At 45.3% G+C, this 65,387-nt stretch overlaps 1 protein-coding gene and 1 long non-coding RNA gene across 4 annotated transcripts; one reads left to right on the top strand and one right to left on the bottom strand.

Annotated features, from left to right (window-relative positions):
* Positions 1-15,066: 15,066 nt before the first annotated feature.
* Positions 15,067-53,896, top strand: fgfr2 (fibroblast growth factor receptor 2). Of its 3 annotated transcripts, none has more exons than XM_076077402.1 (18): positions 15,067-15,734; positions 17,956-18,211; positions 25,698-25,955; positions 26,289-26,363; positions 30,471-30,640; positions 32,339-32,462; positions 36,397-36,587; positions 36,892-37,030; positions 39,726-39,919; positions 40,581-40,720; positions 42,938-43,059; positions 43,868-43,978; positions 45,109-45,299; positions 46,003-46,125; positions 47,151-47,221; positions 49,932-50,069; positions 50,706-50,811; positions 52,231-53,896. In XM_076077402.1, the coding sequence occupies exons 2-18, from the start codon at positions 18,031-18,033 to the stop codon at positions 52,393-52,395; spliced, it is 2,499 nt and encodes an 832-aa protein (XP_075933517.1). In that variant the 5' UTR covers positions 15,067-15,734; positions 17,956-18,030; the 3' UTR covers positions 52,396-53,896. The 3 variants fall into 3 exon arrangements, with proteins under 3 accessions (XP_075933517.1, XP_075933516.1, XP_075933515.1); XM_076077401.1 differs by lacking the exon at positions 36,892-37,030 and adding an exon at positions 37,801-37,945 and having other exon boundaries at positions 15,073-15,734; XM_076077400.1 differs by lacking the exon at positions 36,892-37,030 and adding an exon at positions 37,801-37,945 and having other exon boundaries at positions 15,073-15,734; positions 39,726-39,926; positions 40,582-40,720.
* On the bottom strand, positions 53,172-64,468 carry LOC142933254 (uncharacterized). Its single transcript, XR_012947572.1, has 3 exons — positions 61,683-64,468; positions 60,316-61,479; positions 53,172-55,661 (listed from the first exon to the last, which is right to left on the bottom strand). It is a non-coding gene; the product is annotated as an uncharacterized LOC142933254 (long non-coding RNA).
* Positions 64,469-65,387: the final 919 nt, after the last annotated feature.

Genomic DNA, 65,387 nt, shown 5'->3' with positions numbered 1-65,387 from the left:
TCTGACATTTTCAATAATCATTGATTGTTAATATCTTGGCGTAATGCTAGATCCAAATTTGAACTTCAAGAAACATGTAAAAAAAAAAAAAATGGTTAAAACCATAAAGTACAACTCGGCATCACAAGGATTTGAAAGAATAAATGGGAACAAATCTTTCCCTTGAGTCATCACTGAAAAAGATCCATCTTGTGTTGGTAATAAGAAGTGAAAAGTGTAAAAACACATCAAAGCCAAATTGGTACCAAACACTAAATACCCTGTGATGTCGTAAGACACCGGGCTGTGCTCCGAGCCTCCTGCCAGGAGCATCTGTGTCATTGTGCCGTGGGGAGGGTGGCATCAGTGTCAGTCTTTTCACACCACCCACCATCCCTTGTTGGTAGATTTAGCATGGTGCTTTCTTTCTTTTCAAAGAGTCTGGAGGGCCAGAGGGAAAGACAGAAAGAGACCCTGTTCAAGACTGGACGAGGTGGAGTCACTGGGCACCGTGCCCACTTGCTCTCCTCTCTTCCTCCCCCACTAACAAGGGGCAAAAGTGAGAGGCTCAAGCTTTTGTCTGTCATGTTGTGAGTGGCAGGCCCAGACCGAATGATTTTTTAATGTGTGTGTGGGGGGGGGGGGGGGGGGGGGGGCTTGTCAGTCAGAGGGGCTGACAGACAGGCGGGCTGTGGGAACGGGTGACAGAGGCCATCCGAGGCCTTCATGGGCTAACTTGGGGGCCTTTTATGGGTTTATCAAACCGCTGACCCCCCATCACCCTGTACACAGGAAACGCTCTGGCAGATGAATGGAGAGATCAAGTCAATGTGGAGGATGGGACATGGGACAAGAGGCTGGGTGGGTATGAGTCATGTGGAGGGGGGAAGATGAGCCAGGGGTAATTGTGGGTGAACTTGGTAGGTTGGGGTGGTGGTTCTTAGGGGAGGATTTAGCTCATCCTTCTCTCATTTTAACATCATAAATGGAGAAATTCATACAACTTAAAAGCTTCAAGGAATATTTTTAGCCAATAATCAGATGATCATTTAGTTTAGCACAAAGACGGGAAGCAGGGGAAGACAGCAAGCCTGCCTCTGTCCAAAGGTAACAAAATCTCATCCAGCTCTCTGCGAGACAGAAAATAAGTATATTTCACAACACGTCAAATTATTCTTTCAAACTACTCTTGTAGATTAAATGCCACAAAAAATGTTCCTTCTCTGGCTTATTCATGCTGCAGTCTGTCAGATGCTGAGCTTGAGGCTAACTGTGTGAGTCGATGCTGATCCCTTTAAAACAGTCTTTATGTCGTTTCTCTGCCTCAGCCCGGCGGATGAGTACACTATTGGTAAGCAGATCATGTAGCATTGCAGCAGTGAAGCGAGCAGTCGCAGACACATCGGCCGGATGATAGAGAAGGATGGCAAAAGTTAGCAAGAGGGAGGGGGAGTTATGACAAGAGAAGGGGAGAGAATAGGAGCATTCTGAAGAGTTTCAGTGTGCGATACAAACATTACATGTAACATCCAGTGTGCGGCCTACGTTAGTCACAATAAAATATCTGCAATATTGGACAAAGATCTTAATCTGCGTGTGGCTTTGCAGTTAATCCCTCCAAAAATCTATATACTGTAAATCCACTTCTTACATAAACTGCTTTTTATCAACCTTCCATATGGGAGTTTAACACAGAGCATATCTCACCCAGAGACAGATATGTGAAAGAATAACACAAGAAGTGAGTTGAGCTGAACATCAATCTCCCGTTCAAAGCGTGCCGAGCTGAACTCATTTATATGAATCTGACCTGTGACCTCCATAACGGAGTTTAGGGTCAGTGAAAGTGAGCCGCCTGCCTCTCTCTCTCTCTTTCTCTCTGTGTCTGGGTTGGTTTGGTCCTAGCTGGGCTGTCTGGATTTAATGCCAGGGCCCCTGTACGTCTGCGTCTGTGTGTCTGGGTTCGGGTGTCCTCCTCTATCCAGGCTGGCTTATTTATGACCTGGGCCAAGCCTGGTCCAACAGCCAGAGACAGAGAGGAGAGGAGGGGAGGGATTGAGCACTGCATAACCCCAGTGCATTCCGCACACGAGACCTGACTGACACACATTTGCGCAAAACACAGAAACTGTGAGTGCTAGGCTGTAGAGTGGGCCACTTTCCCTCCCTAATGTTTGTTCTCACCCCTTACTCTCTCTCTGTCTGCTTTTCTTTGTCCAGTAATCACCCTAGGCATCTATTTCAGGGTGATGGCCCGGGATTTACCCGTAATAATGCCATTTTTGAAATAATTTCTCTCAGCCCTTCAAATTGAGTTCTTTTCAACACTTATGTAAGCAGGCCAAAAACACTTTTTTATTTACAGCCACACCTAATGAAAGAGAGCGAGCGTTGCACAATATCTACATCACAGTCTTCTACAGTGTCCTTTAAATCACGCTAAATTGTGCACATTTTGGATATTTACTATGGGAGAAAGCATTTCCACCCTCTGGTCGGAGCGCAATTCAGTCTTTATCAAGAAAATAACAGCAGGTCTGGCTGCAGGGAGAATCAATTTTGTGACGCCCCGCCTTGCTTCCATTTTCCGCCCCATTTCAGTTGACCTTTGAGACGTTTAGATGGAACATTTTGAACCTCAGTGCTTTATGTTATGAGAGCAGATACACTGTGGATGCTGATGGTGTACAGGTATTCTCAGATGGAATTTGGTTTCATGCTGATATATCAAAGTCCTTCTTCTAATTCTTACCTTTAAGGTTCTGGAGCCTCACTATAGAAGCTTGGATTAGAGAGGATACAGCTCAAAAACTGGATCCAGGTGAAGGCTGTCCTGCTCTTATGCATTCTTTTTTTCATCCCTTCCAGCTGTTTTTTTTACCCTTTCCCCTAAATGTAAAGCCCTACCTTACATCACTGCTCAATAATCTCTGTGGCAGGGGGCTCTACAGTATGTGGTTAGACAGAGAGGCAGGGGAACCAAAACATCTCAGCAGCAGAACTGAGGCTGTCTTTCTGTGGTGGACATGTGAAAAAAGAAGGGAAGCGTAAGAGAGTGCTTCACTGCATCTCTCTGTATTTTTTTCGAATTCACCCTTCCTTTTTTGTGGTTAAATGCCGTGGAAAATTGGACGGCCTGGCAAAGCAGAGGTGGATGTTTTCCCCCGAAGCAGAGCGCGGACGGAGCACATTCCAGGGGAAAGCTGTGTAAATCCCTCCATTGATTTGGTGCGAAACCCTCCTGACCTCTGGAATACATTAGCAGATTAGCCATGGAGGCCATGTGCACACGGCTCTCTTAGCTCAGCCGCCAGCCTTTTCAGACTCCACGCCAGCAGCAGTCTGCCCGTGGCCCCTCAAACACAGAGCCTGGATACCAGGGGCAGATGGGCCCGCACCCCGCTCTTGTACTCTCAAAGCCTAATTACAACTCTGTGTGCATGTACTTAATGTGTATTCACTTGGAGTTATGTGCACGTTGTGTGCTTCATATATGTCTTCGAGTGGTGCAGCAAGCTGTAAGCACGATTACTGAATTTGAAGTGGAAAGGTTTTGAGCTTTCCTTATTAACTTAAGATACTCCTTAACCCTCACGTCCTAGTGTCGGACTCCCTTTTTTCCTCCATTTACAAATTGATTGGTGCCGCGTTGCATCGCACAGTCTGACTTAAACACAAAAAGACACAGCTATATTATTATTAAATATTACAGTATGATGTCCTACAACTGTAGCTGCATCATCTTTTCTATATGTCTTAATGGCTGCATTGTGCCTTGTGTGTGTGAGTGTGTGTGTGTTTGGGGTGGGAGGTCTGTAGTGTGTTTTGGGGCTTTCTTTGGTAGAGCCTCATAGCTTGCAATAGGAAATGAGGCCAATTCTTCATCCCATCCAGCTTGAGACACCAGTGGTTATGTGTTTCTGTGTTTGAAGTTGGGACCTACATGTGGAGCGATTGTGTTTTAACCCGTTTTTTTTTGGACCCTAAAAGTTGAAAACCTCCAACCAAGGCTGTAAATCAATGAGCATAGGGAGACTTTCTAATGTTGTCCTGTTGTCCTGAACAGTATATTGGTATTATTAACTTTTACCAGACCCTGAATGTGAATCTGGTTGCCAGCTTTCCCATTGTATTGCAATCTTTGCACATGTGCTTTTCATAACATTGCAAGCTCATATATAAGCTAACAGAGTGTTAATGGATTGAGCAAGTGGCCATTGACCTGGTATTGTGCATGTGTGTGTTTGGATGCGTGCGTCTTGTTTGGGGTGAGGGGTGGTGCTCTGGGTCAGGGGGACAGGCATCATGGTCACAGGCCACAAGGCCCACCGGGACCCCTGTGCCCCCCTCAGTGGGGACACATGGCCCCTACGCCCCGCGACAGACCCCCACACCATAGGCCGGCAGTTCACTCACCAGCCAAGCAGCCTGACGCCCAGATGGTGGCTCCATCTTCTAGCGTGAGGCCGAAGAGATGAAATCAATTCATCTGTCATCAGTGTGTTCTCTGAAGACTGAATGATACACTAACCTCTGGGAATAATAACAATATGGTCCATTCTACTGTACTCTACTTTACTGCCCACTTAAACCACCCTGGCACACTTTATTCCTTACAACTGTACTGTCTACTACTCTACTCTACTCTACTCTACTCTACTGTACTTTACATCTTTACTCACAACACCCTCTCCCACTTCATTCTCTACAACTGTACTGTACTTTATTCTACTCTACTCCTCTATTCTACACTACCATACTCTATTATATTCTATTTGCGCTCTACTGTACCTATCTGCACGGTTACATGCTACACTCACATTTACTGAATATTACTGATCTGTATTCTACCATACTTTACCCTATTCTGTTCAACTCAAATATACTCTATTCTACTCTACTCTTGTGGTCAGCTGACAGTCACTACTGACCACAGGGAAAATGTTGCAGATGAGAGAATTTGATTGTATGCATGTCTGTGCTGCTGCAGTGGAGTAAACAAGTTGCTCGTCTAGACTGGCTGGGGGCTGTGATGGTGGAACACAGAGGACATTCAATGAATACACATGCCACCACCACACGTTTACCACCAGACATCTTTTCTGCACAGACAGATTGATGGTGCATAAAATGTCCAAAAACATGTGATAGCAAGAAAAATCTGAAGAGTCTTACAAAATAAGAGAAGGTTATATATATAGAAAGGTTGAGACTTTCTCCACCCACTGTTTTAACCCAGCGTGGTTGAGAAGTTGCCCTGTTTGTCGTGCCTTGTGTGAGTGAATTTCTTTTTTTTCCCCCTGGCTAATGTTTACACAGTGATCGATTTGGCACGTCGGAGTAATGCTGCAGAAACAACAACTGATCACCACCATTAGCACATCAAGCCTCAGGACCGGCTGCGCTCTGCTAGAGAACAATTTGGCTCCACAGTTGGAGAGAAAAACAGAGAGCCCAAAGGTGCCGTGTTTTCACGCCATCTTTGATTTACGCCTCATCTAAGGCTGATCCTTGGGTCATGTTCCTTTTTCTCTTTCTCTCCCCCTTTGCTCCCAGCCTTCCCTCCTATCTCCATTTCATTCCTACTTCTCTACTTGATGGTATTCTTCTCTTTGCTCCTTTTTCCCTCCCTGGCTTTTTTGTCTACTTTTTAAGTACTTACGGTCTCTCAGGAAAAGAAAATGCTCCTCACACTTGTACAAAACCTTGAACTAAGAGCTGCATTTGAGAAGGGGTGTGAAACTTAAACTGCCCTCCCCCCACCCCACCTCTGTCTTTTTTACTATGCGTCACCAGTGTACTATTCCTCAACCTATCAGCCCCTCTGACAGGACCATATTCATTGTCAGCCTCATGTGGCCCTTTGGACAAACTACAGCCATACAGGAAAATATTATTTGTGTTTTTTTTCCAGCTGCAGCAACGTGACAGGATGTCATAATGTGGAAGGAAATATTAAAATAGTTTTGAACATATATGACAGATAATGGTTATGGTTTGCATGCATGACAATAGCTTCCCCTCCCCTTTGGCCCCCTCCTTCCAATCTTTCTACCCTTTGCCCTCTTTCTCTTCTCTTTGTCCCCTCTTAAATGTCCCCGTCTGCCCCCTCTCTCTTCTTCCAACTCTCCAACCCCTTAGTTTTCTGTGAGGGATCATGGGTTGTGTGTAGCATGGCCAGTTGTTTGTTGTCACTGTGAATTACGGTGACATACTAAAGGAGTGACAGCTCGTGCTGGGTAGCACAGGCAAGGTTGAGATGGGTGTTTGGAGTGGGGGAGCTTTCTTGGGCAGCTTTACCACAGGCTTAGCTGAGCAGCCGGGGGAAGAGACAGGGGAGTGGCGTTCAGTGTGAACATCAGGATTCTCAGGGATCAGTTTACAAGGTGTGTCTCCTTGACTTTCACTGTTACAGTAATTACAAGCTGAGGTTTTCCCACACAGCAGGCCTATCATCCTGTCACAAGAATACATCCACTCTGTTGCAGGTTGTTCATAATGACGGTTTACCTTCAAACACGCAGCAGGTAAAACCAACCAGTGCATTTTAAATGTCCAGAGAAATTGTTTTTTTTAAATCCTCAATTTAGTTTTAAATCGATATAGGTTGTAATAATGACATTCACAAATAGTGTGATAATGATTTAAAGATCAATGATAAGCCATTAAGGATTTTTTGTTGCTCCAAGTTGTGTAAAATCTATTTGGCTGGTGTGGGTGGCACAACTAGTTTTTTAGAGCTAGCTCTGTGAAGGTGTATTTAGCCACTTACTTTCTGGAAAACATCTGAAATTTAATTTATTAACAATATAACTACAGAACTCAAAGTTTATTAGAATGTGAGCTTGTCATTAATCAAGGGTTCTTCCAGAACGTTATTGTATAAGCTACACCTGATAACTGATTTACATATGAATACATTATTTATTCTGTTATAGTTGCAGTCAGAAATTATTTTATAGAGTCCAAGTGGTTAACCTGTCCATCACAGGGGTCTCCCAGATTATTTAAAGATAAAACGACAAAGGGCTTGAAGTTTTTTTTGTTGTTGTTGGCTTTTACAATCTGGCAACCAAGAAGTTTTTTTTTATTACTAATAGCATTAATATATTATTTATTGGTCATTAATAAAGCCAGGTTACAGCTTGGAAACCCCCTTATAAGGCAAACCTCATTAGAAAGTGGCACAAACTGAACTAAATCAAATTTTGAGAAACATTTTATTACACCTCAACTCACAGATGTGTTTCTTTGCTGCTCTCTGTACTTTTCGACACAAACCACATTTACAATTCCACCATTCTTTGCTTAAATCCTGCTCTGTTGGAACAGTTCTGTACATTGGCTCCGTCCCATTTTTCCAGAGTGATCTGATCATGATTGATGGGATATGCACTAACGGGGCAACCGAACTGCTAAGTGCTTTGAAAGGAAGTGTAGCGTTCAGGCTGATTCATTTATTTGTACTGTGCAGTTTTCCAACGAGAGAAGTGTACATTAGTCGACACATGTTCAGGCATGCACGTCTGTTTACATGATTGTGATTCTAAAGATTTTTCCCGGCAAGTCTCCAAGGTTGGTGTAGGTATAATATTTTATATAAATGAATTAGTGAATAGGTATTTTGTCTTCAGGGGCATTCAGTTCTGCAGAGGAGTCTATCCAGGTGCCTTCATAAGTGCTTGGTTATTTTATAGGTCTGGTAGGAGTTTTTAATCTGCCCCGCTTTGCACAGCTCAGGGTTTCTGCCATTGCCGTGGGCAAGAGGGCGGGAGAAATAGAAATGGGTAGATGCTGAGAGATGGGTTTTTCAGGGGATGCCACTATTCAACACCGTGGACACCATTGGAAATTGCAAGTGCAGAACAATGTGGTAGACGACAATGTAAATCTGTCAGTCTGTGCTGCGGAGGGCATGCTCCAACCTGAAGCCGCTTGCTCACAGTCGCTCCCCTGTTACTGAGTACGGGAAACTGTGTAAGCACCTGGGGGAAACAGCATGCACGAATGCACACAGAGAAAAACAAGAGTGGAAATCTAAGTTTGTACTTTCTAAACTTGTCTTTTGAGAGTTGCGGTGCTGTTATGTGTGCACAGGGGTTATTTGTCAGGATGTGGCATGTAGAGATGTTTAATAAGACATATATCTCGGCCACTTTCCCTCTCTTCCTCTATCTATCTCTCTGGATGTAGTGCAGAAGCAGCTTGCGGGGGGGGGGGGTCAAAGGTCAGGGCCCTGGTGAGGAGGTGACTCCTCAGGAGACTGTTCAGCTCAAATTAGGCCTCAGATTGGCGTTCACGGTCAAAATAGTTAACCTCAGCTCACCTCATCGTCTCTTAAGAAAACATATGCTTTGCCTCAATGCCTCAACAAACTCCGTCAACCACACATGGGGCAAACATGCCCACTGCCACATATCTAAACATCTCCTGGATTAACAGTTACCCATACTAGCACGGAGTAGAACAAGAATAATTAGGAACTTGAACGGAGTCGTTAGACATTACTAACATGACCAAATAATACATGTCGGAGCAATTTTGTATAATGCACCCATAATTTATTTCTTGTGCCCCTGCCACTGGCCAGAGCAGTAAGTGGAGACACAGAAAAACAATAAACACAGTTAAATGTGGGAGCGGGGAATGGAAAACAGCGCCAGGCCAAGGTCAAGTCTATAACTGCCGCCCTGCAGAGTGATTTAGGTGCTGTGGCCAGGGGGCTTGTCCAATAGCAGCTGAGCAGTGTGACTTAGGGTGGGATGGTAGAGGTGTTGAGAGCCTTGGTAGTAATGACTTGCTGATGACATCAGGACATAGAGCAGAGTCTTTTCTCTGCCCAGGGGTTAAAGGTCAGACAGCCCATTCACTGACCTTGTGATTTATTCCATGGGCCTCCCTCGATCTGTAATCACAATGAAAGTTATGTGTATACTGGGAATGCATGACTCTCTCTGAGGTGGGCACTCCAGAGTGACCCTAAATACTTTCGGTTCGTTTCCTCAGCCCTCTTTAGTCCTCGCTTTATCACCGTCTGCGACGACGAGCGCTCTCTAAAGATTAGCCGGATGACAGGCTGTGCTCATCTTCGAATGGCGTAAAGACTCTCAATAGAAAACACCTGCTTCCAAAATGCAGTGAAAGTCCTTCAGAAACCCCCACCTGCCTTTAAAGAGAGTCCATGAGGACATCCTCAAAGATAGCATCAGCTCTCTTCACAGCAGCTGACAGTGCTGCTGGTAAGAGCAGTAGATTATAGGTACCACAAAGCACACATCCTGTGAGTTGTCACTCAGAGCTGCTGCTTGTTCTAGGAAACAGTTTGGCTCCGTACACCATGTAATGTTTAACCTGACTTCCTGCAGCTCCGGGTAGAGGAACTGCAGGGATCACTGCAGTCAGCGCTAATGTCTAACTCCCTGGGACAACAGGGAAGCAGGACGAACACATTTACAGTAACAGTGCTAAGCATTTCTTCAGACCTTTTCTACTGTAAATCACGGGAAAAGATATACTTGTTTATAACTAATTACTTGTTAGAAAGAAGGTTTTTAGCAGAGAGTTAGATGAGAAAATCAATACCACTCTTCTATTTGTATGTACAATATGAAGATAGAGCCAACAGCTGGTTAGCTTTGAACAAAGACTGTATCTAGCCTGTCTCTGCCCACTGGAAAAGACAATATGACTACCAGCACCTCCAAAGTTCATAAACTAAAATTGAGGTGTGAAAATGACATTGTGCAGAGACTATTTCAATCATCTCATTAACTCTCTGCCAGGAAGCAAATAAGCATGTTTCCCTTAATTATTAAACCTTTCTGTTCAAAGAAAACTGTTCAGTGTGACTGTTTTTTGCATGTACGTGCACATCCAACATACAGTTGGATGTGCGGACGTGGATATGCAGAGAAAATTGAGTGCTTTGAGAATGTGATTTTTAATCCAAGGAGAAACCCGCATGAAGTATTAAAGATCCAAATGTTTGATTCCACATCATATCACGTTCTTGTGACTGTCCTTAGAGTACAACCTAATGTTAGGGAACTTTAAGTAGATGTTCTGTAGAGTGGATTTTACTGAAGTAGTTTACTGACTTGATAATTTTCTCTTCTTGTGGTACTCTTCTGCTAGGTTTGAGCATTCATCATTACGTTATTCTCAGGTGAGAACATCGTGTTTGCTCAGCAAAAGTTTAATTTTAAGACATTTCATGGTTATTGTCACTAAAAAAAACAGCAGGAAAAAAATAGGTGGCAATTTGTTCACTTTTTGTTTAATAAAAAAAAAAAAAATCGGTATTTTTAAATCAAAAGACTTTCCATGAGGACACAAGATTAACTTAATATCTTCTCGGGTCGAAGCTCTTTACTACTGGCAGAAACATTAAGCTCTGAGTCACTGAGCTAATGAATCTCTGGCTTTGGAATGACGTGAATCACAACTCGTAGTCACGATGTGTGCATTCACTAAAGAGGAATATCGAGCTGTTGTAGTTAACTCCCAAAGGAATGTTAGCTTGGGGAGAAAAACAAACCAAACTTCAACAGTGTCAGCACGGGCTGAAGTCCTGACTTGCACACTATGAGTCATGCCCAGAATGACTGAAGTGACCTGTTCTCTGTTTGTGTGTGTGAGCATAATGCTTGTTGTGTGAGGATTGAACTGTGGAAAAAATGGAGAAAAGATAAAGAGAGGGACAAAAATAGACAGAGAGTAAAGAAGTGACAATAATACTTGCAACTGTTAAAATTCCAGGAACAGCTCTCGTCATTCTTCATGTTCTACGTATAGAGGTACAACGCTGTCAGTTCTACTCAGCATTTCTCCGTGTTTCTCCCTGGAAAAAGTCCTGTGTTGTTTTTATTAGGAGTGATGGTGCCAGTCAGGTGAGTGGGAAAGCAGCACTGCAGCTCGCCCCAAGTTTCTGCTTCTCGTGCTGCTCTTTGCCGTTTTCCACTGCAGCTTGCGGGAGTTGAAAGTACCAAACTCCCAGTTTAGAGCTGGAAGCGTCAACGTTCCCTCTTCATTTTGTGCTCCCCTTTCAGCTGAGCTCCACTGCACGAGCTCAATCTGCAGGCATCCTAGCTATTTCAAACACTCTGGAGTACTGAGGTGGAAACATGTGAGGAATCTGGATGATTGACCCTCCACTCCCCCTCCATCCCTGCTCTCTGATACCTGCGGAGGGGGAGGAGAGGACAGCGGAGGCCTGGCTTTCTGGACGAGGTTATTATACGGCATATCAATGCCGGTGAGGAGAACGACCCGCTGACTTATGAGGTGATGCCTCTTGAGCTAAAAGCAGAGGGACTCCGCTGTGTGAGATGGCTCGTGTCGGGGCAGAGCAGTAAGAGCTGGCCTCCTAGTTGGAATGAATGTCCAGAGTGCCCACATGACAAGGATAAGAGGTTTTCCTCAGAATACTTTACATTTTCAAACACATTTTGAATACTGCTACTGCTGATTCCTGCCCCCCCCCCCCCTCTCTTAACCGAACACCTAAACTTTCCTCTCGCACTTTCTGTCAGGGTCCTCTTGCATCGCCACATGGCTGCAGAGAAGCTACAGTATATGGTTCAAATTAGAGCCCGAGGCGTGTGTCTACTTATGACTTCTCTCTCCAATCTCCCCCATCCCCCAACACACACACAGCTCTTCGCATTTGTTTCATATTTTGCACAGGATATGACTCACTCACGTTTGTTGTTTGTAATTATATGGTGTCAGTGATATATTGGGAGAAAAGGGAGGGGTCTCACTCGGATTTGTCATAGGGAAGTTACAATAACACATCACTGTACCATTCATTATTCACAGCAGCACCCTCAAGGAAGAAAAATGAATGATCTTCGACAGGAGAACAAGTCTGTTTTGTGCTCGGTGATTCTCAACAGTGAATAACTCTGTTAGCCTTCGATAGCATTCAGAAAGACACGGGGAGGGGCTTCTGCGTTCTGGCTCAGCTCACTGTAATGGGGGTGGATTGTCTATGTGCCACTGCAGTAAAAAAGCACTTGATTGCCTCCAAGGCGTACACCCCAACCATTGCATGTGTTCACTGATGAGCACTGTTGGGATTTGAGAAGATGTGTTGGGATGACTGCGGCTGCTTAAAATAGATTTGCCTGAGACATGTCCCTCAATAGAAAAGAAGCGGCAATAGAACCATTTGAAACACCTTCATGACACCACAGAATAAGAAACAGGACTAAGATTCTGCATCCAGGCTTGAGGCTCTGTGAGGAGGATCACCAAAGTCACTAAAATGCATCGTCTGGGCACCATGAATATCTATACAGAATGTCTCAGTCTGGACCAAAGTGTCCATCCACAGAGTCATGCCGCTGGTATGGCCGCAAAGGTAGAAGTTACTGGCACCAAGTGAAATATTATCACTATAAAGTGGTGAGGATTAACGAGTAAGGACTGGTTATTAAATATTCAGACATATGAAAATACTCTCCTTTGAATAATGTCTTTTTTGTTCACAAAAAATTCTGTTCAATAATTAGGAAAATATTTTTATTTTGCAAGGTTTTGCAGCTGGATGCAAGATATCTCCTACTTCACTGAAAAGTCTGTGTGTTTCCACATCACACTGGTATAAGTTGCACACCGGAGCACGACCGTCCAAATTAGCCGTGATGTCACAAAACCACTTTTGTACGTATACGCGTCTTAAAAGGTGAACTGAGAGAAACTTTTCCTCCTCTGCAGATGAATGTGAAAATGTCCTACGAGTGTCATACTCTGTGTGCGTCAGTGTCAGTCTGCTAATACATCACTCTGCACGGTGAATGACAAACATCCAAGTGAAGTAACAATGAGCAAGACACATGTTGAAATGTTAGGGGGACTTTAATGTGAACCAATTAGCCGGTCCGCGGACAAAGGGAGGTAACGGCTAGATGTCGATGCGCTCTCTTCAGCAGCATCTTGGATTTACATAGCAGCAGGAGGCACGCTTAATGACCGATGATTCGCTCAGCCACAAACATCACTCACAGCTCCAATCATCACAGCAATAAGAGGTATTCCCACCATTAACACACGGTTATTGGAGAACCTCTCCAATACGCTGCCCTCCTGATGAGTTCTACCAACAATGACAAGTAATCAATATGTTCATCTAAGATGCTGATGGCAAGCTATTAGCTTGTCACTTTCTTTCTCTCCCACTCTGCTTCCTAATTCCAAACAGTGCGGCTGTTGGCGCAGGAGGGATTAAGGAAGAAAGAGGACTGAAGAATAGATTGGAGATGAAGAGGGGACAATGACAGGTTGACGGATACCACAGCGCAAGGGTATTGAGTCCATCCAGTTCTCAGTCAAAAGCCCATGAGACTCTGCTTGATGAGGTTTCTTTCAAACGTGGGATGCCCAAGCAGTGGAAAATAAATGGGGGCGATTGTAAATAGACTCATGCAGTATAGGAGGAAAGAGACACCCAGAGAGGGAGAAACAGTGGGGGGTATTTTGTGCCACTCTTGAAAAATGAGTCAAACGCTCCTTCCTCACCTCTCGCTCCCTCTTTCTTTCAGGCCAACCTGTCAGTTATCTGATGGCTTTACTGGTGGAGGCAGAGATGGGAGAGGGGAGAAAAACCGACGAAGAACTCTCCATTCACAGGCCAAACCTTTACCTCAGGAAAAAAGCCTTGTTAGTGCCCCTTTTCAAAATGAATGGAAGAGTTTTCCCTCCCTTGTTTAAAAAAAGAAAGAAAAAGAGGGCTTCAGCAGTGAGGCAAAAATAAATAAAAAAAAGTCCATGGAGATTAGTCTTCTATCCTCCCCTGCGTCTCTTTCAGAGAACTTGAACGCCTGAACCAATGCAGGAGACAGCTTGAAGCAGTGGGGGACGAGCTGCAGGGGGCCAGCCTTCAGTCTCTCTCTGGGTAGCTGTGGACAGGTCTGTTGTGAGGTTACCTACTTCGGTTATTCCTAATTCTGCAACAATGCACCATATCGTAGCAAGAAATCCTTCCACTTCTCTCTTCAACTTTACTTCTTTTCTTTCTCATCTTTCCTGTGATCACACACTGTATGATGTCAACTTAACCTGCAGAGGACCTGTGACCTGTAGAAGTAGCATCAAACACTGACGGTAAGTAAAAGTACCTCAAACATGTTTTACTTGAGCACAGTACTACTGCATTTCACCACTGTTGGTAAATGAATCTTTATTAAAACGTATATACTCCCATATGCAAAGGCCTTCCTCCACCTTACACCCAGATATGCTGCTGCTGCTTTTCAATGTGTACATGTTGTTATAAGAAAGACAGATTTTACTCACCATCAGCTCTTCTAATAGGAGTGAGTGGTAGATGGCAATATAGCAAAGTAATTGGTGGGCTTGTTGAAGTGGCCTGAATTAAGGGAGGCAGGTATGTCTCAACCCTCATGTCGCTTCTCAGTCATAGTTTTTAGTCAAGTACTATCAATTTTGCTGGATTTGTACTTTTCCTGAGTATTGCCATTTGAACTCCATTTCAGAGAGAAGTAATGTACTAACTGCACTACATTTATCTGACCGATATCGTTACTAATTACATGTTGGTTTATACAAAGTACAACAATTATAGTACTTGTTATGCGATGTGATGACACTGAAACTGTTATTCTGTATATCTTAATATTGTTGTATTACTACTGATATTATTTTCACTACTTTTTTTGGCTGGTTTGCTTCATTACAAATCAAATTTAGAAGCTGATGCTCTCCTAAGCTAAATCTTAAAGTTAATAATTTCTTGAAATACGTATTTTTTTCATTGTATGCTACTTTAACTTAAAAAAAAGAAGATCTGGATACATCTTCCATCACTGCAGCATCTAAACATACTGAAATATAGGCTACTGCGTGTGTGTGTGTGTGTGTGTGTGTGTGTTATGTGCGTCTCCTCCCGCACATGTCATGCCTCGGCCACTGAGAGGCGCTGTTACTGCGGTCTGAGGGCTCCGGAGCGGAGCGGGGGCCCTCGCTTTGGACCCAGTTTGAGCATGTTGAGCGCTGCAGTTTGATGGGCGGAGGAAGGCAGGGCCCAAAGGCACTGCGGCCAGGAAGCGGCTCGAATTACACACGGGGTGCTCGGGGAGGGCGAGGGGGGGATGACACCCACTGGAGTGAAGGAGGAGGGCAGTGTGTGGAGACGTAAGGAGGAGAAAAAACCCTAGTAAACCTGACAAAGCGTCTGAGAAACAGTGCGCGGACTGTCGGCGGACGGAGAGAGAGACGCTCTTTACAACAGAGGAACGTACACTGATGGATTTTATGACATTTTGCGCCGGACAACTAACCTCCTGTACCTTTTTTAAACCCCGTCACACCTCCGCAGTAGCTGCAAACTTTTCTATTTAGTTGACAAGTGCGCTGCTTGGGAACACTCGCAATGTTTTGCGCCCTAGAAGCAACTTGGTGACGGCGAGGAAAGTTTCGGGGGGGACAGCGGTGTGGTTTTCCGAGCTGTTTATGAAGGATAACTAACGCGTGTAAACTCGGATTTCTTTGCATGGCATTGGACAACGCTGCCAGTCGGGTTTGGAATATATCTTGTGATCGGAGTTGATGCCGGTTGATTGTGGAATAGTAAACTAAAAAAAAGGCAGCGCCTCGCAGATTTTTTTTCTTTTCTTTTTTTTTTGGTGCATTGTGGAGTTGGAGACATTCCTCCCTCCGGATTCAGCTCATGCTCTCTCCACCCTTATCTGTGCATGTCAAAACAGAGATCTCCACGATTTTATTCCTCCCTGGTAAGTGTTTTCTGTTTACGCGCAAAGCTTCCTCACAGTCTCATCTGTCAGTGTTTCGGCTGTCATGACAAATGGGCTACGTGATTGTAGAAATGCGTTGCGCTTTCCAGATATTTATTTTCTTTACGGCTGCATGACACAATAAGAGCGATTCTACTTCTTGCAGTTCAATTTACAGTTTTCTCACCAATAATTTTTGTTGTTGTTGACTTTTCTATAAAATGTGCAAAGTTCTCCATAAAGTTAGTTTTTTCAGATTTCCATGCATTTACATTCAACAAAACAACACAATGTGCTGTCTTTATATGTTATTGTCTACCATCCTTCATTCAAGTGGATGCAGAGAAATCTTCCCTTGTTTACTTGAGACGGCAAAGACATAGCACCTTGCATCATCACTTCAGGGCCCATTAACAAGTGTCCTGGTTATTTATTACTTTGCTTAATTTTCTACATTGCATTTATGGTGCCAATTATCCCGTGACCGCAGTTGTTTTTTCACTGCTTGGTGCCGGAGCCCTAAATCACTGAGCAGCTCCAAATGAGCCCCCATTGTAGAGAAAGCCAACTGATTTGAATGTCAATAGGAATTCAATCAGTGCCAAGAAATGTCATTCAAAGGCCGGTTTAAATGAAAAGCTGTGGCCATGTATGGAGCAAAGTCCCCCATGTGTCCAAATGTCATGTCGTCAGCAACATGCTAAAAGAAGTTGTTTTTTTCTTCCACTGAGGAGCACATTATCAACTCTATAAACCCTTTCTCTTTAGTTTTATGTTTTTGTAGTTATTTGTTTGTATCCTCCTGCTTTTTCTCGTTACCCACTTAGTTCTATAAGTGTAATTATATTTGAAAGCTGCAGCATAATATATATATTTTTTAATGTGCTCCTCACACGATGATGTAAAACTAAAAATCGAATGGAGGTTTAATTCTGGGCTCCATTCGTCCTGCTGAATTTTTCATACAGCGGTAAGCTCAATGGTCGATTGCTGCACTGATTGGTTTACAGGTCATTAATAATTCATACGTCTAAGCTGTAACTATGCAGAAATATTCACCTTAATTGCAAAATCCAACCGGTGCACGTCTCTAATAAAGTCAGGATGTTGGGATACATTCGTGGTTCACCCCGACATCATTGTGCGCGTGCACCATCCGTGTCGCGTGTGGTCCCTCAAGGGGACAATTTAAGAGAAATCAGGTTGCGCGTTTTCAGGTTGGCCCTCTTAAAACCAAACTACATGTGTCTTTGCGGGAAAAAACAAAACAATCGATACGTCCAGCTGGAGCAGAAGGAGCGTAGGGAAGCGTGACTTCACCAAACCTCCAGAGACACACGAGCACGGTTGTACCGCAGATGTCTGGCTAAACAGATCGGTGTGTGTGTCCAATATTGCATTATTGTATTTCAATTAAAGCCTTACTGGTTTCATAATCAAGTCACGCAAATGCAATAAGAGCCTCTTACGAATACAATTAACATTGATACAGCAGCGCGGGCAACAGTTTTGGCGCATCTGTTGCGCACGGGAATAAACAATGTCCAACTAAGCAAAATTGATGCCACATTGGCTGATATGCTGTCCATCCTGCTCCATGGTTATTTCCAAAAGATATAATTCCTCATCAATTAAGAATTGACTTTATTATTAATCTGATGGAAAAAATAAATATTATCATAATAGAGGAGAAAGAAATATCCGATTTGTGTGAAATCTCAAATGAATGAACGTTGACCAAGTCTGATCTTTGAGCTGTGGGGCAGCGGTGTGTCTTACAGGAAGACGTCAAACGGGTTAGACTGAACACCAAGACATTCAGAGCTCTTAATTGCTTTCTCTAATACATATTTCAGCGCATATAATTATAGATGAGAAGCAAATATAGATGCAGGTTGTGTTGACTGCTGGTGCCTCACAGCTTCGGTATGTCTGATGAATGGCTTGTTTGACAGCATTTTGAAACACTGTCTCTCTGTTTGCTTTCTCTCGCTTCATTTGTCCGTCTCACTTTGTCAAAAATAAAGTGAGGAGGAAAAATGGTGCAGAAACAAGTTCTTTGAAAATGAATTATTCCACTCTAACAAATATTCTCCCCCCCCCCCCCCCCCCCCCCCCCCTCCTCCTTGCTTCTTCTGTTCACCCTTCTGTCTACCTCTTCAATCATCGCTCCGCCACCACCTTCCCTTCCCTCCGTTTCTCTCTCTCGTTCACCTCTCAGCCCAGGTGATTGGGTGAATTCCACTGAGTGACAGGCCGACCCGGCAGCAGTTGATGGTTGGGCGGACCCCCTCAGATGGGATCAGTGTCCAGGGGGAGGTGGAGAAGGAAAGTATGGGGAGCGCTTGCCCCCACTAACGGGATGGCCTCGTGGGCCTGGCTGCTGGCCGCTGTCCTGCTGTCCCTGCTGACCGTCAGCGTGGCCCGTCCGCCCCTCACCGCCACCAAGGAGGAGGAGGCCACTCTGGAACCTGAAGGTAAGCAGCGGGGGACGAGAGGGGACAGAAACGAAGAGTGTGGGAGGTGGAGCAGGGGGGGGGGGGGGGGCAAGCCATTTGTTTGGTTTGTTTGTAGAGAGCAGGTGTAGGTCTGTCAAGTTTGTTTTCCTCCCTTAAACCTGACTTCAGAGTTTTTGATGAACTTTTGCGTCCCTCTCCTTATAATTCCTTTCCTTATCTCACTTTAATGTCAATGGATGAAAATCCCTGATTGGCTTTCAGCCAAATGATGGATATTTAGCTTTCTATGTTTCATCCATTTGAAGACAGAACAGTAACAAATTACAAATCAGTGTTTACAATTTCTTGCTGAGAAAACAGTTTTCCTGAGCCCTTACCTGTTTAAGCTTCACTAAAAGTAGAAATAATGGAGATCATGTAACATTTGTATTGGGGGGGGATTCAAATAAACAAACCAAAGGGATACAACTAACCTCAGCATGACGAGTCTCTGCTCACCGTGTGGCGTGTGATTCACACTCTTCTTTTGTTTTACTTCTCTAGTCGATGTCCGTGGTAGTTCAGGGTGTACTTGAGTGTTACAGGCAGGTTTGTAACCCCGCGTGGGAGGACAAGGGAGAGCTGTGCTGGAGGGCGGGACAGTGTTTATGCTGGCATTTCTTTCATGCCCTGCTTCCCTGGAAAGAAGCTCAAAGAGGGAGGGAAAGGGAGAAATAAGGATACAGAGTTCAGGGCTTTGCTTTGTTATTTTGAATCACAATACGCTCCATTTTCCGCAACGGTTGTCAATTTTTTATATTTGAAAGTCATATTTTGTTTGGACAGAACAAAAACGTTTGAGAAACCTTTGTGAGAGCTTTTATGTGGTCTTTTAAAAAAAAAAAAAAATGCTTTCCTTTGAGGCTTGTCCATTTTCTGTCTCCAGTCTGGTCAGAGAGCTAATTAGAGTTGTTGTGATGGATGGTAACTCACATTCCAAAGCCTTTTGTTCCCGGGCTTTAATCAGCATGCTAATTGTAAGTTGGGCCAACAACAGAGCATCACTTTTTTAAGCCGCCTCTCTGTCTCTACACACACATACATACACTTATACCGCGTCTCGCCCTTTGCCCTAGAGGTCAGGTATCGTCCTTTCCTACCTTGATGAGAGGCCGCCGGAGCTCTCCTCTCCTGTTGATGCTTTTGTTGTTCTGTCGCAGACTGTTTGGCTCCGAGCCGGTGGGTTCAGAGCCCCACATGGCCTGGACGCTACGCTACATGGCCACCGAGAGAGGACAGAGAGAGTTTTCCAGAGAGTTATACAATCCTCCAGGAAAGGTCTAAGAGGATTTGTGCATATTTGACTTCTCCTTTAGATGGAGAGATTACTGAGCTGCGGTGAAGTCATGTGACTGGAGATTAAGTGGCTAGACCTGGGGGTCACATGATGAGGGATCAACGGGGCACAGAGAACCTGGCCTGCTTATCTGATCCCGAGTCAGTTTCCCCGCTGCACATAGCTAACATAGATTTAACTGCAGCTGTGTGTGTGTATGTGTGTGTGTGTGTGTGTGTGTGTGTGTGTGAGTGTGTGTGTGTGTGTGTGTGAGTGAATGCATGTTTGTCGCTTTCGTTCACTGCTCATGATGAGGTGCACTGGTGTCAGCTGTAGGGCATATATGTTAGGGAGACAGATTGGCTGGTCCCACCTTCTACAGAGATGTTTAGGATCCCCCCCCCCTTGCTGTAGATTCATCAGATTGCATATCAATGTTGTCTCTATAGAGCCCACGCCTGCACCCCTGGTGGCCCTGCTAGTTTGTTTACCTGTGGCTGCTGTAACACTAGAAGTAGAGCGAGCGCGCTGGTTAAGGCCTCCACAACAGACCTATTGTTGTCCCTTCAGCCACTACTGCATCTATAGTGTTTACCTTGTCCAGGCACTCTCTGTGATTATAAGACTCCGACTGAGCTGAATAACAATGGTGGCAAACACAGCAGGTGTGTGCGTCTAACGTCGGTATTCTCTGCTCTCTTTGGTCTGTTCAGGCAACATTTTGCATATAACTGCGGAATAAATGCGGCACGTCGGAACGAAGGCTGAATGCGAGTGCAGCTGACAAAAGTCAGCTCATGGTCTTGGATGTACTTTCGCGCGCTCCCCGCCAAACTCTGTTCTCGGAAAGTGCTCTGATTGGCATGGAGGGAAGCGCTTCAAAAGAGTCGCGTGGTTAAATAAGTAAAGGTTTTACTTATGAGTCTTTCATGCTCAGACGGACGCAAGAAAAGGAGGGATGCTTGTCAACAAACGACAAGTTTTATTTCTAGAAGAGTTTCTGGGCGCAGCAGGAACAAAATTGCTTTCTTGGCACATTTCTGTATTTATTCGTTTCATGGTTTTCTACTCTTAATCCAGTTTCCACTGCTATGCCGTACCTTATTTAATACGATATGTAGTCAGCTTGTGTTAAGCACAGTAACAATTGCCTTTCATTAACAGCAATGATGATAATAGACGGCTAATTAAGATCATAGTTTTCACCAGACTGTTGGTCGGCGTATGTGAAGGTTGGGAATGTGAATGAGTTGCAGGCTTACTACCTGTCTGCAACACTGTGCTGTCTACACAGTAGGAGAGGGGTGGTAAAAGTATAAAAGAGTCAGCTGGCAGGTTAACGACACACGGTTGTGTGTCTGTCTGTGTGTGTGTGTGACTGTGGCGATGGCAATGGAACTGAACTCTAATTAAACACAATGTGTCGGCCGCTGGTGTGACCAGTTGGGCTGAAAACACAGCCTTCACACAATGACTTTTAATAGCCGGCCGTTGGCCGCTACTAATCTTGAATGTTTGAGTGTGTTGGTGGTTGTGAGAGCGTGTTGTTTGCCTTGGCTAATCTGCCTGAAAATACCTTCTCACTCCAACCTGATCTCACACCTGTCTGATAAGAGGCTGGTAAGCGCTGCTACCTGTGCCAGCTTGGGCCTCAGGTCTCAGTGGACTGTCCGGAGTACAGCAGGAGGCAGAGGGGAATCTGAGCCCGCCTGATGATGGAGGAAAACCAATTACTAAAACCAATCATAACTAGAAGGGAAGTCAGGAGAGCGCAGACCCCTACCAAGGCCAATCCTCTCCAAAATCGAATGGGTTCTTCCTTGACCCACGTTGCTCCCTTTCACCAAGTTTTATGAAAACCGGGCCAGTAGTTTTTCTGTTATCCTGCTGACAAACAGACAAACAAACCAAAAATATAACCTCCTTGGCAGAGGTAATAAAACAAAACAATAATCATCCTTTGATTTGTTTTCATGCACGGCACTGAGCCTCCTGCATGCTCACCTTTCTGAAGAAAAGCACCTCTTATAATGTAGATGTTTATATTAGAGCTGAAACAATTAGTCGATTCATGGGGGGGGGGGGGGGGGGGGGAGTATACATAATCACTTTGAGTGAGAGTCATTTAGTCCAACTGTTTTGATAATCGATCGATCATGTCCGTCACGTTTTAAGTATAAGTAGTGAAACATGGCAAATGTTTTTCTGGTCCTCTGGTTCCGGCTTCTCCGACGTGAGGATTTGCTGCTTCTCTCGTTCTCTCTTCTCTTTTTAATCATTGTAAACTGAATATCTCAGGGGTTCGGACTGTTGGATTCAACTAAACAAGACAGTCACAGATGTCAGCCTGAGCTCTGGGAAATCATTGACAGATTCATCGATGGTGAAAATAGATTCATCTCTAGAAGGCGGAGCAAAGTAGAGGCAAGCTCTAATCTGAGGGTCACTAGAGCTTCTTTGGAGATAATGGGGCAGCCAGTGGGTTAAAGGGGTCGGGTGGGGTTCAGAGAATGCCTTGATGAGGGGTGAAGGGGTTGGTGAAAGCGAAGGGGGCGGTTGCCATGGACGCCAGCAGGAGCCAGTTCACGGAGCTGCTCCTTTGTCACAATAAAAAAAGCCGAGGAGGGATTTGAATGTGAAAAGACACTGACATCGGAAAAGAGGGAGAGACAAAAAAGGGGAGAAAAGTCCTGGGATTTGACTATGTGAGGAGGATACAGAGGAAAGAGGAGAGGAAGAGGCAGCAGAGATAATGTGATTTGGAAGTCTGTGCCTGTTGGTCTGCATGCATGCTGAGTGTGTGCCTCCGAGAAGGCAGTCATTACTTTAACTCCACCGATCACATTGTGCAGAACACGCCAGGGAGGAGATGGCAGAACAGATCCGCAGCCTCTCTACAGAATTTATTCATAAGATGATGTACGTAAAAAAGAAAAACCGGTCGTAAACCCTTTCCTCGCCACTTGCCAGCATCCCTGCCAACCGGCTTGACAGACAGGCGAGCAGACATCAAGGACACATTGGTGGGAATTGCCTGCTGCATTTTGCCGCAGACACTAATTACTGTCGGCCGAGACGGTGCAAATGAAGGCGAAGACATAGCGAGGAGTGGACACCCTGAATCCATCGCACCCGATCGACCCTCGTAATGTAGCTGTCAGAGAAACAGAGAGATGGGTTTTGAAATGGACGTGTGCTTGAGTAGAAGAGCGGCGAAATGATAGTGATGATGGAGGGAGGGGAGAGGAGAAAGCTGCTTGATAGAAATCGAGCAAAAGTGCGTGGGTGTGTGTGAGAGACGCGCGCACACACACACGCACGCACACACACACACACACCTCCCTCCTGTGGTGCAGAGGGGGATGAAATCTGCAGTGAAGTGTTTCAACTCTTCAACTCAACATGCATCCCTGGACCCTTGTAAACCCTCTTCAAGTGGAGCAAGAGGTGTGTGTGTGTGTGTGTGTGTGAGAGTGAGAGTGTGTGTATCTGGGCTTGTATCTCCTGGTGTGCACGTGTCTGATACATGCATTCATTAAGGTGCTAATCATTTTTTTCTCAGTGTGTGAAAAGGTTTCTTTGGGTTCTTGCTGCATTCACTGTGTGTGTGTGTGTGTGTGTGTGTGTGTGTGTGTGTGTGTGTGTGTGTGTGTGTGTGTGTGTGTGTGTGTGTGTTTACGTGACACAGGTTCCCATGAACAATTGGGCATGCTGGAGGTGTCAACAGATTTGGGAAGGGTCAGGGTTAGGTCAGCAGGGTCAGCGGGGCGGGAGCCCGGGGTGGGGGTTGTGGAGACGTGTGGGAAAGGGGAAGGAGAGGGCAAAGCGGAAGGGAAGGTGAAAGAGTGAAGTGAAGGAGCAGCAGCAGCAGGAGGAGGAGGAGGAGGAGTTGATGGAGGGGGACAGATGGACACAGCAGAGATAAGAAAATGATGAAGGCAGAACTAACACGTGCATGCTTTCTTTAACCAGAAGCACCATTTGGAGAGATTCCTTTCCTACCCTCTTTACTTATTTTCCCTCCTTCCATGTCTCTTTCTCTCTCAGACCTCTCCTTAGTAGTGTTACACACACGCACACACACATCCATGTGTCTGTACAAGTATCATCTTTCTATGAAACACCTCGGTGCCCTCCCTTTCTCTTCAATGTGCTGTGTGTGTGCGTTCCAAGTGTTGCATTGCTACGTCAGCCCCAATTTAAATTGTCCATACCTGCTAGCTTCCCGGCAGATGAAGCTAGCAGGTAACAATGCTTTGTTTTCCTGGTAGTTACGACATCTCTAAATCTCTAAAAATCCTAAATTAAACAGCAAAGTAAAAAGCTGAGGCTGGTAGTAATGTCACAGCGAAGGCAGTGGCCCCCGGTGCGGAAAACAGCGTCGTAAAAAAAGGTAGCGGAGACAGCTCCCATCAATCAGCGCTGGAGCTCCACCTCTTATCAGACCACACACAGGAGGAGATGAAAGAGGTGAAAAAGAAGACAATACAGGAACTGTACCTGTGTGTGTCTACTTGCCCAGGGGGAACGTTTAGAGGCTTGCACACATGCCTCGACCGCTGGCTTGTGGCGGAATGACTTTCCCTTCCTGTCGAGTCTGGAGTGTGTGTGTATGTGTGTGTGTGTACTTTACATTTAACACACACGTTGGGCACATAAAGGGGCTGGAATGTTGTTGAAAAGGTGTATTGAGGTACAGGAAAGGCTGGGAGAGGCAGTGGCACGCCTCTTTAATTACACCTATCAGCCTTTAGTCAAACACTACATATACCATCATCGTAGGCCTTTGCCCCCCCCCCCCCCCCACACACAAAACTTTTTAATCCCTCCCTTGGTTGCCCCTTTCAGTTCCCTCTGAAGAAAAACACAAACAGTTTGGGACATTTTTGTACTGCAATAAAAAAAGAACTTTTCCTCCAGTTGTTTTCTCACTGAAGATGGTTGCAAAGACATCTACGTCTGAGCGGGGTGAATGATAGATAGATAGATAGATAAATAGTTACTTTATTAATCCCGCAAGGGGACATTCTTTCGCTGGACACATTTGTGCATGAATGTGTGTGTGTGTGCGTGTGTTCAAGTCTGCGAGAGCCTCAAGGTGACTGGAATTGGCTTCGGTATATATGGCAGACGCCATCTTGCATTTTAGGCATGTTTTCACCCCTTCTGCTCAACATTCAGTCACAGCTTAGAGTTAACGTATAAAATCTGTCCTGATGTGAAAGTGCAGTCTCAGCTTCGGACGCTCCGAAAGTCCCTTTGATATATTGGACATTCACCTCGTTCTCTCCGTCTAGTTGTACGAGTGAGGGGCCACGGTTTACACACATGCACACACAGGCGGACTTGGATTTTGTCCCAGAAGTGAAGGTTTTATGCACTTTGGAGTCGACAGGAGTTTCTTGCTCTCTGCCTTGGCCGGCAGATCCTGTGCAGCGGTTGTAGATCCTCCTTGGCCGTGTTGTGAAAGAGAACGAAGAAGAGGGAGATGGAAAACAGGAGTCAGACAGAAGAGTCAGGCTACAGCCAGGTCAAGATTTTCAAAGCTTAAGTGCGGAGTCAAAACCAAAGGAGCGCAAAAAAAAAAAGAGAAAGCAGCCCACCCCCCCCCATACCCCCTCCTTCTATCTTCCCCTGCCTGACAACAGCTTCCGTCCCAGCTCTTTCTGGCTGCTTTCCTTTCTGATGGGCAGACATGCTGGAATTACCTTTTTGTTTAGGCTGCAGACATCTGTCCGTACTGCTACTACTTACCCACTGGCTGCTTGGCGTCTATGCTAAAAGGGAAAGCTGGTGGTGATGTCCAATTCTCACCTGCTCTCAAAGCATTAATTGTATTTTTTTTCTCTACACATGTTGCTGTGGCCGTAAATGCATGCTTTGAATCTATAAACAGCAATCACACTGCTAACTTGATAACAGAACGGTGGTATTTTCTAAGGGCTCCATTTCAAATGACTGACTGGGGATTTGTGGTTATGACGTGTTGGTCCTCTTTTCTGTATTGCTCCTCCTGCATAAGTTGATTTAAGTGCATCCATTGGGGGTTATGTGGTGTTTTTGTTTCTTACACTATGGCTTGTTTCTTCCTCTCCCACCTCTGTTTCCTACCTTCTTGTGCACCCTTCTCCTTCTCCAATCTGTTCTTTGCCTTCTTCCCCCCCCCTTCCCTCCCCATTCGCTTTGCAGAAGCCTCGAACAAATACCAAATTTCTAAGCCCACGGTGTGCTCAGTGCACCCGGGGGAGTTGCTGAAGCTGAGCTGCCCTCTGCCGCCGTCGGGGACCATCACCTGGACCAAAGACGGCAGCTCTCTGGGCACCAACAATCGCACGGTGATAGAGCAGGAGGTGCTGCAGATCCGTGATGCCACGGCCAAGGATTCAGGCCTGTACACCTGCACCAGCGTGGGCAAAGACACGGTCTGCTTCATAGTGAATGTCACAGGTGAGCCAGGTCAGGATGGGACAAGGAGTTTGGACAGTTAGGGTTGGACTGCAGAGCTTGGTTGAGTCCAGGAAGTGGCCATGGAGCAGATATGATCAGACATGAATACCCTGGATTTTGTTCTGCCTCAACGACTCTGGGTTCCAGTGTGTGTGTGTGTGTGTGTGTGTGTGTGTGTCCAACTCATACAAGAGATGTATCAAAAAAAGGGCCCGAATCCAGCATTTGCTTTACAAATTCGCAAGAAAGTGACTGCATGAACATTTCTGCATGCGATACTGTACGTGCGGGATGCAGAAAACAGATGGCAGTAACCGTGGGTACTCTGTGCAGATGCCATCTCGTCGGGGGATGACGAGGACGATACTGAGCGATCGGAGGACACTGGGGCGGACGGAGAGCAGATACGTGAGTATGGGAGGAACGAAAAGAGGGATGAATCAGTTAATGATGCGCTACCCCTCCTCAAAAGGTTTCAATGAAACCAGTAGAGATGACTCACTAAAAATGCACATTTTGGACATAGCAAAAAAGGTAAAAGAACTCAACACACACTCAGCATTTTTCCCCTTAACTAAAGCTTAAATCTTCCACACCTCCTTTGTTTGATGCCGTGTTCTGGTCTTAAACAATAATGAGCAGTCCCTAACAGCGCGTCAAAACGTAAGTCTGGAATGCTGATTGTGATAGCCAAACACTTCCAAAGACTAAATCCCAAAGTGAAATAATCGTCTTAGCTTTGTCAGTGTCTATTAGCACAGGTCAGACTTTGCGATTATGAAAGAAATGTTTGTGATCAGGAGGAGACAGGGATTAGCGATGGCGAAACTCACGTCCCACATCTGAGCTTATATATACCGTAGCATTCGAAGCCTAAAGTGTGAGATTTTGGAGTTGTATTGAGTGAGTGTGTGTGTCTGTCTCCAGGGAATACAGAGATTTCTGACATTCCTTTAGCTAGCGTCCCTCAGGTAGTCAGGCCTCATGGAGCCAGTCAGCTGGGCTCATCCATTATACAAGACAACCCATCTGGAGCCAGTTACCCACCTGATGGGCCTGTGTGTGTGTGTGTGTGTGTGTGTGTGTGTGTGTGTGTGTGTGTGTGTGTGTGAGAGAGAGAGAAAGAGAAAGTTTTTACCAATGTTTTTCTTTGCGTTTGTGAGTATCGGGGTTAGTAATGCGGTTATGCAGTCACGTGCACACATGCATGCATTCACATACACATACACTCACTGAAGTAAAGACAAGGGCTTCCACATCTTGTTAAAATTCTCCACACGCATTGCGTCTCAACGTGTGACCTCCTCCTCCACTTTTGGGCCGACTGTAATTGCCTGAAAGCCATTAAATATGGGGGAGAGAGGGGGACTCAGCGAGAGGAAAAATGGGGGAGAGGAAAAAAGATCCAGCCATTTTGGTGGTAATAAGCAGTTTGAAAACAAAAGGAAAGCTGTTCTGGCAGTACGGTTGCATTTTCTCGCCGTGCGTGTTTCTGAAAATTCAAAACGAAGATTATTATTTAAAGAAAGAGGGGAAGAAGAGGAGCGGGAAAAAGAGGCAGGGGGGGGGGGAGGTGGGGGGTGTTGTTGGATCAGTACCAGAACTTCTCTGAGCACGGCGTGGCGCCTTGGCCGAGGCGCCGTGGACTTGAACGGGGGAGGAGGGTGCACGTAGGCGTGGGGGGGAATGAGAGCGGAGAGTGCTGGGTGCAGTTATATATTCGTGGCTTTTTTTCTTCTTTTTCGGAGCAATCAGAATGGGCTGGGCATCAGGCCACTGCAAAACAGAGCATTTTGATCTGACTTTTTATAGAAGATTGAACCACAAAAAGTGTTTGTCCATAGTCAGAAGTGGGTGGTGTTATTGGAGGAGACACGGAAGAGCCTCTACAGGGATCTGTGAGGGAAGCTGTGTGTAGGGGGAAGGGTGGGGGCGGAGCAGGGTAGCACTGATGTCACGAAGACGTTGAAAAGCCACGTGGAGCCTTGCTTTCTGCGTTCAGTGCTGTTGTTGTTTCAGAGCCTCTGTCCGTTTGACGACTTTGATCGTTGTTCACGTCATCACTCATTTGCCATTGGGCCTCCCCTTTAGTTACAGCTGCACGGCAGGACTTTCATTGAAGAACAGATCTATCTCATGATTAAAGTTAAGCCAAAGCACTCGTGCACAGACCAGAGAGAAGAGTTGTTGTTTTACTGTTAATGAATGAATATGAAATCCTCACTGATGTCCTGTTATATGCTGTTATGGGCACTGAAGTGAAAAAGTCCATCTGTTCAAAGGAATAAATAAACAGTATATGAGGCCTCCAGTGTGCTGCTCCAACTTTAAGTTGGAAAACAAATTTGAGATTTCTAAAGTAAAGTCATACTATTTAGTTTTACTACCGGAAAAAAGGTTGTATGTTTAAGAGAAAATATCATAATATGAAGATGAAGTCATAATTTCGAGAAAAAAGTCACATAAAGTTGTACGGTTGCATGACAAAAGTTTTGACAAAAACATTTTAAAGGTCCTGAAACCATATTTACTCAAATCAGCTTCTTACAAAGGGTAATGGCAAAAGTCAATTGGACAAAAAGTCACATATTTCTATAAACCAATCAGGATTTAGCAATACTTGATTTTATTGATTTTATTATTTTTCCGGGTAGAAAATTCTCCTACTTCTTAACCTCTTTAAAAACTATTTGGATGAGTTAAAAATGCATTGCCATGAAGCTTTAAATGAGGCCGTTTCTCTTTGCTCCTGAAATGCTGCAATTTTGGAGATACATGGTTTTCACAGGACCAATACTCCAATAGACCAATACTCTTGAAACTGTATTCTCAAAAAACATTTCCCAAACAGTGGCCCTGAATTGCCTTGTTCAGCTGGCATAGATACACGCTAAACAGGAGCATATCACAGCTTTACGAGAGAACACATCAACATTGAAATACTACTTTGGGTCACTGATGGGTTTTGCTCTCCGGAGGAACTTAGAGAGAAGCAAAATCTTGACTCATCGAGAAGTTCGATAACCTCAGCTCACCCCTGTTTGGATAAACAGCCGGGGATCCGGATGCATGGGGCTTTGGGGGAGGCGGGGGTTCCTGGAGTCCACAGCAGTTGGGCCAACGAGAGTTTGGCTTCATCTGGAGAGGGGTCTGGGGGTCGTCTTGTTTGAAGTGCTGCCCCTCCGGACGGAGAGCATGGGAAATGGCACCGCTCACCTTTCATGTCCCAACCTCATCCTCCGACCCGGCTGCCAGTTTGGGGTCAGAGGTCGTTTTGGAGAGACAGCCTCGCAATGGGCCAGTCCCCACCTAATCTGTCTCCGTCTGAACGGACGGAGTGATGACAGGGAGAGTGAATGAAGAGAAATGGAAGGGGGACTGAGGGGTGAAGATGCAGGAAGAGAAGCACAGATAGTGAGAGTGAGAGTGAGAGTGAGAAGGAAGAAGAAGAAAGGGGGGGGGGGGGTGACTAATTATAGTTTGAGCACTCACCCTATGCATCCACTCAGGAAGGAAGGGCACTGTTTACTGACTTTACTATCCAAGTATGTGCGACTTGTCCGGTTGTGCGTGCCAGAGAAAACGACGGGAGGTGTCTGATAGTATGCAGATTGGACAGGCGGGAAAGAGAGTGGAGGGAATATTCCCCTGGGATGTCATACTAAAGTCAGCAGTGGTCTTATCTGTGGGTATTCCCGATGTTGCTTGTACTCCTGCTGTACGGGGAGGAAGTGATTGGAAGACCGTTTTGGTTGTTGTTTGACTTTGAGTTTTTCTTCCCCTCTGAGCCCCATCTGCTGAGGCAATCACACTCCCAGGTGCAGAGGGGAAAGGGCGGGGGGGGGGGGGGGGGGGGAGGAAAATCCAACTGACTGAGAGACAGAAATTGGGAGGAAAGACAGAACCAGAGATTGGACAAAACACAAGGAGGGTGACAGATTACAGTAGGAGAAATGGCAACAGTTTGCCGTTGATGAAATCTTGACCAAAGTGTACGTTGAGAGCTGTGAAATCCTTCGTTAAACGGGACATTCACTTTCTCCCTTGATGGCACATAATGATTTTCCGAGGGTGATAAGCATCCCCTGGCCCTGCCGTCCATATCTAGCCAAGTGACAGGCAGATTAACAGGGGAGCTATGGTAATTGGAGGAAGTGGGGGGAGAGAGAAAAAAGAGCTGGTAAGTGGAATGAGATGAAATCGAATGTGATGGTCTAGTTACCCTCTTGGCAACGCCCAGGCACATTCTCCCCTCAGAGCCGATGTTTTATGTAACTGTGTGAGTGTGGAGCCCTGGGTTGTGTTATGTAGACAGCGGATCAGTCAGTGTTGCCAAGGAGTGCTGGGGGGGGGGGGGGGGTGTTAGGAATAGTTCAGGTTTGGCTCCTCTGCAGTCACGCTTCCATGTATATCTGCCTTAGCCAGTCCGAGGCCCTGAAGCCAAACTGTTAATGCTGAGGACATGATGAGGATATCTCTCCCTGACTGGACACCAACTGTTCTCTGGTTGTATAGGCGCTCCGTATTGGACCTCGTCAGCAAAGATGGAGAAGAAGCTGCACGCGGTGCCGGCTGCCAACACAGTCAAGTTCCGCTGTGCTGCAGGAGGCAACCCCCGGCCTAAGCTTCGCTGGCTTAAAAACAGCAGGCCTTTCCGCCAAGAGGACCGCATGGGAGGGTATAAGGTAGGATAAACAGTAATACATCATACTTTTTATCACCAACGTCAACTCACTGCCTCCTCTGGCTTTTTATTGCTTTCTGTGCTACAGTACCTCTAGCTGTTTTGCGAATGTATTTATAAGGGACGTCGAGCCTTCCTTCTTCCAATCACTCTCTGGCCGTCCTTTCACCCCTTTTCCACCCTTCACTGGAGAGACGGGAGGAGAGTAGACAGAGGAAACCAGGGCAGGGTTTCTGGTGTGAAATTGGAATTGCTCATCCGTGCGCCTCCTCTCGCCAGGATACTTTGCAGAGCCTCTCACTGTAACTCGAAATGGTTCTTTTACCCCCAACAATTAGAAACTTAAGCCGGGGACTTAAGGGTTAAATGCCCCCAGACAGTAACGTATAGAGACGGTAGGTAGCGTCAGGGTTGAACTGAGTTGAGAATGCTGAGGTAACTCAATCAGGGAGAACAGGTCCCACTGGCTTTGGCCGGAAACTAGAATGTGATTCTAGCATGTGATGCTTTTGTTGTGAAATGTGATTTACAAACACTATTGCTGAGCTGGTAGAAGTTTAAACTGGAGGAGCTTGGTGTGCTGCTCTATTTACAACATTCTACATAAAGAAAACCAAACTGACTTCAAATTAAAACTAGACATGAACTTCAATGCATTCTCTGCTTCTTTTATATGTTTGATGTCAGTAGTAAACATACAACTTTCTTTACTGTGGTTCCTTGTAAAATGTTCTCTCGCTCTTGTCTCGTTTTGGGAAATAAACAGTCTGAGTTGATTTATATGTGCTGAATGTATGTCATGGGAAAGTAAAGCTAGTGTGGTTGTGTTTTATTTCCTCTTCATATAATAAAAAAAGAGCCTGAAATAAGCTACAACTAGTCTTATGGTGAAGAATTCCTCCCCGATGACGGAGTCTATTTGGATTGCAGTTCAGTTATTTTATTTCTAAATTCCTCCATTTGTCTCTCTATATAAATACCATTTACTGCATATGCTAGAGCCGTACCGATAGAGTGGAATAACAGTTAAATCAGACAGTTATGAAAGTGACTCACTGAGAGATCCAGTGATGCTGAACAGGTCTGAGGTTCCTGGTTAATGACTGACGGCTTATGAGGAAACACTCGCTCCCTGCCAGGAAAGTTTAGGAGCAGATTATGTTGATGTAGCTGCTAATGCCGCGTCCCTCTCGGCACACTCATTACAGCGTGACAAAAAAAACTGCCGCGACGTGACGGAAACGATACAGTCAGGCTGTCAGATACACTGCGGGCAGCTCGTTGCTCTCTCAAGCTGTACCTGAGCTCCAGCCCTGTGGCATAATCTCTCCATTGTGCAAAATGTAGGCCTGTACAAGCAGCAGCCACAGTCTCTCTTCAGCATTCAGACGGAAGCACTATTGTTAGCTCACACCTGTGGATTCCATACAGGGTGAAACTATTTTTTGCAATTACAGTTTGTGCTTGAAACTGCTCAGGGTGGAGTTTACCTGGTGGAATCATCCACCTCAAAATAGTTTTCCAGCTCTCGCCTTTTACTCTTCCAACCAAATCCCCTCTTGTCGTTTTTCTAATTTCATCTCTCTCATTTAGCGGCAGCACTTTATGTCTGTTCATTTCTCTGTATGTGCGTGTTTATTAGTGTGCGTATCAATGACTGTGTCTGTGTAACAAGAAACCTCCTGCCTCTCACTCCCAGGTGCGTAGCCAGCACTGGACCCTGATCATGGAGAGCGTGGTGCCGTCGGACAAGGGCAACTACACCTGTCTGGTGGAGAACGAGTTCGGAGCTATCAACCACACCTACACCCTGGATGTAGTGGGTCAGTACCGTGCGCAAAACACACCCTCGGGCTCAGAGTACACCTGTGAGGCCAATGAAGGCGGTGGTGGTGGGGGGGGTGGAGGAAGGGGAAGCAAGCGGAAAGAGTTCTCACAGTGAGGATAGTGTGTGCGCTGTTTGATGGCCCAGGTGCACTCTGGATGCAGGTGCAGGTCAAGGAGTGCTGCCAAGTGTGTGGGATCTAAAGATGCATGTGTCAACAGTTTTCATGTAGTTTCCGTTCATTTATATAATTTGGGTTATTATATTATATATTCTTTAATTAATTTGGGCAAATCCGACATTCATTATGGTATTATGTGTTAATGGTCCAATTATATTATATGTATGAGGTAGTCTTCTCTGTTTAAAGCACCAACGTGGTGGCTGTTTTGTCCGTCACCCACCTTAACTCCTTAACACCTTAAATCATTATTTCTGACAGTTGATTTAAAGGTTCAGTTCACCCAAATCATACACACACAAAAATGAACTGTAACTCCTTTTTAGTAAAGAAATATTTTCTTTGAAAAACTGCTGACTTGTGAAGTTTGTGGATTATCTTGAGTAACAGGGAAACTGTCTCTGAGAAAAAAACACATTGTTGTCCAGTTTTTCATATGCAATTTTGCATGATTGGAGCACCACAGTCTTGGCGAATAAAACAAACTGAAAGATAGATGCTTCTTGTGTGATTTGGATGAACTGACCCTTTCAGTTCAGCTAAGGTATGATGGGGACTTAAACCGGTTGCGGATGATTGTTGCTCTGTGAGGACACAGAGTGCTGACTCCGCACTACTGTATCACAGCGAGTTCAGACCCAACTCAGTCAACCCCTCGCTATGACCTTTGGAGCGCAGAAATCAAAGAGTGTTTTTCCGCTCAGTTTGCAGAATCGATAGGGAGCGGGTACAAGGGGAGTGGGATAAAGATGGATCAATGTGTAAGAGTGCACAGCAACTTTGCCGTCAATTTGTTGCGGGCCCTCTCTCCTTTGGCCTCACTCAAATCCCAATACAAACAATCAAAGTTTATCTGACACAGTTATTCTTCTCAAGGCGGCTCAGTAATGCACAGATAACTCTGACAGACGTGGAGCTGCAGCAGTTTGAGTCACAGAAGAGCATTTAGGGCCCACATGTATGTAGAAGTATTCTCCTCCTGTCACCACTGTTTTGAGCAGACCTACTGTAATGACACACTTCTGTTTTGATAAGTGTCTCCATGGTAATAAGTAGTGTTATTTTCATTATATCAGATGGAGATCGATTACCTGAGGGTTTCGAGAGCAACAGCTTAGAACCAAGTTTACTCCCTGTCAGCTCCTGCATTACCAGACATCGCAACAGGAAATACAAAGGGATCTGTTTAGAATGTTTATGTTGTATGTCACGTTTTAAAGGGCCTATAGGCACATGCACACAAACACGTGAAGGTCCGCACATGTACAGAAACACGTGAAGGTCCGCACACGCACACACATGCTCCCCAACTGCGGCCCCCTGCTCTGCTGCTAAAGCTCTCCTTCAGACCGCATATTTCAGTTTTTTGTTCTGTTTTATTGCAGAGCAGTAAACCCCCTCCACGTCTGGCTCCGCAGCCACTGCCCCCTGCAACCTTTTCCTCCATTATAGTGGGGTGGACAGAGGGAGGGGAGGGGGGGAGACAGAGAAAAGGAGGGGAAACAGAGACAGAAAAGGCTGTTCTTATCACTCTTCTTTTTTTTTTTGCCCAAATGACCTGCAGGATCAGCTATTAAACCCACGAGGAACCGGTTCAAACTGGCCTCTGTAGAAAGGGCCGCAGTGGGACGTCCGCGAGCAGACACACATGACGAGTAGACACAAACGAGGAGTCAAAACACGTCGGCTCTTTCAATCAGAACTGTGGCACCCAGTGGCCATGCGGCACTTTGTTGGTAGCCCCATGCCATCCTGTGCCACGCCGTGCTCTCTTCCTGTGCCTCTACCCCTCCCTGACCCTTAGGGCCCTGTGTGCCAAGCCGCCAGGTTACCCAGAGTTCAGCGGTCTCGCATGGGGACACCATGGAATGCCCCTGGATCGTCTCCTTACGCTTCTTTCGGCCTCTATCCCACCGCCGCTGCCATCAAATTTCTCCACTAATGATTTAATTGATAAATGGATTCAGTTTTGAAACGGGTCACTACATATGGGTCACAGCAAAACATGAAAAAGCTCCACAGCAGGGTCTTCTCTTTCATTCCATTTCAAGTTCATTACAATTCCCTCATTCAAAATCAACAAACTTACTTAAGGTATCAAAGTAAAAGTACTCATTCGGCAGTAAAATATCCCGTGACTGATGTATTGCTCTGTATGACATCATTTTATGGTTAATACCGATTACATCAATGGGTAGGCATTCTCTAGCTGCTTGAGGTTGAGATAGTTTTAATAACGTAATATTCGGTTAGCTACTTTAGTTTAATGGTTCCCAACCTAGTGGGATGCCATTAGCCATTAACCTAGTCGGCCATTCCAAAGATTCACAAAACATATCTGAGGGGTCGTGAGATGATTAATGGGCGACAGAAGAGAAAACAAAGTTCTGACGCATGAATCTGTTTTCAGTTTTTGGAGTTTTCTCCAATAAAAATATTTGCTTTTTTGGTGAAAAATTGGATGACTTGACCTCTTTGAGCACTGGCGTTATTGAAACCATCTGAGATGTTTAAAGGGGCCACAAACCATTAAAAACTGCAAAGTACATATATATCCTCTGAAATCTGGTAAAGTTAAAGTATAAAGTAGCAAGTCAAATACAAGTACCTAAAACCTGTACTAGTCAAATCCTTCTTTTACTATTTATGTCCCCGTCGTCCTTCATGTCGTTCCTTCCTTAAGTGTAGTTTTTTTGTGTGAGGTCGATGGGCCATAAAGGAGCTTCTCTGACCACACACATCGACACGCACGCACACACACAATATTCCCTTTTCCAATTTAACCGAGAATTCTTCCACAAACTTTTATTGTTTTGCGGTTTCTCCATATTCATGATGCGGCCTGTTTTATCGCACTACACACCCATCTGGTCTGAGGTGTCGGCCATGCAGCTCTAAATGCTCCAGCTAACATTTGGATCAGCTATAATGATGGTTAGAATGAAAGTCTCATCTCCACATATATCTTTCTGCATTACTCTTGTTTTAGTAAATCTATACCATGCCTGAAAGTATTCTGTTTGGTTGGCTTGACCAAGATTTGGCGACAATAAACAAGGCGAACCCTTGGAGTGTGCTGGAAGGAGGAGGGAGATGGGGAGGGAGGGAGAATCATCTGATCTGACAGATTTCAGGAAGATGGAGCAGGAGGACAGGCAGACATGTGGAAGAAGTCTCTGGCTCCTAGTCTCTGCACTCTCCATCTGTTGATCCCTTTTCGGCCCCTCACTCATCCCGCTAATTCACTCTCCCTTTTTAGCCCTCCTTCTTAAACCCGGCCTCACTCTCTTACCATCCCCCCCTGACCCACCCCCGACCTCATACACACAAAAATTCACTGCACCTACCTCGAGGCTTTGTTTTGGAAAGGCAATGCAGCGCCCCAGGCTTAGTGATGTCATTTTCTGTGTATGTGCGTGCGTGTGGTGGTAGCGGGTGGTTGCTGTCTGTGTGTGTGTGTGTGTGTGTGTGTGTGTGGGTGTGTGTGGGGGGGTTAGGCTCCTCAGTTAGGTTGCGAGGGCCGGGTAGGGTTTTGAAAGGGGGCATTGTTCAACAGGTCTCGCTCTGTTTGGATTCGCAGGCCAAATGTTTGCTTGTAAAAGAATGCAGATAGCTGGAGATGGGGTGCTATGAAGGTGTTTCTCATTCCAAGGCCGGCACAGTTTTTTAAAACACCTCCCTGTTGGTCGGCATATCCGTTTACGTAATGTAACCGGCCTCCTATAGGTAATATTTCCCTCCCTCTCAACAGAACGGTCCCCTCACCGGCCCATTCTCCAGGCTGGTCTCCCGGCCAACGTCACTGTTCATGTTGGGGAGGACGCCCGCTTCGTCTGCAAGGTCTACAGTGACGCCCAACCTCACATCCAGTGGCTGAAACACGTCAGCCAGAACGGCAGTCGCTTAGGCCCCGACGGAAACCCTTACGTCCGAGTGTTAAAGGTACCTTTCTACACTTCCTCTTTTAGATTTTATTGTCTTGATTAGAGTACTTCCTTCTTTCTTTTTTTTCTTGGTTCTCTGTTAGCGGTTGGAGGTGTAATATAAAAGAACTGAACATTACATTTCCTCCCTTACTGATCTGATAGGTCTCTTCCATGCTGGCTCTTGGTGGTGATTCCTGCTCTCTCCTCTCTCCTGCATATTGAAATAGTTACGATGTTTGCAAGTCTGTCTGATTCATTCTACGTATTTGTCTGACTTCACAAGTTCTAAGTGTGTGTGTGTGTGTTCGTGTGGATTGCAGCGTTCAGGCATTAACAGCTCCGACGTGGAGATGCTCACCCTCACCAACGTGACGGAGAAAGATGCTGGGGAGTATATCTGTAAAGTCTCCAATTATATAGGCGAGGCCAGCCAGTCGGGCTGGCTGACTGTCATCCCAGGTAACCCTCGAAACCTGACCCCAAACTACCCTCCCTCTCTCCCCGGTGTGGTTTCCTGGGGTTCATCCCTGACCTGCTGTGCTGTGCTGGTCCTGCTGGTGGTCTCTTGGTGGTCCTGGGGCTCACAGACCGTCTCTCCCCTAATGTTTGACCCTTGTGTTTCAGCTGCTCCCTCCACTGCTGAGACTAGCGCAGCCATGGAAGCACTGGTCGGACCTGCATACCTAGACACAGCTGGCATCTCACTTTGCCTTCTCTTACATTCTCTCTCTTTCTCTCTCTCTTGCAAGCTGTGTCAAGATGGTGTTGCAGTGCAGTGCTCTCCATGCTCTCTGTGTGTGTTTGTGCATGTGTCCAGTCAAATGAGTGGATTCGACTGGCTTCTGTTAGCAGGTTCTGTTGGTGACGGGAACCTTTTTTTTTTTTTTGGTGTATTAGTTCATTGGTTCTCATGTTTTGGTGGCATACTGGGCTCTATCTGTATTTATGAACCCTCCTCCTTCTCACCCTTGGAAACTCCCAACATCCTTTGCTCTAGATTGGACCTCAACGAAGGACGCCATCCAGCTTATTTCTCTCTTGGTGTTTTGGGTCTCATTTGTTTTCTCTCTCTGTCCCCCCCCCCCCCCCCCGTCTTTCTCTGTGACTTGTCCTCCTCTTTTCTGCTTTCCGCCCCCCCCCCCCCCCCCTCTTTGCTCTCATCTTCATCCCTATTTTTTTTCTTCTACACCTCCCCCCTTTCCACTTCCTCCTCTTCTCCTCCTCACCAGACCGCAGGTGTTAACACCACAGATAAGGAGATAGAAGTTCTCAACTTGCCCAATGTAACATTTGAAGATTCTGGGGAGTTTACGTGCTTGGCGGGTAATTCTATTGGGATCTCCTTTCACACTGCTTGGTTGACGGTGCTTCCAGGTATATACACTCGTCTACTGTCCTCTCTTTTCTTTCTCTCAGGCTTGTCTAAAACTGTTGGATTATGTAATTTCAATGACCTCTGTGGAAGGCAAGTCCTCCCCCCGGAGTCTCGAGGCACACGGCTTAAATATTAGATTACTGCTGTGAACCAGCACAGTCAACATCCAAGATAATGTAACGTAAGAGCAGGGAGCATATATTCCATAATATTATCTGGATTGGCGAGCTGTTGACAGCTCAGAGCAGATAATGCGGTAGTTTGCAGACGACTTATTATAACTCTGAGACGGAAGTGGAGCTCCCAGAGCAGCTCGAGTGTCTCTGGACTCCAAAATGAGGGGAGGGTTTGTTGCCCGCCTTCTTTTTTTTTTTTTCTTCTATTACATCTCTCTCCTGCACCTTGGGAAAAGTCTTTCGGTGCCACATTTTTGTTCCAAGTATGCATGTCAAACATTTTTATTTTTTATTATGATTTAAAATGTTCTCCACCCCTTCCCTGGCTCTGATAATTGGCTTCTTTTAAGATCCTTATTCCTGTTTGGAATAAAGATCGAAAGGTAAAGCTCAACACTCGCTTCAAGTTGGCTTGCCTTTCACAATTATCAGGGCCAAACCTCTCTCCGCTTCTACACCGTGAAGGACTCATGCATGTGAATGTTTGTCCATTCGTGTGCTCTCATTTATCAACTCGTTTTATCCTATTTGTGTCCGTTGCTGTATGTCTGGCCTGTAATTATGCATACTAAAGGATCAAATACATAAAACTCAGTGTCAGCATCCGCACAAGTTCACTCCAGACTAAACAGAAACAAAATGTCTCTGCTCAAGTTCTAGTCGAAAGTCGGGCGGGCATCAAATGAGATCGATGAGAGTAGTTTACTGTCTGCAGCCCGCAACAGACAACCGGTATCAACCCTCCCTTAATGTCGTAAGCAGACGATAGTTTTGTTTCGTCTGTAAACAATACAGCGTAATGATCACAGGCGAGCCATTTCCTCTGGGAGCAATATGTAATTTTTATTGCCCTTGATGTGCTCTATCTGCACTGATGGCGCCTTCGAGGCTGTGGCTTCTATCTGTGCGCTGTGGGTTTCTGGTCGGGCAGATACAAGGCAGACATGAGAACGGTTGCTATAGTTGTAGCGTCACCTCCTGCAGACTGCTTGGTTCGCTGAGCTGCACAAGAGCCTTGTTTGTGGTAGGGAGGGTTTTGCATTATTGAGCAGTACATGTCTATGACACAAACGCACACACACAAACTCAGGCCATTTCCTTGACAGGAAGTTCAGGCCACATACACGTAGGACACCGCTCTCCCTTGTTTGCGATCTGAAGTGAAAGCGTGGATAGTTCCGTCGTCCGTGGGTGTGTGTTTGCGTTTTGTGCTCGCGTGTCTCCAACATTAGCACAGAATGCAGACATAGGCCTGGTTGTACTGGCTGAGTCATGATGTAGAATCTGTTAAGCCCTGTACAGGTCTGTTAGGTTAAAAACAAAAAGAAAAGTAGGAGTGCTGCCGTGGGAAGAAGAGCGAGAGAAGGATGTAACAAAATCGTTTCTGTTTAGTTTGCCTGCCGATGGTGCTTACATTCACGCATGAATCATCTCCAAAGCATTTGTCTCTGTTTGCCTGTCTGATACCCATGTGTGTCTATTCAAATGGAGAATGTGCCTGTCACCCATACGTGTGTGTGTGTGAGAGAGATCAGTGAGAGTCTTCCTTTAACTTTCTTTCCCTGACCTCCGTCTCACTGCTCACCCTTTATTTTACCCTCAGCACTCGAGAAGTCCCCAGGGCCCCTTTCCCCGGACTATGTGGAGATCGCGATATACTGCGCAGGCGTCTTCCTCATCGCCTGCATGGTGGGCATTGTGGTGATTTGCCGCATGAGGAACACCGCAAAGAAACCCGACTTTGGGGGCCAACCACCGGTCCACAAACTGAGCAAGCAGATCCCTCTGCGCCGCCAGGTAACAGAAAGTAGATAAAGAGTTCTAAAGGCATTTAACACCCCTAGAGGAGAAAAACACACATTGCAGAAATACAATGTCAGACTACAAACTTTTGTATACAATTAATATATACTGCTGCGGGATTTTAAACAATCCACCTCACTTAGAGGGCATGCATTTCTGAGCAAGTTACCACTGCTGCCCGACACTGCAGACAGAGTTTTTTTTTTCTCTGTGTGAGCCATGCTTTCCCCCTCAAGGGAAACCAAAAGGTATGTTCCAAAAGGTACAAAAAGTATTGGATTACATTCTGCGGAGAGACTGATTCCTGTGTCAAGGTAAGTTTAGGGTGGAGAGACGAGAGACGAGCCCCGAGGACAACGGCGAGGATGAATGATCCACACACATTCATCAAAATGACTGTTGTTGCTCTCTTCTTAATGATCACTGAAATGTAATCTCTGGCCTAGAGATAGATTCTACTGTAATGTTAAAGCATTAACCGTGGAAATTTAAGATGTATTCTTATTAAACAACATACCTTGTAGTTTTAATAAAAGTACCATAGTCAATCTTGCAGACATGCAGATCAACTCTGACTCCTCTAGTGATGCCTTGGAGCTTTATCTGACCTATGAACCCAGACTCCGGTGATCAGCCAATCTTTCTACTCCTTTAGGTGTCGGCAGACTCAAGCTCTTCCATGAACTCCAGTACTCCGCTGGTACGCATCACGACGCGGCGGAGCTCGGCGCACGACGATCCAATCCCTGAGTATGACCTGCCCGAGGATCCGCGCTGGGAGTTTTCCCGAGACAGGTGAGGGCCGCTCGTTTCTCATGCACACGATAGCTAGCTGCCTCGTCCTGTCTTGTCCTCTTATTTTGCATCAGAAAAAAGTGAAACTGTATGGCAGACTTTTGTGATTCTGCTGGTTTTTGTGCTCATGAAGATTGATGTGTTGCACTGAAAATAGTCATTATGACCTAGCCCTAATTGCAAGTTTTACCATTTTACAAAAATGCTGAATACGTAATTATGTAAATCAGATTCAGCTCCTGCATAAAGCATTAAAAATACTTTCAAATGCAGATCTGCTGTGCAACACCACTTTTATCTAAAAGGGGTATTCATAATTACACACTCAGCATTCATTGCTGCATACAGTACCTCTTTGACAGTATGCATGACAACGTTCAGCTCTACACCCTCAGCCATTGTCCTCAATGCCAACTCAACTATCTTTGGCTAACAGGGCGCATTACTGTAGCTGATAACACCACGATTACTACAGTACATGAAGCACATCTGTCTGATTGTATCTGGGCTACTGAATGATCAGATAACCATTGTTCTAGGTGAAGAGTACTATTAACACCGACAGACAGCAGGCAATAGCGACTAACTGCTGAATAATGGTTGTGGTGTCTCAGATAAAGGCTGCTGATTCATCTGTTGGTGCTGTAATAAAATGACCTGAACTTGGCACCGTGCCCCATGCCTCATCTTTACAAGTGCTGCCGCGTCACACTCTCACTCGCACATAGCCGCACACAGGCTTCTGATGGTAAGTAAAGGAACGGTGCTAATTACTGGTTCGCACTCGCGGCTTTCATCAGCGTGTTTGGGCTAGGAGTGTTTGCTCGGCGTCATACCAGAGGAATTAGCACCACTGAGGTTTCGATTTGTCACAGTTGCAGCGGCCGGTGATAAGCTTGAGGGTGGATTTAACAGGACAGCAAAGGTTAGAGTTGTTTAATACCCACTTGAGGTGTCTGGTTTTGAAAGAAAAGGGAAAATCCCAAACCATAAACACGAAGGCCTGCTTTTTTGTTGAAATGGTTGTAAAAAGCAGTAAAAACATTGCTTGGATTCTAAATTCTACCATTACTCATACGTGCAAAATATTATTCTAACGTAAAGCTAGACTCTCTTGTGCATGCAGAATGGAATTCTGGGGAAAAGTTTTGATTTTAATTGATGAGCCCACCAAACGGGATGTTTCATCCAGGCTGAATAGATCTCTGTGTGCCTTTCTGTTTGGGCCTTTATTCCTCGCCTGTCGTCCCAGCGCCTGAGGGATCATGTTGGGATTGCAGAACGCAGGGGAATGCTAACGTTTGCGGTTTTCATGGAGGAAAAAATAACATTGATTATGTGTGGCTGGATGGACAGAATGGATGCCATTGAGTGTGGCGAGTGTGTGGACAGATAGGGGATTGTGTTACTACGGCAGGGCGCCGGCCTCAGCCTCTAGGCTTTGCGGCATGCGGTGTGAGTGTTTACATAGCCAGGACACTGGGCCTTAGGGGTGGGGCTACACCTGTCAATCAAACGGAAAAAGCACCAAGGTACACTGCTAGTTCTGGGTTCAGATAGTTGCTGAGGCTCTCATGAATAGTTGTGGAAGAGTGTGTGTGAGCAAGCATTATTTCCTCACCATATTAATCACTGTCACATAGTTGGACACACCAGCGATTCTGACATGGCTTGCTTCCAATGAAAAAAGTGCTTATATTTCCATCTGGTATTGTAGTCAGGCCCACCAGTATGGCAACACAAAGCCAGCATCCTATTCGTCACAGGCTAATGCGTCAGCGCTAAGCTAAGCCCTGTGTAATGACTTGTAAAGAGTGTATATTGGAACATGCCAAGGCAGGGTAAACAGTTTAGAAATGAGTGCCTCTCCCTTGCTTTATCGGATGATTATCATTGCCATGCCACTGCCTTCAAGTTCCTACCTACTGCCCTGGCACGGGCTGCAGTCACCACGCCAATAAAGCACTCACACAGACACAATCTGATTGAAACAGAGAGAGCGATCTAGTAAAAAACAAAACACAGGGTGAGGTTGAGAAACTGGCCTGGTGCCTGGTTTCATTACCTCTCTAGCTCTATCTAACCTGTTTATTTCTGCACAGGGAGGGAATCGATGCCACAGTCAGGTCAAGTCGATGAATTTCAGTTTGTGTTTCAGCAGCTAAACAGCTTCCTGTCTGTCCCCCCCCCTTTATGTTTGCTTTCTGCTGGCTACAGGTTGACCCTGGGCAAGCCCCTAGGTGAAGGTTGCTTCGGCCAAGTTGTAATGGCAGAGGCCCTGGGCATCGACAAGGACAAACCCAAGGAGGCCGTAACAGTCGCTGTCAAGATGCTGAAAGGTAAGCGGCTCTCCTGCTGCCGCACAATCACAGTGAGCTTGTAATGGTAAACGTCTTGCTTCAAATCAGACCACAGGGATAAGACGCACACTGCTTCATTATGTCTTGTGGGAAACCCGAGTACATTTTATAGGTGATTTATGCTCCAGTGAGGGTTCAGCAAAGGTGCGAGGCGGAGCCCGGGGCTGTCATTATTATTCGTTATTGGTGGTTGCTGAGTGACGGCTAGGGGGAGGCGGGTTGTGTAGGTGAGGGTTAGGGGCGGTCGCATACCTGACCCCAGAGCAGCAGCTGGCTGGAGCTCAGTCAGCACCCACACAAAGAGGCAAGTCACACTAGCAGCACTGCTATGATTAATGAAATCAGCGGGAGGGGGGGAAACTATTGGACCAACCTTGACAATGGAAATGTACTCTTTATGACCACTCCAGGTAAGGTAATGGTCCAGAGGAATGCAGGCAATGCCATTCTGACCGTCTGGATACCTGCACTGGCTCAGTCAGTCCCATGAAAAAGGAGCCTGTGCAGCAGATAATGAATCCTGATTGAGCGTCTTTAATTCCTCCTCCTCCCTCCTCCTGGCACTGAAAGGATGTCTCTGTAGTCTGTGTGAGGAGCTTCCCTCGCTGCAGTAACTTAAGCCCACATTGTCTGTCAGCCGCACTTAATCAGAAGCACCTACAAAACAAGGTGTTGTCTCACTGGCCAGATACTGGGTCACAGGGTTAAAGGGAAGACAGGACCACGCTGTGTTTGTTTTGCGGAGGTTTTCCCTGACAACCTTCCATCCTACTTCTTCTGTTCTTAGATGACGCCACGGAGAAAGACCTGTCTGACCTGGTGTCAGAGATGGAAATGATGAAGATGATCGGCAAACATAAGAACATTATTAATCTTTTGGGGGCCTGTACACAAGATGGTGAGTAGGGACAAAGCATAACACATCTTAGAGTGCCTGAAGAAGGGGGTACACTTAGAATATTGTATCATTTGTTAGTATAGTATTCAGTCATCTGCCTTGTTACGTTTTTTACAAGTTAAGGTTGCCGCACACTTCAAACACACTTATAAAATGTTTGATCAGACCACATCAGACAGGTAGTGAAGGACAAGGTAGCGGCGGCTAGAAGTCTTAGTAAGTCACATGGAAAGGTTGATTGGATGCGAAGAGTGGATGATGCTGAGCAATGTAAGAACTTTATTTTTTTCTTATTCATGAAGATCAGTGGAGCCACGATGGCGTGAAAAATGAAAAGAAATAATATGCAGTCCACTTGCAACTATGCCCCTTTTCCAGAGGTGGAAAGACTACTAGAATATTGTACTCAAGTAAACGTAACGTTGACTCAAAGTACTTGAGTAATGTACTTAGTAAAAAGTAGGTCAGTTAAATGTGTGTGTGTGTGTGTGTGTGTGTGTGTGTGTGTGTGTGTGTGTGTGTGTGTGTGTGTGTGTGTGTGAGTGTGAGTGTGTGTACGCACGTATCACAGCAAAGGAGAGACTGCACCGTTCTTTACACACCATGTAGCGTGTGGTGTACTGTCAGGAATTATTAATGTGACTTTTGTCTTTGCTCTGTAAAGGACACGACTTGAAATGTAACACGGTACAAAACTTTTTTTAATCAGTAAAATTACAGATAAAAACAAAAATACTCACAACAGTACAAAAAACAACAACTTTGTAATGAGTACAGTAATGCGTGTGTGTGTGTAATGTGTTACTTCCACTCCTGCTCTTTTCACACGAAGCGCGCCTTTTCAGTCCCGGCAGAAAATGACGGTGGATTAAATTTGAGTTTTTGAAATGTATATAAATGCTGAGTTGCAACGTTGGACAGTTTGGCCCTTTGGAAGGTGTTTCCCATTCAGAATTTCCTTGAATCCAGCATCAAATTGAAAGTCTTAACATTCAAACAAGAGGTGCCTCTTCTTTATGTACTGTATTAACCATTACAACTTCTCTCTGAATTTGGTCCAGTGTCACTTTCTCTCATTTATAGGAATCATTTATGCTCAAGAGGTAATGTGGGTCTTTTCTCCGTTGCAGGTGCCCTCTATGTGATAGTGGAGTACGCCTCCAAAGGCAACCTTAGGGAGTACCTCCGAGCCCGCCGGCCGCCCGGCATGGAGTACTCCTATGACATCACCCGTGTCTCCGATGAACAGCTTACTTTCAAAGATCTGGTCTCCTGCACTTATCAGGTGGCACGGGGCATGGAGTACCTAGCATCACAGAAGGTAAGGATGGACACACACACACACACACACACACACACACACACACACACAAAATATCCGGTTCTCACATCAGTCCCCTGCTGGCTGCCTAGACAGATCTCAGTGCCAGCACACAGAGCATTTGATGTGCCGTATTCAGCAAGTTTTTGCTTGCATGTGCGTCACTGTGGGAATGTTGTCTCCTAAAAACACTTCTCTGACCCCCTACCCAAATTCCTGCATTGTCTCTCATTCAACCACAAAAGCCCCTCTGTGTAGAAGAACTGCGAGGTTTCTCACAATGGGGGTACGTCCATGTTGGCCAAACGCACCCTCACGCTCCCTCTCACTGTTGGAATGTGACAGAGCGTACTGTCTCTCACTCAAGCACACGCACACACACACAAACGTACATTTCTTGCACATGCGCGCAGATGCACAGAAACAACTTCGACCATATATGCGCTAAAGTATGCGAGGAATCCTTACTTATCCAGACACGCTCATGGTATGCAGTCAAGTGCTACCTCTGTGCAGGAGATTTCTGGACGATTACATGCGCCACAAACATCTTAACACTGTTCCAAATTAAGTATACACCTGTTTCACAGTTGATTTATTTATGGAATGAGGCAACTGTCTTATTCCTCTCTTCTCTCACTTTTTCCACTCTGTGACCTTCCCCCTTTCCCTCCCCACTCATGTCTCACTCTCTCCATTCCAGTGTATACACAGAGACCTGGCGGCGAGGAACGTCCTGGTCACAGAGAGTAACTTCATGAAGATCGCTGACTTCGGCCTGGCCAGGGACGTCCATAACATCGACTACTATAAAAAGACGACCAATGTGAGTCCTCGACCTGCGCTATACACACATTGAGGGAGGAGAGCGTTTTTTTGAGAGTCGCAGTGTGAGATTAGTCTACTGGTCTCTCTATTTTCTCTAATTCCCTCATCTTTCTATTCCACTCTTCCCCTCGGCTGGTGTCTTGGCAGAAGCTGCAGGTTCCCAGGAAGCCTGTGAATGTAGTGCTTCTGGAGACTCTGCCCTGTTTATCCCTCAGTCTCTTGTTCCTTTAGTTCCTTTAGTTCCATAGACACTTATACAATTAGCCAGAAAAAGAGAGACAGAGCGAGAGGGGAGCGGCTTAAAACATAATTGACGTTTCCATAGTGGCCCAGTGGCGTCTTTCCTTCCCACCGCGGAGCAGCATTGCCTGCACATCCTCATTTAGTATGCATGGGTGGCTTTTCATCGCATGCAGAGCACTAGCTGACAACAACAACAACAATATGCGATGATGTCGATGGTAATGATGATTAGGACAATGACAGCAGCGACAATGATGATTGCGTTAAGCTAATCTAGACAGAGCCGTCATTGTAGTGACACATTTGTTTTATTTCAGTTTGTCTTTTTTTATATATATATTTTTGTTGTAGTAAGCTTATTATTTAGGAGATAGGAGGACTTATTTAGGTGTTATCTCTTCATTTAGTAATTCGGAGTGTCTGCTGAGATTGTTCTTGCCATTAGTCTACCAAACAGATATTGACCAAGGTCGCCTTGTCAGCAACGCTTAGCGTCCCAGCCAGTGTTTTAATGGCACACAGATAAACTCTCTCCTTTATCTGTGACCCTGTTTATCAGCTCTATTGCTTTAACAATGTAAACGTTCCTCTGGGAAATCCTCCTCCCAGACAGCCGCTCTAGTGCCTCATTCCCAAGGCTGCTTTCACGTATCGGCCTTTTCCAGCAGTAATGAGATCTCCCAGCAGCAAATGAATTCAAACTTCAAGCAAGAAATGAAGAAATCCGGGGATGAGTTGTGTGTAGATTTAGTTTGACCTTACATCCGTTTGTTTCCCCAGGGTCGCCTACCGGTAAAATGGATGGCTCCAGAGGCGCTGTTTGACCGGGTCTACACACACCAGAGTGACGTGTAAGTATATAGGTATAGTGTGTTTGTGTGTCCCACAGCCACAATTACATGATAGAAAATCCATTTACACACACCAGTGATGCAAATAAACCGTCTCATACAGTGAAACACACTTCTCACTGCTGTTTTTAAGATTTCATGGAGTCTGGCTGAAGCCTGTAGGCAGACTCGGAGGGTTGTTTTTCTGGGGATGGGTGAGGTGTTTTGGTGCAGCACTGGTGAGTGTTAGGCGGGGGGGGGGGGTGGCTGCTTATAGGGGGCCAGCACTGGCCGGTCTGTGGCAAAAGTGAGGATTTCACGCTAGACTTGTAGCCAATGCCGTGTTACTAATCTGACCGGCTTCAAAGGGCCCTGCAAGGAGCCCCGAGCCCACCAGTGCCTCCTCCCCCACCGACTCACCCCTCGCTCCTCCGGTCTCCCCTCCTGTTGGGCCTCCGCACATGTCTAAACGCAACAATGCTGCGGCCCGCCAGTGCGGGCCTCATCCTCCCTACACCCTCCTCCTTTAACCCCCTGCCATCCCCTCTTCGCTCTCCTCCACTCATTCTGCTCAACACTTTGAACATGTGGCTCATCGTTTTGGAGCCGTTCCATGATCAAAATAATCCCCCCCCCCCCCTCCTCCTCCTCCTCCTCCTCCTTTCGCCCCGCCGTTCTTATTTTCATTCATCTGGTATGTGAATTGCTGACCCGTCTATGTCTCTCTCTCTCTCTCTCTCTCTCTTTTTTTAAGTCAAGAGCACTCATTCTAAAAACAGAACAAAGGGAGAGCGTCCCTCTCTTTTTGGTGTTTGAGTCTTACGCGTCCTGACAGCGTTGTTTGAAGTTTCTGCTCCAGACACCGCCGGCAGAAAGCGTATGTGGCAATTAGATAAATGCCTTGCACGCTGACCCCTGGGAAAGAAGATTTTGTGTGTGTGTGTGTGTGTGTGTGTGTCTATGAGTCATACAGCAGTAGCACGCTGAACATAGCGCTCATCCAGTTAAGCACTTGGATCGAGGAGCTTGCTACTGTCCATGTTTGTGTGTGCACACATACACATCATGCCCTTCATGTTCCATGGCAGCATCAATCAATAACCTGGGGGAGTACAGGGGGCCGAGTGGGGGGTGGGCAGACATGAACTGCCTACTGTGGTCCTTTCTGTCAGTTCGCTGCTAATTACGTTTCATCACTCACTTTTAGTAATTGGCTTTTTCACATAGCGCATGAAGGCAGGAGGAGGAAGAGGAGGAGAGACGTTGGGGAGGTGGAAGGGGCGGTGGGCTGGCACTCAAACGTCACCAGAAGCGTGGGCGATCCATACATGACATCAGATTAAATGAATACATGAATTCCAATGAAAGCTACCGCTTGCTGTTTTGACAAATGGGCTCAGGGGACTCAGCTCTGGCTGGCTTAGGAAAAGGGAAAGAGTCGTGGCTCAGGCCCAGAGAGACGGTATGATGGCCAGGGCTTGGTGGAGACACCCCCTCACCAATACAAAACAAAGACAAGCAGATGCATTTGTTTATGGCTCTAGCTCCGATGCCACGTTTCGGAGCCTTGAATCTTTTAATATTAGGATCAGATCCGCTGATGCATTTACGTCATGTATTGACAGGTTTTCTGACATTTGTATTCATGTTGCTTTCTTTCGATATCGAGAACGTACAACCTAAGTGCTTGAGATGTGAATGTAATGAAATTTGAATACGCCTCCGGAATACAGAGTCACTTTTACACTGATAGGTAGTTTATGCATCTAGTCGGCTGGAATACACAAGTGCTGTCTGGTAAGGCCAGATGCCGGGGTCAGTTAAAGTGACCCGGATCACGTTGGTTTGCGTGTTTATTTGGCGAGTCAAGGTCGGTTTGTTGCCGACTGCACAGAGCAACATGCTTGACAAGCATTGACAGACGGTTACAAAGTAGCACAGAAAGGAGGGATGAGTGTGTCAACAAGTGGAGAGATACAACACAGTGATAGAGGCGAGAACGAACCCAGGGCTGGTTGTGTAAACAGATGGAGGAGCTGATAAACGCCCCGACCTGCCTGTCCATGCCCGCTTGGCCTGGTTGGACCACTAACGTGGCCTGTGGCTGCCCGAATGCGTAAGCGTAACGCGCAGATTAGCGTTTGTAAGCAACTATGATAATACGGCCTTTGTTTGGACATGAATCAAGCATGCTGTCAGCGCAAGAATGATTCATCTGAGACGCTGCGGATCCACACTGTCTAATATATACATGTTGCGTGACAGTGACGGAAATCAACGGACAATCGCTGATATTTAACAACCAGGACACCAAGGATGAGGAAGTAGTTAATAGTTGAGAGTCACTGGCCATCTCCCTCCTGTTCTGTCGGCCGTGGGTGGTCCACTGTTTGTTTTTGTGTGGTGTGACCGGACAATGGCAGCCTGTGTGACTGGCCAGCCGGGCACAAAAGCCATCATTGAGATCAGCGCCAGAGTGGCACTGGGAGCGGGTTCGCGCCACAAGCCACCGGACGGCAGAAAGAAGGCATTGACACCACTGCGGTCACACTGTTGAAGTTTGTTTCCAATCTTTGGCCAAGTGACTCTATGTAAATGATCTGTGGGTCAAATGAAAGGGACTCATATGGCCTAATGTTATTTAAAGTGACAGGGAGCTCTACGACACCATTCACTGTTTCGTTGTCATATTATATTCCTAATGTATATCTGTGTTTTTCTGTCTTATCAGCTGGTCATTTGGGGTGCTGATGTGGGAGATCTTCACCCTCGGGGGCTCCCCCTACCCTGGCATCCCTGTTGAAGAGCTCTTCAAGTTGCTGAAAGAGGGACATCGCATGGACAAGCCTGGCAACTGCACCAACGAGCTGTAAGAGTCGTTCCTCCCAAATTTACATCCACGCTGACCACATTGTCACCCAAACACACACTAGCTCTTACAGCCAGACCCTAATGCCACCCCAGTCTCCATCAGATCCATGACTCCGGGGCTCTGTGTCCACTCCGTCGGGCCTCTGCACAGCTGTGACTGGCTGCTATCAGTGTCCTCATTCACAATTAGTCCTCAGCGGTCAGTGGACAATGGCACAGCTCTGCCACGGTGCCACACTGAGAGAGTTGATGGAGAACAAAGTACAGACACAATGGCAGTGCAAGACACACACACACACACACATTATAGTATTTAGAAAACCCAAAACACTGCGAGGCATGGTCGTGATCAGCAGCAGGCCATCAGCAATCACTGTTATTGATGGCATAAATGTTTCAGAGGACACTTGATGTTTTGATTTATTCTTTGACATGGACACCAGAGTCCAGAGGCATGAATCATTCAGCCAGCAAATGATGAAACTTGATTACGAGGTAGATAAGGAGTGGCACAGCTTGAGCTTGGACAGGCTAAATGATGCCTGCAACACTTCCCTGAATGACTCTGTTCTCGCTCTCTTAATCCACTCTGCTCTTTGAGTAAACAGGTGCTATTTGTTTTTTTCTCTCTCAGGTACATGATGATGAAAGACTGCTGGCATGCCATCTCATCGCACAGACCCACCTTCAAGCAGCTAGTAGAGGATCTGGATCGCATCCTTTCCCTCAACACCAACGAGGTGAGTGCAGCTCTCTCGTTGCTCGACACACACGTTCTTATTCCATAACGTTCCTGGATTCAGGGTGGTCAGAAATCATGCTACACAAACCTTAACTTTTCCTGGCAAGTCGGAGTCCGGTATTTCATAACAATGAAACTGAATAATATGATACATTCCGACACACAATAACACGTTTCTCAGTCCAAACTAAATCATGCTCGTGCCAGTGCATGCAGGGTTCAGCAGAATGTTGCTGTAAGCCTTAGGAGCATTAGCAGCCACAACGCTGACAAAAGGCCTTCATGGTGACCGAAAAAATGTCCGGATGATTTGATCCAGGCCCAACATGGCCGCTACGGCCCAGTGAAGTTGCCCAATCATCACATTCATGCCTCGCTCCTTACAATGGTCTGCGTTTCTTTCCATCCCCCTTCCTGTCTCATGTGATATCCGAGTGCAGACCTGAAGAGTGCTCGTCGATGGAAAGCTGTCAAGACTCGTCTGCTCTTGGAGCTGAAACTTCATGAATTTATGCCAAAAAAAGCCAAAGTTTGAGTTTGAACTTTTGAAATGTAATAAAGCACCCTTTTCTTCCCCCTCCTCCTTTCCCTCTGCCCCAAACCGCTGGCAGATGTGGAGGTCTTTAGTAATGTGAGACTTCTCGTGTTGAGCTGGGAAAATGGAAGCCAGCGCTCATTTTCTACAAAACCCCAAGAACTCTCCTCCTCACAACTAGTCCCAATAACAGCCATGAAAGACAAGCGGGAGGGGAAAAAAAGACATGAAATAACCTCACAACACTGGGTCGAATCAAGAATGAATAACAGGATTTCTTGGGTTTTTCTTCTTTCTATCTTCATTTTTTTTGTGGGGGGGGGAGCATTGTGTTCTGCCAGCTTCCTGATTTTTTTCTAGCCATCTTTTAGTGTTTATGTTGGATGTTTCATATGTCAGATTTCTTTGGACTGAACTGATGCCGTAAAGGCTGAAGTGCCAGTACCCCGGTCTAAACGTATCCTCTTTTCCCCCTCAACATTAAACCACTCTGTGGTGGACCAAAACCCCAACTTGGCCGACCCTGCTATCCTCAAGCTCCAACATTCAATTTACTGCCTATTATTCATGCAAATATTTTCATACAGTATCCAGTTTAAGATTATTTTTTCTGCTCTGTTTCATAAACCCTTCCATGGTGATTTGGCATGGTTTAGATAAATATCACGATGAAGGTGATACTCTCTCACCCTCCTCCTCTGGAAAGTCCCTGGTCTTGCTGACTGGGTTTCAGCACTATATTTATGTTCTCTGCTTTTGCTGTAGGTATTTTGCCTCTCCTCTTGCCTCTGTAGCGTCTTTCCCTTTTTGTAACATATGAGCTTGTGTCTGAGTGTAAATTATCTCACCCAACCCTCTCCTTTCCTGTGTCTGTGTCTACAGGAGTATCTGGACCTGTGCGCCCCAGCAGAGCAGTATTCCCCCAGCTTCCCCGACACTCGCAGCTCCTGCTCCTCCGGTGACGACTCTGTGTTTTCCCACGACCCCTTACCGGAAGAGCCCTGCCTCGCCAAGTACCAGCACATCAACGGCAACGTGAAAACATGAGCCCCCACCCACCCCTCTCTACACACGTAGCACAGACCCCCTTTTCCAAATCCCCCCCCATGACCCTTCTGGCTCCCGGTGGACTAATGGACCCAGATTGGACTGGGCTGGTGGCAGCGTTGCTGTCACACACTCATACTGCCATGCACACACACTATACACACACTACGTGCTCACACGAAGTCTTAAAGGAGAGGACAGGGACCCTACAGAAGCTGTTTTTTTTTTTTTTACTGACTGAATGAATTGACGTTCTTTAGGGACCCTCCTCCTGCTTCAACTCTCATAAAAACACACAGACGTTTGAGTTTGGTTCTGATTTATTTTTTGTTGTTGTTACAATCGACGACGTTACTCATTGGGTGATCCCATTCCAGCGGCTGGCATTCCAAGACTGTTATTTGCTCCTGGAGGAATGTATGGACCGATGTGAACTCAAAAAAAAAAAAAAAGCAAGGGACTAGAAGAGGATGACAAATAGGAAAAGGACTGAGCTTCAACTAACAAAACAGAGGAATAGAAGGAGAGCACATATAGAAACTGCTCTCCTGTTTATTTTGTAATATTGATGCATTTCTTTTTCAGTTCTCTTGATAAAACCTTCCCAATTATTCTGGAGAGAAAAAGATACACAGTATAATGTATAGTGCTGGGTATATTTGTAAATATATTCAAAATGTATAAATATATATTATATATTTACAATGAATTATTTTTTGTATGGACTCCGAAATAACCCCGACCCTCTCCACCTTATTTTGAGTCTGAGGCAGGTATTCTAACAGGTTATATGTCCTTTATTTCTCTTCACACACAGACATGGAAACACACTTTAATGTACACAAACACCTGTTTTACTCTCACTCAGTAACACAGTTGAGTATTGGCTTTCAGGGACTGAGGTAGCATGTTAATTTATTGACTTATGTTTTTTTGAAATGAATCAAAAAAGTCTGGAGGAAAAAAAAGAACAAAAACAACATGGCAGAAATGATGACATATTAATGATGCTGATAATACATAAATAATCCATTACATTTATGGTAATTTAAAACGATCTTTCAGCAGTAACAGAAAAAAAAGCTATTTTTAGTGGGTTTGAAAGATCCAGGTTTTGTAAGTTTTATATATATGAATGTGAATATTAAGTTAAATTTAAAACAACTGTACATTTTATAGTCAGCTAATCCCTTTCTTATGTAGATGTTGATGCCATTTATATCCAGTCATTTTACTCTTTCTAAGCTTGGCTTTAGGAAACGAGATTGATTCCTGGATATTTATATATGATTGACAGAAAAGGATTTTGGAAATGCCTACTAGCAATCAGCTCCCTCGCTTAGACAAAATATAGACTCCAAATTGACTTGACAGAATTGAAAGCTGAAAAACAAAGTATTAAATCATTCAAGTGTTTTTTTGTCTTTTTCTACTGGACCAACTTTAAGATGTTCTTTTGCAAGTGTTCATGACACATTTGCAAAATAAAAGATGGAAAATATATATTGTTGTCCTAATCTCTGACTTTGTTGGCTGTTTGGAGTTGTGCATTTTTGCAGTGAATGGCAGAGATAATAGAAAGATAAAGCTGGGTTTGTTTTATTTGTCCAAGCTGGAAGAATGTGTTATCATTAAAGTGCACATTCCTCTTAGCTCAATTTATTTTTCTTTGTGTCTGATATGGGCAGAGATGGTTTCGCTGTCATTACCAAGTACGTGCTTTTTCTCAGAAAGTATTTTTCTTGTATGCTTTGATACTTTACTTACTTTGTGAGGAGAGGAATTTAAAAACTGTAGGGGCTCACTAAGCCTTTTTCTGTATCTCAGACTAGTTTACTATTAAATGTGTATTTTCACTTATAAAACACTCACATACTAAAGTTTTCCTGATAGGCCAAGGCTTCATGCAAAACTGCTAAGCTCAGCACAAACGCAGAGTAAATGTGATCAGGTTAGATACTGAATTCATGCCACTGGCCAAAGCAATTTTGTTAATGAACAAGGGAACTCGTCATTGTCATGATAGTGTGTCTCTGTGTCCCGATCTGCCTGACTTTGATCAGACAAAGAGTCTCTGTTGGACCGATAGGTGCTCTGATTAGCTGATTGATTTCCCTTTTTTCTCTTATCAGAACAGAATCAATTCAACATAGAGGGTAATTGATTTATCCGATGTGATGTAAGTTAATCAAAGTTGATCGATGAACAAGGGCGATTGGTAGTGGCAGCCGTGAATGTGGACGTATGTCGTAAGGCGTAAGGGTTGCTTATCAACCACGTTGCAAGAATGTTTTTAGAATACGACAAAGACAGAGTCGCCCAATCGAGTGCTGCAGGTATGACGTATTTGGTAGTTAGCATTGCACTGCAAAAATATGCTTTGTGGCAAACAAATGTTTATAATACTTAAAAGTTTTGCTCAGCAAGATAATCTTCTCAAACAAACAGAACATTTATGATTTTTGATGTATCATACAATCGGCATGAGTGAAAAGTTAATGTTAGGCTATAAACAAGCTACACCACGGTCGCATTGATCTTGAAGGTATTTAGTCATCAACAAAAGATCTGCATAAAATATTGAGGTATCACCAAAGTTATTGCAACTCATTCTGTGGGGAACATGGATGTCCACATGAAATGTCTTGGCAATCCGTCCAGCAGATGTGATGACATCTGAGTCAAAACCACAACTGTCTAGATAGAAAGTCGAAGGATCACCAAAATGATTAGAATACATCCTCTGGGAACCATGAATGTTGTGTCAGTCTGTTAGGTAGATATTGAGATAGAGATAAGTAAGACGTTTCCCATCCTGGTGGCACTAGATAGAAAGTCAAGGAATCCCCATAGTAAGCAGGGATCATGCTCTGGGCACCATGAATGTTTGTACAATCTATCCAATAGTTTGAGATATTGAAGTCTGGACCAAAGTGGTGGACAAACCGACAGACCAGTCGACAATAAATAAACTGAAGATGACAACATGCTGTGAAATAATGGTTGAAAGGATTGTAACAAATAGTAATCTGGAAGTCAAACATTTACGCTGGTAGAATATACACTAAAGCCAGTAGGAATGAGCGCAACAACAGTTCTTGGCAAGGTGAGTATTAAGTAAAAAAAAAAAAAAGAAGACCTTTAACATAAATCATGATCCCTTCTATTACCATGTTTGAACTTGTTCTGAATAAACACACACACACATCACACACACACATCACTAAGTCCTCTTCCAACAGACGTGTCCCCTCATGTCTCCGGAACTAGAAAAAGAGATTGGAGGGAAAAGTCAGTCAGAAAACATTCCTGTTTTTTCCATAGAGTAAGGGAGGAGAGGGGAGGGGGGGGGGGGGGGGGGGGGGGGCAGACAGAAAGCAGCTACAGCCCTGAAGGATTGGAAAGGAAGAGTGGCAGGATAAAACCACAGCACCATACACCCTCATTAAAGGGGGGAGCGGAGAGAAAGGCAGCCGGATATCCACACTGGCTATTGCACACTTCTATCAGAACGCTTGTCTATTGTGCTGTTGGCTGGTGACACACACAGGCAGGCAGGGAGCAGGGAGGGGTAAACTCCTGGGAGACCAAATAGAGGATTAGATTGTTCCAGCTTGACAAAATGCCCTCTGAGCTGCCATTGCGTTGATGTGAGACAAATACACTTTATCTGACATCAGTAATGTGATGCAAGGGATCTAACTTAGAGCAAAGCTAGCTCTTTCAAGAGACACATTATCACTTCTATTTACATATTGATAATGACGTAGAGGTAAATAAATAGACGGGTTACCTATGACCTCAGTCATCAGCCAGTCACCATGTGGAGGCAACTAACAGCCTTCATTTTTGGTGTTCATGCTGCAGCAAAACAGCATATTTATAGTATGAATTTAGATCATGAACATTTAAATTACCCTATGAAGTTGATTACACCGTATTGCAGAATCCATGAATCTTCTTTAAATGCCGCACAGCTCTCTCATCGATTACAATCGCATCATTAAATGTATGATTACACATGTCCTTGCGTAGTTTTGCATAGCTTTTATGTTCCAAGATAAAAACTAATGTTGCAGCGCAGGTTTGCTGTCACACATTTACTGCAATGTGAATGCAATCTGATGTTGTTTTGCCCGCCACACAAATGCCCCAAGGACTCATGGAGCGGTGACCCTCCTCTTATAAACATGACCCACCACGCTCAGTCTAAGCTCTAAATGACTTTTTCATTTGGAGGGGTTTCTACTCCATGGTTTCCCTAATGCCCTCAAGATTAACCCAGTGACCCTTAAATATTAGCTTTGACTGACTTTAGGGAGACGGGGCAGTAGCTGGAGGACACCAGAGGAACACTATTTGTTCAGTACCGTATGTATAGACTCGAATGTGACGGACGGATATCAGCCTTTTTGCTCAAGAAACGTTTGTCAGAGGATAGAGGGACGTCTGGCAGCGGGACAGACTTATGGACTGCTAAGGGTAGCCTGACATTTTTGGCGGTGAAAGCGATTTTCATTCTGATCCTGCTGTTTCTTCCTGTCCTTCCTAGTCCTCCTCTGCGTCCTTGGTCGTAGCCCTGTCCTCCCTCGCCTAGCCATCTGGTGGGGCCTGGTGTGTTTGCACAAGGCTCGGTCCTCTGGAATGTCAACACAAGGCTTTGTGTGAAGCCAGAGGAGCCCACATCCACTGGAGATAAGACCCCACCAACCCAGAGAGAAGAGGAGGGGTCAGAGGGTGGGAGGCTGGGCGGGGGCGTAGTTAGAGGGTGACTTAAAGTCGAACAATGCTGCCAAGTGACCGATATACCCACGGCTTAATCCTGCAGAGAACGCTTTCCCCTCACCAAACTCCAGCTTTGCCTAACAGGGAACACAAATCTAATTTATGTGTTGAGGACATCTGCCTCCCTGTGTTAATCTTACTATTTTATTTCCTGCATTTGAAGCAGATATTTATCTAAACTCTTTACCATTGACCAATGGGGTGAGAGCATGTATATCTGTCAAGGCAGCGCTCCTCAACCTACCATTTGCATTGAGTAGCAGATAATGAATGGTTCATCGCCAGGTCAGTGCTCATGAGAGGGAGGGGTCTACTTGTGTTTGATTAAGGCACCGTGTCTGGTTCTGCATGGAGGCATAAACAAGACGAGTGTGTGTTTGTGCGTGGGACTGTTGCGACGATGTGTGTGGTTCGCTGCCCCCTGGGATCCTCTAAATATTCGCCAATGGCGCAATTGTGTCTGAGCAATTGTAATTCCCTTCCAGTTAGTTTATATGCTGACTTTGCTATGTCTGACGGTCTGAGGTAACAGCTCTTGGAGTGTAATCAGTGGAAAAAGACGAGCTGAAATTAAATTGTTTAGAGGGTAGAATTGCCAGAACTCAAGAACTAACATCTTTGAGAGGAGTTTGGACTGATTTTTGTTTGTCGACTAAGCAGGAGACAGGAAGTAATGTGCCCCACTTAGTAGTGTTTAGTCAGATTTAAGTAGGTTAAGTATTGCACACACTAGGAAATAGAACTAGTGTGAATCTATGCACACATAATTTCAAGTTACACTCTAAACTGGTGAGGTTTTTAACACTGGGCTAATGTGGCATGTTTTACAGATCTGGGTGTGTTCTATAAAACAGCTTAGTCATTATATTCCCTGCCCAATTATGCCAATCACAACACTCATCCCATCAGTCAGCCCTATTCCCCCGCCTCTTGTCTTGTAGTGATGATGTCACTGGTGACATAAAGCCTGACGCAGGCTAATGATGTCCTGCCAAGGTGACAAACATGGGTTTTCCAATGGCAAGATTTTTTTTTATGCGCCGCACAAACAAAATGCCTCACGTAGTACAGATTTATTTGGGCTCACCACCGAGCGTGTGACTGAGGCAGAGATGTGTTTTATAGGAAAACCAAGCTTAAAAGAGTACACCAGCGATCTGCCTTGTTTGAGGCAGATTGAAAAAAAGAGTGGTCAAAGTTAATGCAGCAGAGGTCCAGCTATCTAATATGGGTTAAAACCCCCAAAACGCAGGCTCCCACATTTCCCACGATGCAACTCAATAGTGTCTATCGTCCCTGCCTGATAAACACCAACATCTTTTGAACCTTCACCATTTCATAACACAGGCTTTCCATTAAAAATCTGCACTCGCCACAAGCAACGACACAGATGCCCATTTAAAGTCACTTGAGCAAATTTCTCAGACTTTACAAAGTTGCTTCAGCGCCACAGATGAGATTATACAGCTGTTTTCACAAGCTGAAAACTACTCTGTCTGACTGGTACATTTCTTTTTGACATGTTAAATTGTTGGAGTGCCCCTTTAATTCAAAAACTTGTTTGTAAGAGTCAGGATTTCTTTTAATTTTTGTGGTTTTAAAATGAGTTCATGTCTGTATGCCTTAAAAATAGCGATTAATTCTACGGCACCATTTAAATTCACATACAGTGGGTTTTACCTCATGTTAGAAGTTGTTTATTTATTGTGTTTTATTTGGATTTTTGCTTTGCAGCTGTGTTTGAAGGGACACCTGACAAAGCCAGAGTCACAGCAGAGAGTCAGTTTATTTACATTATCAAGTTCCTTGGAGTTATTGTACTTTGGACTCAATTATAACGAAAAAAAGTAGATAATAGCAAACAACTAAATCAGAGGGCAAGTTTAGAGACAAACTGCTCTCTTGCAGTTCAGCTGAACTGCAAGCAGTATATTATTGGCAGGAGGACAGAGAGGTGACAGTAAAGAGTCTGTTGCCTCTTCTGTCCTCCGTGTCAGGAGACAGACTGGATGGAGATATATGGCAATGTACACGCAGGACAGTTAACCACTCCAGCACTGTTACTGTCATGAGTAAACACAGGCCCAGGCCAATAAAAAAAAAAAACGCTTGTAAAAAAGAAAAAAAGAGTGCCCATAAATGATGTATAATTGAAACTGTGCAGGAGGGCAGTTAGTCAGAGCTATGGCTCCCAGGAGTCCACACACATACACACTGTAGCTGGGGGAAGGGGAGCAGGAGGAGGAAGAGCAGGAAGTGGAAGAAGGGAGGTTAGGATTAATCGAAAAGGGAGGTTAAGATTGTTTTGGTCTCCAAAAGTCAACGCAGAAGAGAGAATTGTCAAATGCTTGATTCAGAGCCATGAAACTGCTTCCTTAGGAGTCATTCACATTTGAATATTTAACTCCTAGTCATTCTGAATAAGTTGAATAATTCCCCGGACACATACCATAATGCGAGGTACTCCCAACATTTCTAGGCTGAAGCCACGTTTCACGTACTGAATAAAATGTTCCCACCAGGAGTACAAGTTTATGCATACTCAGCTGCAAAGGTTGGCGCCTACCTTTTGTCAGGTGGTATGCTTTCACAATCTAAATGATGAACGATCGCCATGACAATGCCATGGTGACAGACAGGATATAAATCACACGGGAAATAAATCACAGCGGAGACCCTCCTCCCCTTTTCACCTGCATCACTCTTTCCAGCTAACAAGAAGCCCACTGTTTCTCTGAATGCCAATACAGCTCATTTCCCCCCCCCCCTCTACTACTCAATTTGTCAATTTCAAATATGCTTTCAACGTTTTGTTGGTTCTTTCTCTGCCTGTATTTCCGCCCCCCCCCCCCACCCTTCACATACACACACTCTTTTTTTCCCCTGCTCGATCACCCCCTCCCTCTTACCCTTCTCTGACTTGAATGTCTGTGATTGTGTGCTGCTGAAAGTTTGGGGGCAGGTAAAGGGAAACTTCTCTCTCTCTTTCTCATTCTGTACAGTAAAGGAGGTCGTTAAATAAAAGTGTGCAGTGAGTGACGTGCCTCTATACCTGCCTGCCTTCAGAGAAACAACAACCGCTCTGTCCTGCCCGGGCAAGACGGGATAATTATAGCTCCCGACTTAATCACTTACCTCAAAGCCTTTGAGTTCTGCAGCGTCTTGCCTCTGTGCCTCTCTTTCCCTTTTTAGATTTGTCCGCCACCTGCCTATAGTAAGGCGTTGCAACATCATGGGTTGTTACTTTTCTTTTCATTCGGATACAATGATGGGTGTGGGCAGAGTGTTGCGGTTGAGGTAGTTCGTGCATGCACATCGAGGGGCAAGCTGCAGGCTTAAACTCACACACACTGTGAGTTCTGGGTTCACTTGCAGGTTAGCATCCATCTCCTCTAGGCTTGACACATTTGTCCATTTTTCCAGCAAAGAGTTTGGGTTCTTGAGTGAGTTAAAGCCGCTGCAGTGAGCCTCACTCTGAGACCTGAATCAATGGGATGCTGATCGATAACACATTGCTGCTGTGCTTCCACCTCCTCTGCACACTAAACTTATACACACTAAACTTATACACACTAAACTTATACACACTAAACTTGTCCATATTCTGATATTATGTTTACATGGTCTGTAAACTGATGAAAGTCAGGTATTCTCCATCTGTCCCATCTGGGAACATGTGAAGCTGTCGGTTGAACCTCAGCCCATTTCTGCTGTGAATACACTCCCTCCCAGGCTCCATGAGGTGGCTGGGCCCCTGGCTGAGCAGTGAGAGGGATGGAAGAGGGGGGGCGGGAGCAAAAGAGAGAGGGCCCCTGAAAAGGTGCTTTGTGCTGGTTTGGAAAGGCCGAGGCTTTAGCCTGTCAGAGGTTGTGGTTCTAGGCCAGCGGCCAGGCCTTTAGACCCTCTCGCTGGCAGAGACTGAACTACCATCTGGAGTGACGGGGTCCTTCCTGAACTGCTCCGTGAGCTGCGCAGAGCCAGGCTGGGCTGAGCTGGTTCGGCCAGGCTGAGACCCACCACAGAGGGCTGCAAAAATAAACCATTGGTGCTTTGCTGGAATTCCTTGGCTGCAGAGCCTTAACTCCTGCGGATCATTCCCATGGGAGAATAGCAGAGTGGTCTCACACTGAGAAGCAGAGTACAGGACAAAACTACTCTGCTAGTAACCTCACTGCATGCAAATCTGTGAATGTGACCGGGCTTGTTGCTGATTCTATTGGTTGATGATGATGATGAAGCTTGAATTTGCACTCAGGAATCCGCTCAGGTTGCATTTGACTGGCCGTGGTGCAGAGGGCCCTGACAATTGATGAAAAGAGAGAGAGTAAAAAGGAATATTTGGTGTTCGATGAGTCACTATCATCAACAGTGATTTATTATGTTTATGGAGAGTCTGTGCCCTGGCTGTCATCAGCTGAGGCACGTGGGAATGATCAGCGCACTACGTGGTGCTGCAAACACAATTAAGTAGCGAGGCAGAGACAGGCAGACTCCTGACTTACCCAGTTCTTTCACAGGGTTTGTTTACGTTTCGGATCTGGACTTATATAGTGCAGGAGTATGTTTGTCCGTCTGGAGACAGAGTGAGAAGTGTAGCAGAGCGAGTTGCCTGGCAGTCCGACTCATATGGACTCAGATCTGGTCTGTGGAGTGCATATACAGTCGAGCTCAGTGCTGCGTTTCAGCCGCACTGCTACACATGAGATGAAATCAAGGTTTTCCCCCTCAACTGGAAAGCAAGATAATTCATGGTACATTTAGTACAAGGCAGAAAAACGTGAACCATATTGTTTCGGGTGTTTCAGCGGGGCAGGTTTCAGTTCTCCACCATCCCCCAACTCCTGCAACAGAATAAAATTCCCCTGCCTTTCTGGAGCTGGCCCAAGCCAAGCAAATTATGAACCGAAATCTTTTTATATGAACCTCTGTCACGCAAAAAAACTTCACTAAGCCCCATCTCTAGCTCGTCTTCTGCCGGAGCGGGCCCTGTTTTATCCCATTCCTCGGAGCGAGGCCATTATATTGAATCCTTGAGGCCTGTCCCTAATCGAAAGAGCAGAGAATTTGATGCAGAGCAACAAAACGTGCAAGTCACAACAATAGTCCGGGACAATGTAAGCCCAACGATTGATGAACATATCAAAAAAAACTCATCATCTCCCCTTCTGAAGCTTTGGCATTGAGTCACAAACCTCCCAGCAATCACAGCTGGAACCATCATGGGGTCCATAAAATGTCTTCTCTCATCCTTTGGACACTCATGCAAACAATTAACTAAAAGACAATGACATTTTATTTTATAACTAGGTCGTTTTTTTTTGTAGCTATGGCCATCACTACTATAAAAATGTCTGCACAAGTCAATTACTGAGCTAAAAACATGAGCATCAGACGGGCTTTAGTCGAACCCCGTGGATAGCTAAGCGTATTTGGAAGAGAAAATGAGGTTGAACAGGAAAATGTTACTCAAAAACTGTATGTTGTAAATATCCATCACAGATTGGGAGATTCTCAAGGGAACCCCACACCTTGCAAGGTGAGGAATGAGATTCAGTAGCTCACTATTATCCTTTAATAAAGCATGAAAAAAAGCAAAACTAAGGGGAAAAAAGGATACTCGTCATCCTCAGTGCCACAGCTTTTCTATTTATCTGTGATCTTCATCAGACCGCCACAAGCCCCTATATGCAGTCAGACTGTCCCCCAGCTTTCACCTCCAAAGTTCAGCCTGGTGTGAACCACTCAAATGGCCCTGTTGTTTACAGTAGTGTTAAGTGCGTGCCCCTCCAGGATCAGTCAGAGCCATAATCCCCTCTTCATTCCCACTGAGGCCCAGAGTGTGTGTAAGTGGACATGGGTGATGGCAGACAACGAACGGCTCACCAGCCCACCCATTCGAGCCAGCCCTATAGCTTCAAACACACTCGGAAAAGCACACGTTACCACACACATTCATTCTCAGACACACACACACACACACACACACACACACACACACACACACACACACACACACACACACACACACACACACACACACACATGAGAGAGCACATGCCGAAATAATAGAGAACGAAAGAGAGCAAATGAGAAAGGTTTTCATCTCCCCCCCCATGATATTACCCCCTTCGCTTCGTTTTTTATGTCATCTCACCTTGTAAAAAGGCTTTATGGTCTTCCCAGGCCTCATGGCTATGAGTGTGGTGAGGTGGATTGTGGGAGCTTTAGAACTCCTCCAGGAACAGCACTTAGTGCGAGTGACAGTAGAGTATCTCCAGAGAGATTTAGCCTGCAAACCGGGAAACTGTTTAATATGACTTCCTCTCCTATTCATGATTTTTCTTTCTCTTCTAAGCACAGGCTTACAGAACGGCAAAGTCAAAAATGCAAAGTAGAGCCATCAGAGCATAGAGTCCAAAAAGATACATCATACACTCGCACGTCATCAACATCCCAACAAATCTCACCAATGACCTCCAACAAAGAAATGACGTGAGGTTGTTGTCACAGTGGGGAAGGCAGCACTCTTATAGATGAGAGTGAATTCACCTGTGGCTCTGAAGTGGTTTACACTTGCTCTGCAGGTCACACAACACAGGACAGCATGTGCTACTGCGGTCATTTATATGACGTGCTATATAATATACCTATTAAAAGAAACTTAATGGGAAATCCACATGACAGAAAGGAGAAAAAAAAGAAAGGAGCGGCTTTGGTCGTATATTAACCTAATCAGGTGTTACCCATTAGCCCTGAGGTCTCATATCAGCGACTGGAACTTCTTAATACCTCCATCTCCATCTCCTCCTACCCCCCCCCCCCCCCCTACTTTCTATCTTCCGGTCCCTGCGCAGGTCTGCCTGTTTAATGTCCACACAAAGGCAACTTGGGGCCACTCTGAGGTGTTCAACAGCTATGCTTTAAATCATGCAATTAGTGCTCAGCCGGGGGATTTCTTTAGCTTATACATGGCCGTGGGGAGACGACCCAGGAAATGCAGCAACACCAATAATCTGAAAATCTGATTTCATATCACATGTCACACATTACTCAGCACATACAGTATATTGCATGTATAGTAATGTACATTGTAGTTGTCAGATGAAAACCTGTTGCATCACATGCTTCTCTTTACCCAGTCTTTTAGAAAACGTTGGATGATCTCAAATTTGCAGGCGAGCTTAAAACAAGGCTGCTTTTCGAGTTCCTGAAAAGTTTTTTTTTACGCAACAGCAGTATTACGGGAGTATGTGTCGTAAGTATGTATAGTTCTGTTCTATGTGTTTTGACCATCTCAGCTTGCACCCCCAGCTGTCCCCCCCCCCCCCTCTCTCTACGTCTCAGCCATTAGTCCGACCAGTTTTATGTCTTTTCTCAGAACAAATAAACGAGCTAAATGAATATAATGAACAGCGAGCAATAATTCCATTAGTTAAACTGCCTTTCCTGACATGAATGTCGTCACATAAGCAAACAGGCTAGTGTGTTACTCAACTTTGGAAGGAAATCTAATTTCTTTCCCCCCACTTGCATTTTAATCACGGACATCTATATACACACTCAAAACAGAAACCAAATAAATAATGGACAATACAAACACACGCTCTCCTGGCTCCTCACAGATGCCTTGGTGTGAGAAAACTCCGAAAATTTGTATGTGTATAGCAAAAGAGCTGACCACAAATTCCTGACACTGTCCAGTTGTCGGCCACTGCCTTTTTCGTCCTCACCCACGCATACAGACACATGAACTAATTCACAGTGCAGATCCACAGAGGGAGAGACAGAGACAGAGACCCTGTGTGAAGACAAAGACGGCTGTCACACGAACACGTTTAGACCTAATTGAATCATCATAATGATCCTCATCAATCACAGTTGAGGTAAATATGAGTTTGTGTTGGGGATGAATCACGTCTGATAAATTGAATCCATTTAATTGGGCAGGCGTCCTCAAGATGAGCAATGAGCTAAAGGCATTGCCCAGATTTGATTTCCCATTAGCCTGCTGAAGTGAATAGGGCCAGTCACAAATAGAGTACTAGAATAGTGTACTTCATGTAAAAGTATGGTTACTTTAAATACATTTTACTCAAGTAAATGTAAAAGTAAAAGTAAATGTAAAAAGAATACTCTGAGTAAATGTCAGTGCCTTACATGAAAAGGGAAAGCATGATGATATACTGTATGATAATACTGTTAAATAA

This window comes from Anarhichas minor, unplaced genomic scaffold (assembly GCF_050575085.1).
Source record: "Anarhichas minor isolate MPS153535 unplaced genomic scaffold, ASM5057508v1 ptg000058l, whole genome shotgun sequence".
Classification (NCBI taxonomy): domain Eukaryota; kingdom Metazoa; phylum Chordata; class Actinopteri; order Perciformes; family Anarhichadidae; genus Anarhichas; species Anarhichas minor.
This window is presented reverse-complemented; position numbering and strand designations above follow the sequence as displayed.

Bases quoted from the DNA above. Each gene is read 5' to 3' on its own strand.
- fgfr2 (XM_076077400.1), top strand. From the start codon at position 18,031: ATGGGATCAGTGTCCAGGGGGAGGTGGAGAAGGAAAGTATGGGGAGCG. The intron at 32,463-36,396 runs GTCAGTACCGTG...CCCTCTCAACAG, and splicing joins CTACACCCTGGATGTAGTGG to AACGGTCCCCTCACCGGCCC. The intron at 46,126-47,150 runs GTGAGTCCTCGA...TTGTTTCCCCAG, and splicing joins ACTATAAAAAGACGACCAAT to GGTCGCCTACCGGTAAAATG.